Source organism: Leptinotarsa decemlineata, unplaced genomic scaffold (assembly GCF_025532065.1).
Source record: "Leptinotarsa decemlineata unplaced genomic scaffold, Ldec_3_MD MMD2_P_RNA_scaffold_11, whole genome shotgun sequence".
NCBI classification, from domain to species: domain Eukaryota; kingdom Metazoa; phylum Arthropoda; class Insecta; order Coleoptera; family Chrysomelidae; genus Leptinotarsa; species Leptinotarsa decemlineata.
Window position 1 is genome coordinate 480,194 of NW_027412525.1, and position 72,089 is coordinate 552,282.

The 72,089-nt window shown below is 34.6% G+C and overlaps 3 long non-coding RNA genes across 4 annotated transcripts; 1 reads left to right on the forward strand and 2 right to left on the reverse strand.

Annotated features, from left to right (window-relative positions):
- Positions 1-22,842: 22,842 nt before the first annotated feature.
- On the reverse strand, positions 22,843-32,209 carry LOC111516513 (uncharacterized). 2 transcript variants are annotated; one of them, XR_012468470.1, is made up of 5 exons: positions 31,255-32,209; positions 23,629-23,813; positions 23,417-23,570; positions 23,138-23,280; positions 22,843-23,072 (listed from the first exon to the last, which is right to left on the reverse strand). It is a non-coding gene; the product is annotated as an uncharacterized lncRNA (long non-coding RNA). The 2 variants fall into 2 exon arrangements; XR_012468469.1 differs by having other exon boundaries at positions 22,844-23,072; positions 23,126-23,280.
- A 7,593-nt stretch (positions 32,210-39,802) lies between these two features.
- On the reverse strand, positions 39,803-40,095 carry LOC141487521 (uncharacterized). The gene is made up of 2 exons (XR_012468421.1): positions 39,965-40,095; positions 39,803-39,904 (listed from the first exon to the last, which is right to left on the reverse strand). It is a non-coding gene; the product is annotated as an uncharacterized lncRNA (long non-coding RNA).
- A 14,730-nt stretch (positions 40,096-54,825) lies between these two features.
- On the forward strand, positions 54,826-69,134 carry LOC141487627 (uncharacterized). Its single transcript, XR_012468471.1, has 3 exons — positions 54,826-55,660; positions 58,957-59,056; positions 67,475-69,134. It is a non-coding gene; the product is annotated as an uncharacterized lncRNA (long non-coding RNA).
- The last annotated feature ends 2,955 nt before the right edge of the window (positions 69,135-72,089 follow it).

The window sequence follows — 72,089 nt, forward strand, 5'->3', positions numbered from 1 at the left end:
CATATTGTGGATTCATACAGCTTTGAAAATCTATCTGAATGGTTAAGAAGTTGAAAAAGACTTATGTGATGCAAAAATAGTGTTTATTCAACTCAACTTTCAAAACAAGAATACAGTCTCTCATTTAAGCAAAATCAGGTTCAAAATGTTGAATGTTTCAAATTTGCAAGTGCTCATCTTCTGTAATATTTAACTCATATGGAACAACATTTGCGTCAGAATTATTATCATCATCTGGAATAGTAGTAAGAACACGTTCATAAAATGACAAATCATCTTCCGTGGCATTTCTCCAATCAACATCATAATGTTTTTTCAAAAGTGCATCGACATCGGAAAGCTTTTCTATTTTTACCTGCACTTTATTCTCAAGGAGCTCTGGAATCTTAGCTTCATTTTTAAACCGCAAACACACTAAATCACAACAAGACTGCTTCACGTTCAAACAACTACTGACAAAAATCGTATGTGTACGTAAACAGTAAGGAAACCGTGCACATACGAACAGGATCTAAGAAGTTTTGAAACTGTAGCATGCAATGAATAACATAATACTATTGGATCTACGCACCTTTGAAACAGCACTTACGGCAGTGGATTCACACACTTTTGTAACAGTGTTTATGAAGAATGTAGCTAGTTTTGGAAACGTACTATTTTTTTAATATCATAGTATTACTGGAAGTAATCAGATTTGGTCCACTACAATTATAGGTATAGGCATGTTTCAAAGCTATCAAAGAAGGTATTGTCGCCATTTTCTCAATTTTAGTGAAACATGGATCTAATTAGTTATGGAAACGCATGCCTCATACGTAAGTACACTCAAAAATTTTTGAAATTCGCCGGGTGCCCTCAAAACGAATATTCACCCTTCTTTTTCTATATATTTATCTTCTACTTCAGCAACATGTTCACACTGTTTGAGGCAATCCTCATATGACATATAATGCTTTCTGGATGGAGATGATTAGAAGGATATGGCGGTATTTTACATGCAGTCATTGAATTCTCGATATAGGTACATGGACTACCTCATCGCTGACATAACGAGAAAGTTTCCTCCGCACCCTATCTATCCCAGCAGAACATTTAATATGTTAATATGATTTGCGTGTAGCTCAACATTAATCAAAGCGTCGGTTTCTGCTTTATCTTTCAACAGTGCTGCACCGTTACTGTTATTTCCCAATCATCATTTATCAGACAGCTACTCGTAATCACCAACTTTGTACCAGATAAATAACGTGTATATCGCAAACGACAGTTTGATTGTTAGGCTGAAGTAGATAAATTTATGTATAGTATATATGTGAGGAAATTTCGATGAGAACGAAGTATGCGAAAATTAACGTTGAAACAGTCGGTTTTCAATTTGGATGGAAATTAATATTTCAAGGACTTAATTGGCTTGGCATAGAGGAACCAGGGTTGTGGTTTTCCATAGTGTATGTGTTCTCAATATATCTCCTGGGGTTTCTGAGAATTCGGGAAGGGTTCGTTATACGTCAGGATGAATAATGTCATTGATTTAACTGCTTGAAATATCTAGTGTTCATGTATATGTACATGTATCGGTGTGTATGAAAGAGGAAGAAAGAGAAATTCATGTTGATTTATAAAATAAGACAATGATCCATTCAAAAATTGCGTATGATATAACTGGATAATATATTGTAAATTGGAACAAACATTTGTCAACAAATAAATATTTCATTCCAATTAAAATGGGTATTTTTCGAACATTCATTTTGAACTTATGGCTATCTTTTTGTCTTTGGAAGTTTTCCAACGATTTTTTTACATAAAGATGGCGGCAAATTTTCGATTTTTGCTCCGTGTAGTTGATACTGAAATAAGTTATTTGAAAAAGTTGCTCAGAAGTCGATTCTTACTCTAAATACCTAACGCTGAATACCAATTTGTTTTTTTTTCAATTCTCATATTCAAGTCCGATTTTAAATTATTGGTTTTAAATAAAAAACAACGAGAATGATAAATTAGTTTCTTCTTTCAATGTGTGCAAGAACTATTGTATGAAAGATTCAATTTCGTGACGAACAAGACCTCTGATTTTTCCTCTACATAAATTTAATTGCTCAGACCTTTCACGCATACTGATTTGGGGATTGGCACGAAAAATACCAGATATATTATCATCATAAAGGTATATACCTCCGATTTCAACGTGGATTGTCAATATCTGGACGATTCTTCGATACACTTCCTGTTCGAGTTAAACAGTTCATTCACGGAGGCTGCCGTTTCAAGTTTAAATACGATTTCGTTGCGGATGTCTTCTGTTGCATTCTTCAGCAACTTGTCTGCTACTTTGAGCATCATCACCAAATAACCTTATTATTTCAAATTATTCTCGTACATTAAGACATTCGAGGGACATTTTGTTATTATTTTTGACGCATTTACTTTCCAACTGACATTTGGGGTATAAATATTTTATTTGTTTCCATGACACTCTAACCCAAATTGAAAACAGTTGCAACACAAAATATCAGATGCTTTGAAAAATCAAGAACGACGATTCTCCATTCAGAATCAGGCAAATTCGGAACCAATCATATTCAACAGAAAATTGAAAAATTCGTCGAAATTGGAGACAGGCTGGTCGAGCAGACTGAATTCGATCAACCTTCATCTCATTAAATAATGAAATGAAATGATAATCTTCAATTCAAATGAAAATATCAAGAATTTGCCCTTATCGCGAGATTGCAGTGAGCTGGGTTTAAGGCTGTCACTCGAACAAAGTATTGCAAAAAGTGCGGTCCATGAAGGTTCATGCCTCTACCAAAAATAAAATATCTGCTTTCAAAAATAACTAAGGGGTGTCTTCATCTTAATTTTGTCATACTGTACATATTGAGCATTCATCATCAATAACACGTTCAAACAACCTTCATCGCAGCCACTCCAAGTAATGATTCAAAAATACCTACGTAAAACATATTGAGGCTCAAATTAAATCTGATTTTTTTCATGGAGATGAAAAAGGACGATTCTATAAATTTTCTGGACTTGACAATAACGAAAGTCAACAACAAACATGATTTTTCAATTTATTGTAAACCAGCACATACAGATATTATCATTCATAATTTGTCCACCCATCCGTATCAGCACAAAGTAGCAGCGTTCAACAGTATGATCCACAGACTGATTAATGTTTTCTTGTGAGAGGCGAATTTCAATAAAAAAGTGAACATACTAAAACAGATAGCCATCAACAATGATTACGATAGCAGTCTAATACATTCTTCATTATCAAAAAAGTTAAAAAGCTGAGCTTTGAAGGAAGTTTACTCAATTCTAAAAAAAGAGAATAAAATTTATAGAACCTCAAGCTACTTAGGCCAACCCACTACAAATATTTCAGATTTTATGCACAACAAAGGTGTAAATATTGCTTTCAAAACCTACAATAACTTAGGCATGCACATTGATAATAACAAAGATAATAGTTCAGTTTCAGAAAACTCGAAAGATTATAAATTATCATGTGTGTCATGTCCGATATTTTAAATAGGTCGAAGTTTTCAGAATGGAAAAATCAATTCCACATATGCCCCTTTCTCAATCACAGAGGGAGATGAGTTCAACAATGAATTCAATCCCCTCCATTTCTAGAAGAAAGGTTTGAAACTCAACCTGTTGGGTTATGAACGATCAAAATGAACTGAATAATTCGTCATTATTGAATCTGTTCATTTCCAGGTGAGAATTAAGTATATTCAAGGTACCTTCGAAAAATTTAATTCATTCATATATTTAATGAATTCATACCTGACCTTTTTAGATAGATTCATTCATCAGAAAGTAGTCATAGAAATAGGTAGTGGGTTAGAGTATGAAATAGTTATAATTCAGAAGTAACTTTTTTTTACGCTTAAGGAAGCTATTGGAGAGCGAAACACGTGTTGTAGTTTTTGTAAAACACTTTATAATGAAAATCGCACAAGGAACTGTAACTTTTTTTTTCTCCATGCATACATTTGCAGAAGAAAAATATCTTCAATGCTATCCACTGGTCAACCATCGATAACTCTGTTATTGTTGGAGATAGGGAATGGGCTCGTTTCATGATTTTTGGTTTATAGTTCACTTGATAAAAATTTTGAATTGAAAAAGAGTGCAATTTGTTTTATCTCTCTAAATACCGTAGTTTTCCCGTAATTAATTTTTCAAAATCGAATTTGGTAGGGTGGTGACGTCACGCTCCTATTCCCGCTTCTTTTTCGATTGACGAATAGGAACAATAGAAATAATCAACATTGCGAAATCGTAAACTTTACGGAGCCTATAATTATCAATTCATTCATGGAACCCGTTAACGTATATGAACCCGTTAACGTTTCAATTAATGAAAAATTCTACACATGAAATAAAATGTATGCGAAAAATCATGTTTGGAACTATGTTCTACAGGGTGATTCAAAAGTACTTTGACAAACTTCAGGTGGTGATTCCTCACAATATTCTAATATGAATTGTCCAAATAAATAAATGTCCATAAACGCTTCGTTTCCAAAATACAGGATGTTGAAGTTTTATTTTTATTTTCGTTTTTTTCAAATAACTTTTGAAATACTGGACTTAATTGAACGAAACTTGGTAATAGGAGGTTTTTGAGGTGTCGAATTCGAACCTGATTTCTTATTGCTCTCACTCGTAGGGGGCGCCACCTACACGTCTTTTTCTTCTTTAAAGATTCATATCTTTTTTGGGCGTACTTCTAGCACCTTTTTCAGTAAGAAAATCGATTCATCTATCATATCTACGTAAATAAGCTACCCTTGTTACTAGTCGCTGTAAGCAACCGTTTTCTAAATATTTGGACTTGAAAACTTCAAGTCGATTATTTGATAATCGATGCATGTTGAAGTTATTACGAAATGTTTTGCTTTTTCCACAAGAATGCTTTGGAAATAAATTTGACGTTTCACTCGTTTGAAGAGGTCATTACTGTTGGGTACGTTCCTTTATGACATCCTTAAGCGAAATAGTTATTTTTGTATCAAGGGTGCATAATCAGTATTTGTTTTAATAAAATTTGCAGGAAACGTCAACATTTCATTTCAGGAAATTTTGAATATGTAGAATAAACTAAAATAAACGGAACTAAATTGTATTCAAATAAATTGTTGGAAGTGTCCACCTTCAGCGAAGATACAGGCAGTCAGTCGTCTAGTCATTGAATCTCGTACCCGCTCAAAAATTATTGGTGTGTTTCTTATTGTTTCACAGGCGTCTACTATTCGGTTTCTTAGATCTTCCTCGTTCACTACTGGAGTCTTATAACCTAGTGACTTCAAATGTCCCCAAAAATAAAAATATATCGGGTTTAGATCTGGGGACCTTGGTGCCCACGCCTGGTTAGGTTCTTCTACACCCCTACCGGTCCATCGATTCGGATAGACTGTGTGGTGGAATTCCCTGGCTACAACGCTGAAATGGGCCGGAGCCTCATCATGCATGAACCACATGCGGATACGAATTTCTAATGGTACATTCTGAAGTAGTCCCGGCAATTCATTTTCTAAAAAGTGTCTGTAAGTTGCGCCATTCAGTCGGGGCGAAAGAAAGAAAGGACCTATCAAGTAATTATCAATTATTGCCGCCAATACATTTACAGAAAATTGATACTGATAATGCCTTTCAATAACTGCGTGCGGATTTTCGAGAGCCCAAACATGGTTGTTATGAAAGTTTGTGATAGCATTTCGAGAGAAGTTTGCCTCGTCCGTGAAGAGTACATATCTTAAATATTGAGGATTTCCAGCCAATTTTCTCAAAAACCATTGACACATAGTAATGCGTTGGGGAAAGTCTCGTGGCAAAAGAGCTTGTACCCTTTGAATATGGTTTGGATAAAACTGTTGATCGTGGATAATTCTCCAAACTGTGGACTGAGTAGAACTCACAGCTTCAGCAATTACTCTTGTGATTGTTTCTGGATTCTCCTCGAGAGCGTTCAAAACAGCTTCTTCCAATTCTGGGGTTCGGACTGCTCGTGGTCTTCTAATAATATCAGCTGCCCTCTTGAAGCTACATATTTCTGCCAAACGACGGTGGAGACTAGCAAATGTTGGAGCTGAAGGCAGTATTCGATTAGGAAATGGCTCCTGGTAAATACGTCTTGCTTCGCGCGCATTGCCATCCGCAAGGTCATAAACGAAATGCATATCGGCTAAATGAGCATTATTGTTTAAATAATAATAATAAAATAATAATAATTTTGTACGCGTTTTCTACTTCTACTTACGGAAACTTCAACAAAACGTCTAACTGTCACAAAATATGTAATTACCAAATCTACTCACAAACGTCAAATTTATTTCCAAAGCATTCTTGTGAAAAATGCAAAATATTCGTAATAACTTCAACATGCATCGATTATCAAATAATCGACTTGAAGTTTTCAAGTCCAAATATTTAGAAAACGGTTGCTTACAGCGACTAGTAACAAGGGTAGCTTATTTACGTAGATATGATAGATGAATCGATTTTCTTACTGAAAAAGGTGCTAGAAGTACGCCCAAAAAAGATATGAATCTTTAAAGAAGAAAAAGACGTGTAGGTGGCGCCCCCTACGAGTGAGAGCAATAAGAACATCAGGTTCGAATTCGACACCTCAAAAACCTCCTATTACCAAGTTTCGTTCAATTAAGTCCAGTATTTCAAAAGTTATTTGAAAAAAACGAAAATAAAAATAAAACTTTAACATCCTGTATCTTGGAAACGAAGCGTTTCCGGACATTTATTTATTCGGACAATTGTGAGGAATCACCTGAAGTTTGTCAAAGTACTTTTGAATCACCCTGTAAATCTAAAATCAGTACACAAATTCGAAAGATCACAAAATATTTACCTAAACTATGATTTTATGCATTATTTAATGATATACAGTTATGAAAATCAAAAAATATAGCAAACTGGATTAAAGAATCATTTTAAGTATTCAATTTATTCTACAGTGCTCTCTGCAAATTTATTTTACCTTTTTCTAATATTGCTTGAATTTAGTAGCACTAAATTCAAGCGTTATAGGATCGCTCGGGTAATCTGTTGAATCTTCTAAAACTTGAGAGAAAGGTTGAATGATGTCAAGTATAGACAGAATTAAATGTATTCGAACTGATCCAACAAAAGCTTCTGAGGTATTACCATTGATTATATGATAAAATTTAATGAAGTAAAATGAAAAGCATTTGATTTTTCTGCAAAAATATTAATTCATTTTCTTTCATACTTTCAGCAACAGTATTAACTCCAGATAATACTTTTTGTGGAGAATACTTGAAGTTGAAATAAAAAAATGTGTCATCAAATTCCATATTTTCGTTCCATTGTCATTTATAGTAACTTTTCAAATGATTTCTATGAAGTCTTGGAGGAGTGGAAAGATTGTAATTATTTCTTGTCAATACTCTCACCCATTTTTTTCTCATAATTTTATCCTTTGGGAACCTAAACTCATTATATGAAATAACTCACCTATAAACCAATGCGCTTTCTGTTTTCTTGTGTCTTTCGACATTATTAAAATCAGCACATATTAATATTCAAATACATCTCTAAAACACTTTTAAAACACACACAAACTAAATTCGATAAAAACGAATTGTTCCTACGCGAGCTGTTAGCTAAGAAAAAGTTGAAACTCAGTGTTACAATAATAAACCAATAAATTGTGATATAGGTACTCCATTTTCCTGGGAAAACGAATGATCAATTAACATTTTTTGTGGTTTTTCATTCATTTTTTGAAGAATAAAGCCAGCAAACAAATGAATATATTATGATAGTAAGATCGCTCGAATCCACGAATTAAGCATTAAAATGGACAATAAGATTTGCCTTGATAACTGTTATAGTACAAGTTATATCTAAATATGATTCTAAATAGAATTTAACGAGCTGTATTTTCAAATGGTTTTCGAATGCTCATGAACTCTAATAAAATAAATCAATTATGCATTCATGCTACCCACCAAAAATAAGAAATTCAACGTTACTGGTATATTAGCCATATTGTCATCCAGTCAGCCAGTTCTCTCTGTAGTGTATGCGACAATGTGCCCTTTCTAATGTCAACGGTTTCCACAAACTTCTTATTTTTGTTAAAATAATTTCAAACTGAACGTTGAGCCTACTTTCGTTAAAGCTGACTCCGACAACTCACCAAGAGTCGATTTTGAAATGATCAATGAATTTTACTTGGAAAATTTGCAATCCTTTGGTACCGAAATGAAGAATGAAGAATTGAAACGCTATAGGTGGTATATTTAGTAGGTCCCTTTTATTTATATATTCATTTCAGACTTTGTCTTTCATCGAAGGATGGAAAGTTTCGATTCAATTTTTATTTTAGCTCGGCCAACTAAAGAAAACCATAGAGTTTCGTTTTTTGGAACAGTGAAAAACTTTTTGTCTGGTATGGATGATCTGTTTTTACAACTAGGTATAAAACATATTTAACCATTTTGGTGGTAGTAATGGTAAAATTCAATCCAAAAATAACCTGAAAAAATATATTTTGGAATTTAAACTAATGACACGGAATATGCAGCAAAATAGGCACCCGTCGAGACCTACCTTTGAAAAAAAATATTTTTTTCAGTGACGGAAAAAAAGTAATACTTTTTTTCCTTGTATAATAAATAACTATAATTAGATAACTGTAACAGTTGTATTAACACAGAGTTGACAACAATAACAACAAAAATGCATCTGTCAAACTGTATCATCAGATCTGTGATTGGATATTAAAAACCAATACACTTGGCAACTCCGCTCTAGACGAAATCAATTTTATTGGCAACAGACACGCGTACAATTTGAATTCTTGCTATTCGAATTGTTCTTTTTTATACAAATATAAAGAGACCTTGGGACCGTTTAGGCTTGATAAGTATAATATACCCCTAACTCAATAAATCTATAAGCAAATCAGTATCGTTTTCCATAGCATGAATCAAGCCCATTGATTGAGATGGCAAACTAGAAAAACTTGTCACGCTCATTGAGATGCAAAAAAGAAAAAAACAAATGATATTCTTGTTTTTGATTATCAAAGGAAATTATTTGTGTAATTATTTTGTGAAAATTCATGATCACTTTGAGGAAATGAATGAAAACACTTTTGCTCCACCAATTATTTTGTTTTCACGGTAAGTTTTGGGTTTTATCGCATTATCAAGTATGAAAACTAATACATTTGAAAGGAAAAACGTTGTTATATAGGGAGTTTGTAAGTAAGATAGATGGAGAGGTAATTGAATGGACAGGGGTGCCAGCTATAAAAACTAGGAATCATAAAAATTAGCAAAAGTGGTGACCTACATAAATCGGGTTATATATTCGTGTTTTTAATTGATTTAGTCATTTCCATGGCTTCAACCAAATTTATTTTCCTTCCTTTATTATATGTGTGTAGGATTTTGGGAGATATTTTGGATCCTATACTTATCTTGTGTTTTGATCCTTGCAGATGTTCATACATTCCAGATTTTTCGTTCGAACAGACGTGTTCACGAAGCCTCACATCAAAACTTCTACCGGTTTGGCCTGAATATATGCATGGCATTTTTCACACTCTATATATACATGATAGAGAGATGGAATGAAAAATACTGTATGTCTCTATAGAATAAAGTGTGCAGAATATGCAGGCTGAAATTGTAAAAGTTCGGAAGTTTCTATTGGAAGATCCTATATAAAATAGATAATAGGTATCTGTCGAGCACTTTGGAGGGGGGGTCAATAGTCAGCGTTATTGGCAGACTCAAAAAGCTTCGGATAATATCTAGAAAACGTCCAAAAGGATTCTAAGAATCTCAAAAATTGTCTGGAAAACATAAAAAATCATCTAAAAACTCAAAGGTATCTAGAAAATGTCAAAAACGTTCAAAAAATCTACGTCGTTTTTTGACGCATTTTGATGTGTTCTGGACGCTTTTTAATGATTCCTGGACGTTTCTCAGCAGTAGCAATTATCCACTCAGGATTCAAAATATCTCATCTTCATAACGTTTCACCATTAAATAAAATCCTGTTCCAAACAGCAAACCGTATGAAACATGTATGAAAAATCGATACAATAAACAAACTTATCCACTATTTCTCCCAGTTCACCCTTAAACTTTTTTCGGTCGTAAAATAAAGAAAAAGCACTCACTCTCATCTCCAATATCTCTCAAGAGAGAGACAACGTGAAAACAAAAGCTTTATGAATTAAGACACATCTGTAACGAAGTTAGACGGGTTGCCCCGTCCCCCTGCCCCTATTAAGTGCTTATCCCAATAAACTGTCATATCCCATGGGGCTGAATCTGTCCTCTCCGCCGACTTGAGCCCCTGTAATTTACTCCAAGACTAACAATGTAAATTCACTGAAAACGTGAGCGACATTTTCATACACTCAATTTCTGTCGGAGCGACAACAAAAGGTGGGAAGCGTCTCGAAAAAGGATTTTTTCACTTCAAAGTCGGAATTGCCCCGTGAAAGATCTGATTCGTGAAGTTTCTGAGTCACATCTGTTTTGCATAGATATCGAGTTTTAGTTCCATATAATCGGATGTGTTATTAAAAAATTTATTGAAACAACTTTCACAACGTGATGCATCATTAAGATTCCGACCGGATTCCCGAATATTTCGGAAAGAGTTTTTCTGCAAGTATTTTTCCACTTTCAATTATTGAACGCTTGACCTCTTTTCAATTGTTGAACGCTTGAACTCTTTTTTAAAAAATAATACGAACGTTATTGGAAGTTACCCAGTTATCAAAAGCGATTATGGTAATAACTAATAACAAAGATAAATTCACTTTATTGTTCAAAGAGTTTTTTTTTTGGTACCTTGGGAGCTGTCTGACTTGTCCATTTAGAACAAGTCTCCATAAAACACTGCAGCCTCTTGGGCTTATTGCGTTTATTCTCTCATCTTCTCATGACACCCATTCCATCAGTCTCGTTCTCTGTACTAGTTTGTACAGGTTCCGTGTTGGATATTCGTCATATTCTTCTAGACGTCTATATATTGTCTGCTTTCTGTGATTCAGTGCCTCGCATTCGCATAAGATATGTAGAGCTGTTTCTATCCCTTCGTTGCATAATCTGCAGCTGAGGTCTCCGTTATACAACCCCATTTTATTCAGGTGTCCTCTAAGCGGATAATGACCGGTTAGTAACCCTGTAATTATTCTGAGCCGGTCCCTACTATATTGAAGTAGTTCTTCGGTTCTTTTCTCGGACTCTCCTACTCTGGTTTCGTATCAATGATTTTGGTACCCCCAGAGCTGGTTCAGGACCTATATATGAAGTGGATGATCCGCGTCTAGCGCATTCATCAGCTTCATCATTACCTGTGATTCCTGAATGCCCTGGCACCCAGTACAAAGTTAATTTGTTCCTGTGTTCATTGAGTTCTTCATGACATTCCCAGACCAGTTTTGATGTCACCTTCGGGTTTGTCATAGCCCCTAGTGCGCTCTTGCTGTCTGTAAAAATATTGATTCGCTCATTTCTTTGAGTTTGAAGAGTTACTATTATTGGCAAAGAATATATTGCCAAAAGACAGATATAAAATATAACGGATCTTTTATGGAGCGCTTCCTATCTTCAAATTCAAATGAAAGAAAGTGTGTGTAGGATATCATCGAATTTTTTTATTGGTTTGGAAGACCTATCGATGTCGTTAGAGGGAGACTTACAGAGCGATCCCAAAAATTCTGGTTTTATATCAAGGAAAGTCGAATAACTGGGCTATTTCTAACATATTCACTTATAATAATGATGAATCATTAAATGATAAGGATATTGCAGACGGTTTTGCTACTTTCTTCAAATAAACTTTCACGAATAGCGGTGTACCGGTAAACCCCACACTAGTTCATGAGTATGACCTAGACATCATTGAAATTGGTGATATTAAGGAACCAGAGGTTGAAAATGCTATTAAGACACTGAAACCCAAAGCAGCCATTGAAATCGATGGCATTCCCTACTTTTTCAAGGCTTACAGTGACTTGTTGAAGCAACTACTGACATTTATTTTCAATTTTTCTCTGGAAGAAAATCGTTTTCCAAGCTTTCTCAAAATTAGCAGAGTTACTCCTATACACAAAAGCGGCAATAAAAACACGTAAGAAACTACAGATCCATAACAATCTTACCAGCTTTGTCAAAAATATTTGAACAAACACAATTTGTATGAGTATACAATCACGTGAACTTAGTAATAATCGACCAACAGCATGACTTTATCAGAAATAAATCTACCATTACCAATTTATGTGCATTCAGTAACTTCGTTACAGATGGAAAAAAAATGGCTATCAAATAAACGTTATATACGGTGACTTCGCCAAGGCATTCGACAGAGTTAACCACGAGGTTTTGATCCTGAAATTAAAAGCATTCGGTTTCACAAACAACACACTTCATTTCTTACACTGCTTTCTATCCAACAGATTACAGTTCGTCCAGTTCAACAACGTATCTTCATTCCAATTCACCGCTACTTCGGGAGTTCCGCAGAGCTCGATTTTGGGACCCCTCCTTTCGTGTTATTTGTTAATGAAGTTTTTCAGCATATTGGGCATTCTCAATTTCTCCTATATGCCGACAATCTCAAGCTTTTTAGAAGAATCGAAAGCGAAAAAGATTCTGATATGCTTCAATATGATCTCAATAATCTATCTACTTACTTTTCAAAATCTGACTTATCTCTCAACGAAGATAAATGCAAAATAATGAGTTTCACACGAAATATGTCACTCACTATCAAGAACTATTTCATTATTCACACCAATTTACAGAAATTCAATGAGGTGAAATATTTCGGAATCATTTTTACTGGTGTGTTCTGTTTCTCTCTGCACATTCAATCTGAATGTATCTGAATGTTATAGAAAAATGAGCTTTGTCTTAAGATCTAGCCGTGAATTCAATTACGATACTTGTTTGTGTCATTTGGAATCCAAAGACCTTTTTATATTCTCATACTGTAGAAAAAGTCCAGAAACGATTATTAAGAACACCCTTTTCCAGAAAACACAATGTCTGGCCTTCATTTATATCGTATTCTAGCCAATTACAAGAATTTAATATGCAAGCATTGAAAGACCGCCGTGAGTCCTCGGAAGTGATTTTTGTTTTTAACATTTTTAGAAAAATTGAAGTACCTGAAATTCACTGTACTAGTGATTTTATTGTACCTGACGTAAGACTGAGAAGAAGAGACAATTTATTTCGTGTCTCAAACAATTTGTCTCCTCTTCAATAATATCTCGAAACCATTAACAAAATGGTGAGGAACTGTGAACTGGATATATTCTTAAATACAGAGGGACAATTCCTTCGAATGCTCGAACTTGTCTAAATTTGTTCACGGTCATTTTATTATTTATTGTTGTATATTGTTATATTTCATATCGATTTTAACTGTATCAATGATACTCAATGAATTTTATATCTGAGGAACTCTTAAAAAAACTGTGAATAATATAGTAGGGGAGCCCACGATGCAAAATGGGGATTTACTCGAGCGTCATAGAGACATATTTGGTTGCAAAGCTTAGATGATGAGAAGAAAAAAATGTTATATACCTAGTATATACCTTTTCATCGGTGGGGGAAGCGGCTATAGATTTTTGAATATGTAAAAAAATACTGTTGCATGGACATACGCGAGCGCGTCAGATATTGATAGCATCAATGTCCTAGGTATTTTTAATAATGTTCGTATGTTAATCTGATCGTTTGCATGATGCGGGTGGTTGTACGTAAGGGTTGAAAGTGAAAAGAAAAAAATTTCATCGAGGACGTCAGATTTTCTAAGGGGGTGTTAAGTGCAACAAAAAAAAAGCTCTCATTCAATAATCTGACGATTTCGATCTGACACAAACTCGCGGCCATTATTATAATGTGCAAAAAAATTCATCATTCCATATGTCATTACTGACTGAAAGTGTGCAAAATATATTATCATCAGTACTGATTTTTCGACGGTCTTCCTGAGTTGGTACAGAACATAACACTTTGGAGCTAGTTTTTTGCACACTTCTTCTATATGGGTAGTCCATGTATAGCGTTCATTCACATACAGCCCAAGGAACTTTGCAGAAAGTGCTTGAGTGATAGATCTGAAGTTAGATTTTAGCAACAAGATGTGGTCGAGTTTATTATTTGAGTGACTAAATCTTATGAACTTTGTCTTCTCCATGTTCAAAACTAATCCATTTGAAGAGAACTGTTCCTCAGATATTTTGATTTCTTCAGTGGCCTTCAAGACTGTTTGCTCTACATTGCTGCCTGTAGCTATGAGGGAGGTGCCATCTGCATACATTATACAACTTTCATTAGAAATGTCATTCACGTATATCAGATATAACAGAGGACCTAAAACAGAACCCTGAGGAACCCCTACATCAATTGTTGTTTTCAGTGGTGTGATTGTTTGCTTGAACAAACTGCATCTACAATCGAACAAACGATCTACAATCGTCTTCGGGTTCGAAGACGATTGTAGATACCAACAATCGAAACGTCGTGAACTAACGTGACTTGGAATCTCTACACTTTTTTATTTTTATTATTTTCTTTTTGCATTCCTTTAATTTTTTATTTATTCAATTATTATATTTTTACTTGTAGGTTATTTTACTATCATTTCATTTCAGGTTTATTGTTGCTTAATATAATTGTTATTTTCAACTATTCTTTTTTAATTATTCTTTTTTACTTGTTTCAGGGATTTCAAATCATTTTATATAATAGACAATGGAAGTCCGAACTAGTGAAATTCATCACGAAACATTGTCAATCACCTTCGAACAAATGCATCCTGTTCATCACATAACTTTTTTGTCAATCATGTACCACTCCTCTGAAACCGTACAGTTCTAGTTTTGTTAAAAGAATTTCATGGTTGACAAGATCGAATGCCTTGCTTGGATCCAAAAAGGTGCAAACCACTTTGTTACCTTTGTCTAACTCCTCCGATGGTCTATTTACAAGCGTCACCATTGCATTTGAGGTTGATTTGCCTTTTTGAAACCCATACTGATTCGTGTTCATTAAATCAAACCTATCCATGAATTAATTCTGTTATTCCATTGGCAACAAATTTTTCAAAAACCTTAGCAAATGGACTCAATAGCGCAATTGGTCTGAAATTTTGAACATCTGTGACTCTTCCCGATTTGTGAATCGGAATAATTTTTGCCATTTTGAGGCATGATGGAAAAATACCTTCTTCAAGAGAACAATTTAATAGATACGTTGATGATTGCGTCAACAGATTACACCAAGAAATCGACTTCATATCATACAGGGCGTGCTAAAATTACTATTATTTCCATTGTGCATAAAAGTAGTCAAAAGTTCATTTTTTCAAATGAAACCCCCGTATATTACTCGGTAAATTGAAAGATGGTGAAAAATATCAAACAAAATATCACATTTTCACAATAAATGCTGAAAATATGGTCCATTACATTCTAAACACTTTAAAATGTTTTTTTGTACGCGACTTGTGGTTGCTTTTTCAATTTCCTGGGGATCCAGATCTTCAATACTCCGCACTATTCGCCGTCGCAATTCTTCTTTGTTAGGCACTGGAGTACTGTATACCCTTTCTTTAAAAACACCCCATAAAAATATAAAGAGGCGTGGGATCGGATGATCTCGGTGGCCAATCCCACGGCCCTAAACGCCTAAACCAACGATCGTCAAAGAGTTCGTTGAGTTTACTGGAAACTTTCTGGGTGGAATGAGCTGGCGCTCCGTCCAGTTGAAACCACGAATTCCTATATTCCCCTGAAGGTAAATTTTCAAGAAAATCGGTTACAGCCGTCCTTAGTATTTGGAGATATCTCTCTGCATTCAGTGTGTCTTCATAAATAAAAAAAGCTAATTTTATTGTTCTTCAGAATACAGAAAACATTCAGGTCAATTTTTTTTCGAAAACCCATTTCTTTTGTAAGATGAGGATTATGATCAGCCCAAAAATGTTTATTCCTTCTATTGAAAATACCATCCCTCGTAAAATTTGATTTGTCGCTCCAAATTATTTTTGACAAAAATTCCCGATCTTCCTATGTATGAATCAAAAGGGAATCACAAAAATGCATTCTACGTCTTTTGCTTTTAGAGCTTGAACTTTGGTAAATTTATACGGATGCATTCCGTGATTTTTCAAAATTCGTTGTACTGAAGCATGTGATACACCTAAATCTTTTTCTGCACTGCGAATGGAAGCTTCTGGATATGCATAAAAATATACCAAAACAGTATTACCTCATTTGAAGTAACAGGTTTTGGTAATGTTGAAGGCGCTTTTAACATGGAGCCATAGTTAAGGAAATTATTTTGTAATCTTACAAACTTCCTCTCGTTCATTGGTGTTGATTCAGGATACAGTTGAATTTTCTACAAGTTCTTGCAATGATTTGATCACACTGTCCGTGTATAATGAATAATTTCATAAGAACTTCGTTCGAATAATCAATATTTGCATTTGTTTTTGGCGATTTTTTGAAACACCGTCAATAACCATTTATCAATTACTTATAAAAGTCACCAAACTATCATAAGCTTGATATTTCCACGGCTACCTAGAAATCAAATTCTTTAAAAATTATTTTTTGTTATTGAAAATCTCTTTGATAGAAACACTCCAATCAGAACACCTACCAAAAAATCATTTAGAAAAGTTCACACATGCAGTTGGTGCTATTGGTAATATTAAATTCCTGTGAAGTTACTGACGATGACGAAGTAATATTCAGTCCAACTGTAGAAAGTCCTTCATGACTAACCAATAATCCTCCTTAAAATAACGTGAGTTGGCGTATGTAGTTGTAACATATGCCTTGTAATCCAAAGATCGTGTGTTCAAATCCCATGGACCCTATAATTTTTTTTACCATCAGCAGTAACGTTATACAAAAAAATTCGTATGATACATTTGTTAAAAGTGATTTTATTTTGCTCGTGAGTTTGCTCCACTTGTTGACACTCATTTTGCAATAATCCCCATTCACAAAATAAAATGCCACTTTCAACACTTGTAGGTAAAACATGAATAACTATTTTTCCACATAAACGGCTTTATTAAGAAAACTTGACGATTTAGGTATATCATTTCGAAGAATTTTTCACCATCTTTCAATTTATCGAGTAATATACAGAGGGTTTCATTTAAAAAAATTAACTTTCGACTACTTTTATGCACAATGAAAATAATAGTAATTTTAGCACGTCATGTATGATATGGAGTCGATTTCTTGGTGTTATTTGAATATTTCTTTCATGAATTAAGGCTATGTTTTGGACCATATTTAGCACAATTTATTTTTTTTCTCGAAAACGGATAGAGATAGGTATAGGACATTTCCAACAAAAAGGTATTAAAATACTAGAGCGATTCCAAAAATGTATTTATATACGGGGTGTTCCATTTGAAAAATTATAACTGCTAGGACTTTTTAATAAAAGTGGCAACGCCGCAATGCTGAAAATATTTTAGATCGATAGAACAGGTAAGGAAATGTGATAGTTGAAATTTTCAGAAATATCATGCTTTGCGTTTTTCAGAAACGTCTAACCTACCATCGACCGTGAGTCACGCTGTAGATACCTACACCCCCGTAATTCATATTTGTTCTGCAGTAAGAGCTAGTTAGATTGGAGTTGTCTTTATTGATGGCTTCAATTTGATCACTATTACACCAATGCTCACTCACACATAGTATGTCACATCGAGTATCTTCAAGAAAAATTTCAAGTTGGGGAATTTTGTTACTTATTCCCTGTACATTTTGATGAGCTATATTGATGTGTTCCTGTGAGATATTTGCAATTTCACATTGGTTGGGGGTCGAGATAGATTTGTCTATGGTTTGTTAACTTGTATTACTGTTTCTGTTACTTTTTTCGATACTAGAGGAGAGTTTAAAATATTTTCATCAGTTTCAAAAAATATCAGTGCATTAAGCGACTTTACATTCTCTATACAAAATGAGTTTGTAATTTTTTGGAATAGTTCATTTTTGTTTGCGATAAAACCTTTTTTGTTGTAAGAGAGAGGCAGTGCCTGCAGAAAATGAATTTAATTTCGTTGCATATTTGCTCATTGCAATATTAAATTTATGAATTCTTATATTTGTTCTATAGTTGGTCGTATAGGTTACAGAGGTTAAAATGATATTGGTGTGGGTACATTGTTCAATATTCAACTTTGTTCAATATTCTGAAGGAAAGATATTGATTGATTTCAAAGCAATTTGATCCTGCTTGTATTATGATATGATCATTCATTGTGTTCTGATTCGACAGGCTCACCAGATTTTCTATGACCTGTTCAAATAAAGCAAAAGGCATACTAATCATCTGTATTTCATAGTTGCTCAGTGTCAGTATTTACTGACACCTAATTGAAGTTATCAATAAGAAATTCTTGCAAACTACGATTGGGTTTCAGTTTTAGTTGATACGTCAAGAAGAGTACTTCGACCACGCCACTGAAGATGACTGCCACAATTGCAGTTGAAGCTTTTGGAGATTGTACTGCATTTCAGGACATCGGCTGCGGAAGCACATCTTCACCGGCAGCAGGAGGTTGCATATCTTGATAGATCCTCATCAAGATATGCAACCTCCTGCTGCATTTGGATTCCAGGACGCCGGTTTCAGATGCTCATCTTCACCGGCAGCAGGAGATTGCATATCTCATTGAGAATATCGGGGTGAGAATAAACAGGGTCAATTCAATGCCACAAAAACCCAGGCATCGGTTTCTTCCGAGAAGATGAATGTCTCCGAACCGGATGAAATAATGTCAAGACATACCAATCCGCTTTCTGCTTCGATAAGTTTGTTGGAGGTTAAAATGGTCAACAATATGTCTTGGTATAATCATTGTTCGGAATATCATATCTTTCTATATTTTGTGTAGACGTTCAAGATCTGGCAACATTTACTGTCTTATATTTGTAGGCGAATGGTTTTTCGGTATCGAACAACTGCATCACCCTTATGTATGTAGATAGATTTCTGACCCTTGCCACATGTTGGGTTTAGATATTTGAAGTGATATTAACAATAACATTTTGTGCGATTCAAGCAGAGTGAAATAGCATACAGTCCACGAAGGTTGTGTCGTGATAATCTATGAAAGTGAACAATAAATACAGACAGCAAAGACTGGAGTTTTTCTTGTGTAGAATAATTGGAGTTCGAATTCAAGGAAATAAACCCCAACAATCATGTTGCAAATGTTCATTCTCAAAAGCTGGGAACACTGTTCCGAACCAGAAAACCTTACACACCTCAGCAACTTTCGATGCTTCCCAACGCTTAGATCAGACCTTCTTTTGAGTATTGTTCTTATGTTTTGAGTTTCGCCCCTTTACATACACTGAAGTTGCTGGATTCCATCCGTAAAAGAGCCATCCACCTGATTGAAGACGCACACATTACTCGCAACCTTGATAGTCTGGAACATCGAAGAAATGTTGGGGATTTGACTCTCTTCTATAGACACTTTCACGGTAAGTGTTCAAGTGACTTGGCACATTTGATTCCACGAGCGGTATATATTAGAAATACGCGACGTACTGTGGCTACTCATGGTTTTGAGGTTCAACTCAGTACCCAGGTAGGCAGGAAACGTCGTTATGACGTGTTTTTTACCTCAGTGCTTACGTCTTTATCACCATTTCAATTGACGTAAATATCACGTTGAAATGTCGTCACAATGTCACAGCCCAGAGACTTCACAAAGAGACGTCATTTTGAAGTCAGCATTGACGTAGATTTACGTCAAAAGTGACGTCGAATTATATCTCAAATCACGTCGAAAGGTCATTTGGTACACGTCCAAAATATAACGTAGGAACTAATAATTCCTCTCACCAAACAATAACTAATATATTATAAAAAAATTAAACAAATCTGTATAAAACAATATGTTGAAAAGTTTGAATAAATGAACATTTTTTCCTTGAGATTTTATAATATAATAACAAACAATTAATAAAATTAGCTACCTACTTAGAATCATGGGGAACAGCGTCAATGATACAGACCTTTGAAAGCTTCAACCCATTTTTTGACCTGCATTGAATTTAACAAACAAAAAATCAATTCATATTTTGACAGTAATATATTAGTCAACAATGTAACAAAAATAGGTATCTCAATGTGATCTCTCAAAAAAGTGAGTTTAAAAGGAAAATGGATAAATGTATCAAATATAGTTTTATATTGAATAAAAATAAACACATATTAACTATGATCATGGAGTAAGGGAAACGACACCACAGAATTTCCATCATTAAAAGATAAAACCAAACATTTTGTTAGTATGTTATCAACACTCCACATTTCCAAGTCTGATTAGACATCTATGAGGTATATATGTAACTGTTTTGACGATATTGGATAAGAATAAAGTTCCCCATAAGATGTGAAATGTTTGCCTATCAAAAAAGTAGACCTTTGAGAAGTAACAATTATATTGTGAATTTGAAACACTTGATTATTTATCATATGACAATATGTATTTGATTCTGAATGTGATATTACAGAAAAATGCATTCCCCTGTATGAAATTTTTTTGAACTGCCTTTTGAAGTCAATCGCATTGATGACTGGTCCATCAAAATGTTCTATAGAAAAATTAGTTTTATCAAGCAAATTATTGCGTCCTGATTTATTTTCTTGGGAGAACTTCTTCAAGCGACAATGAATCTGTTCTAGTGGTTTTCTAGAAAAACGAATCAATTTTTTAATCTGTCCTAAAACATTCTCGGATGGAAAGGCAGAAAAGGTATCTAAAGGCCCAAATTTGTTCACATCATCAGTTGAGTGGGAGACAATTTGTACATTATATACCAGAAATTCCCGACCAAATATTTGCTCAGAGTGAGTAACAAATATATTCAACATTTCTCTGGCCAATTCAATCCCAATAGTCGAAATATTTCTAGCAGAAGCTAAAATTGAAATGCCACAGTGAAAGAAAATAAAATGCTCATACACAGCTTCATCAACAATATCTTTGAGTACCACTGGACCCAAATACAGCTTTCCAGCGTGCTAACTCATTTAAGGATCTGGGCCTCCTGTTGAAATAATTTGGAATAGAAATGTTCATATCAATCAAATGATTAGAAATAGTTGTAACTAGCCTGCTGTTTAATCTCACTTTCAAATTTCCTTTAATCCAAGACAGAAGATGTTTCTTCATAAAACCGAGACATACACAATGCATATAGTCGATAGGAAAAAGACTGACTAAACCAACATCCAAAGCTAATAGAGGTGATAAACCTGTGTGATGTTCTTGATCCTGCTGTGATAAAAATGACTCATCCATTCGTTTTTGGGCTGAAGTCCATCTATATATCACTCTTCCATTGATATAATCATCTTCCTCAACACACACAATCGCATGCAGAATATCCACTGTGAGTTTCAACACACTTGATAAAAGCTCGAGCTGGAGCATCACAGATAAAATTTTGAATTTCAATTTTATAATTTTTATGGTTATGAACTAAGCCATTATTCATCAAATGCTTGAGTTCATTTATGGAACCTTCAAAGAAGGAAGACAGTGGAGATGGTTTTGTTGTGCCACAGAAAATGGATATCGCAAATGGACTGATTACCACACCATCATTTTTAATGAGCCCTAAAATTGGCCAAAACTGTACAGCAGAACTATGATATAAAGGTAATTCATCGATATTTAAAGAAAGTCTAACTGTATCACTATTCAATTTCGAAGTGGACAGAAAACGTGTCAAATATTTCTCAAGTCCAAAATAACATAAATGACCATTATCCAATTTTTTGAAACCGATAGGACTCCTTGGAGTTTTCAGAAGAGTTCTTGAATTTGATGGTAGACTTGGATGAAATAGAGATAGCAAGATAAGAAGATCATTTTATACAGAATGTGGTACTTTATTTTGCAGTGCCCACTGCTTTAATACTGAATTGATGTCATTCTCCGGGGAAACCCTTTCATTGATTACAGGAGTATCAGATGATAAACTGATATAATTCTGCAGAAAATTCCCAATCAAGAGGTGCTTTACTAGGATTTGATTTAGAAGCCCCATTATCATCAACAGTATGACTGTCAATACCTTGAAGTATACTTCTTACTTCATTTGCCACTCGTCTATACCTTTGACGTTCTCCCACACATTCTTTGTCATACTTGAAGTTTGACATTTTCAAAGATACTAAATACAATAAAATTCTAATGAATTACAAAAAAGTAAATTAATTCCAAATGGATACCATCAGATGTTTTTCCTCTGGTGTTCATTAAAAAGGAAAGGCTTTCCCTTACTATCTGCGTACTCAACTCTAATTATCCGAAATGACCTTGGATTTTGAGTTTTTCATGCGTTGTGGAGCATGTTTCAACCAGATTTTTATTATGTCCTCAATCACATAATCCTCCTTCCCTGATTTTTTTAATGCCCTTTGAAAAAAAACAAATATATTTATATAAGTAACACAGTTAACTATGGAAAATTCTGACAAAAAATCAAGTTAATAAATACTCTACTAAAATAAAGTATTGTAATCTTGAAATTTAGAATCAATTGTTTATTCAATCTAAGTAATTGAACATGAACATGGTACACTTACCCTCAAAGTTTTTGTTTTAATATCACAGACATGTTTCTAGTCTAATCTTTTTCCAAATAACTGAAATTAATTGCAACAGCATCAGTGAAAATACTTCTTAATATTTGGTAGAAAAATATGGAATCTAAAAAAAAAATATTGAGCAATGTGTTGAGAAGATAAAATTTGAACCAACCAATAAATCAATGTTCTCTGGATTCTCAAGATACTCCTCTAATAGAGTAAAATCATTTTGATTTCTAACAGGCAATGGAATAGGAAGATTATCAGGTAATCTGGCCTGAACAACATTTTCATCAATTCGTTTATTCAACAGAGAAATTATCAACTTGTTTTGTTCTTTTAGTAGATTGATTTGGTACAAAATAGTCTGAAATGCTGTATAAATTCATCAATATAAAGTTCAAACTCAATAAATGAATAATAATCACCAATGTGCTCACTTATATATCTAGATTTGTTTGAAGGGGTTCCTAATGATTGTGAGGAAGCGCAAATTGGATGGTCAGATTTTGGACACCTAGTGAGTGAGATCTTTCTGAATCTTTTTGCCCCAAAACTTCAATTCTATGGTTTGATGAATATTCTGAAATGATATTGTTTCTTCATAAGAAAAGGTACCTGGTAATCAAATATTTATTAAATAGGCAAATTATGACTGATTTAGTTACTTCACATTTCTCCATTAAAAATCAAAAGAAAAACTGAATGGATGATTTTACCTGCAGGCTCTCCTAAAAATGTTGATCTTTGCAATGAAGACCCTCAAGAGTGTGTGGTAGTGGATGTTGCCAGATTTTGAACCTGAGGTATATACTGACTGAGTTATGTATAAATCTTCTTTGCTCGAATCAACTCTATGATTTACTGATTGTTCTGCAACATTTGTTATTCATATAGATATATTATTGAAATGTATCATTGAAATATTTACCATGTTGAACTTTTTTCATAGGTGGTGGGCGAAGTAGTTGAGATTCATTTAATTCATCATCACTAAATGATAGTCGCCGGGGTGGTATCCTTTGTCTCTTTTGAAGTATCTCTCTTCTCCATCACTTTGAATATCTGAATACAATTCAGCCAACTTTAGTTTGGAATAAGTTTTGTCATAATCATCTGAAATATGAAAAAATTATTGAGAAGAAAATGCTTCGAGGTATGCTGTTTCCATCTAATCATTCATTCAAATTTATTTCCATTGACTCTAAATATTATTATCCATATTAAAACATTATTTTGAAAATATCCATATATTGACAGCTCTCATTGAAAAAATAAATTTTTAAAAGTGATATATCCTAAATTTTGAGAAAGGAGAAAAATGGAAAATGAAAATCCTTGAGAGTTTTATCATTAACTCAAATCAGAGTGGGTACCTAAACTAAATGTTTTTTTTTATATGTCTCATGATCAGCTTAGTGTGGCTGCATTTAACTTCAGAGCCATGTTTGGGAGACCGTGATAAGTAGAATCAAACCTACAATGGCAATTATGTACTTATGTGATCCATATTTACAAAAATATATTTTTGGAATATATTTATATGTTGATCTCAGGAACACGAATTCCACAACAAAAAAGTGTGAAATTCCACTTTCTTTCTACAGTCTGATTTAGCAACATTTCATAGCTTATTTTCTTCTCGTTTTCCTCATTTCATATCACTGAATACACTTCATACCATAATCAAACATACATTCAAACAGATTTTCCTTATTTCAGTGTTGAATTCTTCTCCTTTTTTGAGAGCTCGCAAATAATGAGAGTTTTCTTCATATGGTGGCCAGAATACCTCCTTTTTTCGTGGAGTGTGCCAATTATTATAAACTATTGCTAAACCACCACCACAGCTTCCTTCAAATTCCACAACAACAAACATGGCTTCCGATCAAAAAAGCTGTTCTAATTATCATTAGAATAAGTGAAATAAGACGAATAACACAATATACTTCACCTTTAGAAGAAAAATACTAGACAAGCAATAACACTTTCACCATTTATTGAAAACAAAACGACAATTGCACAATTTCAGACCATCGTGGTTACGGCCAGTCATAAACATGGGGCATGGGTGGCGCGGCCATCGGCAACGCAAAACTCTTTATAAAAATCCCGACCAATCACAACGTTTCTGTGTCTGGTCTGATTTTGTGTTCTGGTCGTGGCGTGTAGTTTTGAGTATCGAGAATATAACGACAAAATTAAAAGTCTAGATTATTACGTTCCTGCACCGTACTGGGCTAACGCAATACCGCCTAGGCGGTAAATTCGAATCGCAAATGTTGGCGGTTATAACTGTAATCATTGTAAGAATATGGTAGAAATACTTTGCATTTCGCCGATCGAATTATATCTGATTGAACGATTAGAATTTTACACATATTTTTTCAAGATCAAAATAATTACACACATCATATCCACAGGAATCGTTTTCCAACGCAAAATTCATTATCAGTTCCTTAATTTATTTTGTTGTTTTGTTTGTTGTTTTGCTCCCAAGTGGCGTCTAAATGACGTCCATTGATGACATCCATCGATACTTATGTCAGTATGAGGTACACAAATAACATCATAATGACGTCGTTTGAACTGATGTCATTTATTGGTGATGTCAAAATCACGTCATTTTTTGGTACCTGACGTATCTGACTCAAATATCAGCAAAAACTAACGTCATTATGACGTATACTGGCTACGTGAGTACACCTCGAACTTCACTGTTCGATAACTCTTTCAATTAGAGAACTGCTTTTAAGTAGGATAAACTTCCTGATAACGTTTTTCCAAATGGATTTAGGCTCCAGCGATTCAAATCCAATGTGAACAACTACTTTCGCACAGGCTCCGCTCTTAGAGCGCTTCGAGGAATTTTCTGTAGTGCTTGTGTTTTATCCTTACAAAAAATGTTTAATGGAAAAATGTTTCAATAGTATATAGGTTTGTTCTGGTTCTAACATCCGAAACTGTTTGGAAACTGCGCAAGACATGGTGCGTACAAACAAAAACTCTCAAACAGTCCGAAATAGTCTCGGACACTTGTTTAAACCAAAACGCTTTTGAGACCATTGTGTCACTTATCGTGTATATGAAGAGATGAAAACGAGAAAATACTGATAATCATGTCCATTTTGTCATGTAGCGTATCCCTAGAGTCAGTTCAAATCTTATCTACCCTCAATCATCAATTATTCAAAACAAATAAATAAAGAAATATCCTAGCAATAGCCCAAAAAAATTTCCACAGGAATGGGCATGAGCAACGGTAACAGTTCTCAACAGTTCAGCCTCGATAGCAAGAACGATTCGGAACGGTTCAAAACAGTTTAGGATCATTTCGCAGTCGAAGCCAGAACAGAGGATTCATAAGTCCGAAATTATCCTCAATAAACCAGAACGCTGTATATCAACTGCGCATGATCCTGACGTCCTAGAACCTGAATTACGTAGAAGCAGAACAAACCTTACCATTTTTAATAGAAACATCCCCCTAAAATTTGAAGTTGTGAATCGATTTCAATATTTTTTTTTAAATGTCAAGTACTAGAAGGTCTTACTTGGGACAAAATTTGAAATGTTAATTAAAGTTTCAGGCATCCTATGATATTTTTTCTTAGTCGAAAATCGAGATTTTTTATAGCAATTTTTTTATTGAAAAAATCACTACGCCACTGGATTCGGAGTGCCTCTAAATAGATGTGACCAAAATTTCATAAGAAAATATTCATTATTAACAAAGTTATGACAACTCAAAATTTCGAAAACTCACTCAGCTAACAGTCACAATATATAATTTTTTTTATGATTTCCACAATAAAGTGCCGCCAGATGAAAAAAAAATCAAATAGTGTAAATATTTTTAATGAAAAAAAACACAATAACACAATTCAACTAACAATGAAGCCAAAAATTTCAATAAACATAACTAATAACTAATTATTGAAATGTTTCGATTCAGTGCAACAATTAATTCTAACTCATATTCCAGTAGCCTCTACTAATCCACCACGTATTTCGATACATGTGTCGTAGCGCTTACGGATGTTTCTGATTACGTTCCTTAGATCTTGAGGGCTAATATCTGCACATACCTGTCGATTTCTTGCACAAAGTTCATTTCTTGAGCCGTTTTTGTAAACCTTTTGTGTGACAAATCCCCAGAGAAAAAATTCAAAAACTGTGAGGTCTGGAGATCTGGGTGGCCACTCTATAAACGGACTACCACGGCCAATTCATCGGTTTGGAAAATGTTCGTTAAGCCATTGCCTCACAGCTCTGGCATAATGAACTGAATACCCATCTAACTGGACAATTAAATTTGATCGTTCATTGATTGGCAGCTCGTGAATAGCACCCCAAAACTGTGTTTAAAAATTCTAGAAACCTCTGCGCATTAATGTTTTCCTCAAAATAGAAAGGACCAATAATTCATATTCCAGTGTATTACCCAGTTAGGATTATCCGCTGCCCAATAGCGATAATTCTGTGATGATACTACTCCACTTGTAGTGAAAGTGGCTTCGTCGGTATATAAAATATTTTTTAGGAAATTTCTTATGCCCATAAACAATATTCCAGGCGCCTTGCTTCGTCGCCTTCTTGAAGTGTGTGTAAAAATTTTGGCTTGAAAGGTTTGATATTCTTCGACTTGAGACATCTCCGAATAGTTTCTCGTGGAATATTTAAATCTAAAGTGGCATTCCTTATACTTGCATTAGGATTATTTCCGAAATAATCTAAAATGATTTGATCATTCCTGTCATTCCTGTTTCGTCTTTGTACAGGATTACTTTTTAACATCATTTTTGATACTGCACCAGTTTCATTGAATATTTCATTTATTTCATTTACCGTACCGCAGCTAATACGAGGACGATCTGGATTTCTCTCATTAAATACTCTACAAACATCTCAAGCACTTCCAATGTCATCTCCCGAAAGGCGTACAATTTCAATTTTCTCTCTTACGCTCAATCTTGCAGCAATGACACAAAATAATTCGAAGAACTGTAAGGTGAATATCATTGACAATAGTACACTTGAATCTTTCACAAGTGTCAAACTGCAATATCATTTCCATGGCAACTAATATTTAAATTGAAATATTAGGTCTCAGTTTTAGTTAATTTGCGTGAAAACTTGAATGTAATTCCGTTATTTTGATTAAAAATATTTACGCTATTTGTTTTTTTTTTTCATCTGGCCGCACTTTATTGTTGAAATCATAAAAAAAAATGTCACGGCTATATCTGTTGATATAGGGTGTTTTTTGTAACTGTTAGCTGTGTGTTTTCGAATTTTTGAGTTGTCATAACTTTGTTAATAATGAATATTTTCGCATGAAATTTCGGTCACACCTGTTTAGAGGCACTCTGAATCCAGTGGCGTAGTGATTTTTTCAATAAAAAAATCGCTAATAAAAAATTCCGATTTTCGACTAAGAAAAAATATCGTAGTATGCCCTGAAACTTTAATAAAATAAACATTCCAAATTTTGTCCCAAATTCCGATTTTCGACTAAGAAAAAATATCGTAGTATGCCCTGAAACTTTAATAAACATTCCAAATTTTGTCCCAAAGTAGACCTTTCAGTACTTGATATTTCAAAAAAAAAAAAATTAAAATCGGTTCACAACTTCAAATTTCAGGTGGGTGTTTCCATTAAAAATTGGTCACACTGTATGTGATTTTATAAAAATTATTGCACTGTGATTAACTATTTTTATGTGAATACCAATTTCATTTCAATGCATTACTTTATCTACCAATTGGCAATTCCAATGCATGTTATCCTTGTAGACAAATGGATATAAATATTAATTGGTTGATTTATTAATTGAACGGATGTGATTCTGTGATATTTCCTTTATTCAACAACTGGTTTGGAATATACATTCCGAACTTCATTTCCTGGTGAAAAGCTTCGGCTATGACTATTGGTATCTTAGTAGATACAAAATTGTGATCAAAATTCAAATAAATCGGCTTCTGTTACACAAAATGAACTTCATATTCAACCATATCAAATATTCAGAAAAACAATCAGAAAAAGATAAAACGATTTCGATTCCACAGCATCCAAAGAATAAAGATATCAAACATAAGAATTTTATGGTTATGTTTATCCTGGAACGATTTGTAGCGGAAAGCGTTAGAAAGTATTCTTTCAAAAAGCATTTACAAAGAAATCGATATCTTGCAGGGAAAATTTATTACCCACATATTTTATTCGAGAAGTCTGGAAACGAAAACGGTAGGGACATTTTTAACCCACTTTATCTTACTGATATCGCGAGAACAGACATAAAAAAGAAATTCAATCTTCTCTACAGTGTTTCAATTTTATAAATGTTCAGGTCATCAGTTGTCGGACCGTGAAGCTTGGAAGCTGCAGTTTTGCAGTACATTATTCACAGGTTTTTCAGTTCATCCACCAAACATGACCATAAATAATATGCAAGGATTTCAAAGAAAGTGGAGGTTACATATTTTCCACGGTGCATTAAAGTATTGTTAAAACCTTCTTTGTGAGCTCTTGAAAAGCAACGAAAATGCATTGCATTCACTTTTTTTATTCTTATTCAATCTACTACATCACCTACTTCATTCTAAAATACTACTTGGGTTGAAAATTCTTGGGCCTAGCACATAGACGGCGCTAGATTTATTGCATTCGCCGCTTTTTCAGTCGCTAATTACCTTCAGAAGAAAGCTGTTGAAATTCCATGATATTCTACTAATGAGTTTTTGAGTCACTGTGCTGAGTGACACTGGTTTTGTTATTTTCAAAACAATGAATCAAAAGCAGATTGGTGTATCAATTTCATACTGCTTTGTAACACCCAAATCTTCAAAAGGGAAATTGAATATTTGAAAATTTGGGATGCCGACACCTTTTGCTGATAGGCTGCTCAGTTTGATACGGGAGGGTGTGGGTAAGTTTAACACAGGTCTGATTAATAGCTATTACTGATTCTTTTACTATTAATCGAATGAACCATGAGTTTACTTGACTAATTCTGGTAGTTGAGTGTCATTGCAAAAGGCAAAACCAAAAAGAACGATATAACTTGTACCTAACTTGGATTGGAAGGCACAATAAATATAAAAAACATTCAACAACTTTATTTCCTTTTTGACAACATGGCTGAAAGCCGGAAATATATATGAAGATGTTGATATATTCAACGAAAAACTTTGGATAGTGGCGAAATGGCAACAAACTGATATCGGAGAGTACCTTGTATTACATCGAATATTTCAGTTGTCAATCAACAACAAGAGGATTGTTCCGAATTCTTGGGGTTCTTGTTGAATACTCTTCGTGAGCAAAACAATAGCAAAATCAATACTCCCAGCCGCTCTGGACTGAATGATTCCGTACAACCCATCTCGTCTTGTGTTTGTAAATCTTTTGCTGGAAAAATCCTCAATTGTTTACTTTGTGGTAAATGTTCAAAAAGTACTGAAAACTTATGTGAATTTCTGGAACTTCATCTAGATTTTCCTAATACGACTAATTACCAGTCCGTGCAAAGCTTATTGTTAAATCATCTGAAAATGGAATTTTTAACTGATGATGATCAACTGTATTGTCAAACATGCGCCAAACTAACTGACTGTTATAAGGAAACAAGTATAGCTGAGGCACCAGTCAATCTAATAATAACACTGATGATATTCAAACAAGACTCAACCTCTAACGGAAGCAAGAAACTCTTAGGAAGGTTCGAAATAGATGAACATTTCAACCTAGCAGACCACTGTTATAATATTCATGCAGTCATTGTTCACTGTGGTTCTGGCGTTGAACGTGGTCATTATTACGCCTTGGTCAAAGAAGAAACGGACTAGTTTAAGTTTGACGATAGTCGTGTCACGAAGTGTTCTGGCGATGCATTGAATTTATTGGAGCCTCTGGAGACACCCTACATTTTGTTTTATGAGAGAGAGGACATTGTTGGATCAAGATCTTCAGATGATGTGGTGCTGCAGGTTTTTCCGGGTTTTCCTGCAGCTGAAAAAGCAAATGCGCCACTGGAATCAATGAAGTCGCCCCGGAGCGCCAATTAATTTTTATTGTTGTATTCATTTTGAATAAAGTAATATTATATTAACATTGACATGATTTCATATTTCAAAACTTCTTTGACATCTGTCGAAAAAGTAAAGAAATAAGTTCTCAAAAAAAGGAATAACTGCGTATATATTCGAATTTTTATCCATTTCTGAAGACGGAGGCAGATTTTGGCCTCCGAAACGTAAAAGATAAGTATTATTTCTTAATAATTTTTTTGATAGGCAAAATTGTTGAATACGACAAGTTACTGATAAATAGAAGATTTTTCTTTGTGAAAAATACTTTGATTTTCACGTAGTAACTTATCGGGGTAAACTAAAAAGTTTGCCCTTCTACACTTGTATAAAGTTCTCCATTATAATTTTTATATTTTTTCAGATTGTGGAAGGTAACAATTACCCAAAAAAAGGTCGATAAAAAATGTTGATATAGTATATAAAAAAAATATAATATGATAAGAGTGAAATTCAGAATATTTACAGTTGTTCTTGTTGTTCTCTGATTCTGTTTCGCTGGTTGTAGGGTATACCTGGGGTGGCTAATGGAGTAGTTGGTCCTGAAGAGGGTTGTAGAGACTTTCAACCATCTGATCTGGCTGCAGATGAATTTAGAGCTCACGTTGGAGTGCCTCTTTGATTAGGTTAGATATGGAACCTCCTCCTTGTATCAGTCCTTCACCCAGTACACGGTTTCTCGATATCATGCCAAGCAATGAAATGAATAAGAAAGTCATGCGATGATGGAAAAAAACAAAGATATCCTTAGAATCTGAATACTATATCCTGAATTTTAGAAAAGTGAATGCCAGTGGAACTTCAGTTACATCAAAAAGTAATGAATCTTAAAACTAGAAAAATAAAGGAAATAATAGTTTGATATTAATCAAATATTTCAACACTAGACTGAAAATTATCAAAAACAAATTGACAACTAATCCAAGGAAATATCAAAAGTAAGGTACTAAATTAAATACAAATAAAAATGGGCAACAATCTTTGATTGATTGTCAATATACGTTAAAGTTATATTGACAAAAAAGCAAAATATATTGATTTTAATCAATGGAGTGTGGCAAATCCTTCTAACAAAAAAAAATGCCAGAGGAATAACAAAGCAAAAGTGCATATAGACAGAAAGAAAGATATCTGGTTGACCTTATAAATGCTTACCGGAGAGGAATTTCATCGATGACTGAATGAAAGCCAGTATAAGATAAATTGAAAGGTATAACCTCCAATCACATGCAGCTTAATTATCACAAATTAAGTAATTAAATGGATTTCTATGACTAAAGATCAAATTCCAGGAAAGACAAGAGATATACTCAAACAGATCTCATCAAATTTACTTTGAATTAAGATAATATCGAACAAAAGATCAAAACGTACCAGATATCAACCGTTCTCGTCAAACGCTGGGAATGAAGAGAATATTTCTATCGTTTCCGTCGCAAACGAATTCCATCGGTCTTTGCATTTTTTCAGATCCAGCCGGCAGTGACTATTATACCGTTTACGGAGTATAAAGATGATTGAAATTGGGGTGATTAAACTATTGGTATTATAGGTAACATTAAGAATATATAAATGTGACGAAATATTCGTTACAGCTCTTTGATGGGAAAAATACCGTTCAAGCGAATCAATGGCTAAAAAACTGTTATAAGGACGCTGTTTCATCAGAAACAACAATTGAACGTTGGTTTGCTGCACCGATGATGCATAAGGCAGTAGACGTCCAAATAAGGCAGTAACACCAGAAACCATAAAAAAAATCCACAAAATCATTTTGTATGATCAAAAAGTAAAGTTGCGTGAGTTAGCAGACATTGTAAAGATATCAAAAGAATGTGTTGGTTTTTAATTACATGAGTTATGAGAAAGCTCTGTTCAGAATGGGTGCCGCGCAAGCTCACTGTTGATCAAAAACAAGAACGTCTTGAAGATTCTGAACAGTGTTTGGCCATATTCAAACATAACAAATCGAAAATCTTATGTGTGACAATGGATAAAATATGGATTCAACACTTCACTCCGGAATCGAAAGGATCATCATCTGAATGAACAGCAACTGGTGAACCTCGTCTCCAAAGGGCCCGAAAGCACAACAATCGGCTGGAAAGGTTATGGCCTTGGTGTTTTGTGATGTGCGTGGCCCAATAGTCATCGATTATCTTGAGAAGTGAAGTACCATCAACAGTGAATATTAAATAGCGTTATCGGAGCGTTTGAAAACCGAAGTTGCAAAGAAACGACCGCATATGACGAAGGAGAAAACGTTTCATCAAGACAATGCACCGTGTCACAAGTTGATCAAAACTATATGAATTGGGCTTCGAGTTGTTTCCGCATAAACCGTATTCCCCAGATCTGGTCTACAGCGACTTTTCCCTGTTCTCAGACCTCAAAAAATGCTCATTTCGCTCGAATGAAGGGGTTATTGGTGAAACTAAGGCCTATTTTTGGACAAAAGATAAATCGTTTTACAAAAGCGGTATTGAAATGTTAGTGCGCGCAGGAGATTCAATAATCCCTGAACTCCAACTTGCAATGATTTTGAGTGAGTTTCTTGGATTAGCTTTCTCACAACAGGATGCTCAGAAGGTAGAATGATAGGAAACAGAAATCAGGAAAATCATTTCTTTTGAAAACCTTGGTTCTAATCCTCAAAATACCATCATCATCAGTGAAGGAATAGAAACTCTTCAACTGAGAATCGACAAGTTCATTGAACGCTTCATATTGCACAAATATCATTATAAAATTTTCAACAGACTACACTTCCTCCAAAAACAATTCCTCATACTGCTCATCAGAGGTCTTCTGATTTTTGAAACGGCAATCAACAATAAATCTTCGATTCCAACCAACTACTTGGATGATTTTACTATATTTCAAGATTCTCTCATGATACCTAGAAAAATCAATTGACGTTGAAATATTATTCAAAATCACACCTCTACTTTTCTCTGATAGGATCACCTACTCATCTCGAGTGTAGAACTGATTCGGCCAGTACTTCGGAAATTTTCTCAACCATTCAGGTCCCTTACAACATTTCGATTGAATAACCGAGAGATGAAAGATTGAGCTTCGAAGTTTCTTCACTCGATTCCAGACGAAGGGTTTCCAATTCTCTTCCATATTTGATCCAAGATAAGACAGTAGTCGCATCAAACCAATAGTAAACCAAAATACTGGAATCGATGCTGTCGGTAACAGTTTTTGATAATCTTGCTCCTATGGTACGAGTTGTACATTCACCCCATTGCATGTTTCAGATCCCATAAATATGGCTATAGCGTAGGCTACAGAAGAATTGAAATTTCTTCGAACCATTTTAAAAAACCTTCTTTAATGTCTATTTGCATCCTGTTTACACTTCTTATGTCTTCTGCAATAATATCTTGGGATGAAGAGGAACTGGGTATAAAAATCCAATAGGATCGAATATTCGGTGAGCTATCGACAAAATAACCCGTTTTGGTTATCATTTCAGTATGAATATCTCGAAACCATTCTGATGTCAACTGCAATATATCCGAGTTTCTATTCCAAGAAAGTCCCAGAACCGAAGAGGAACTGTTGCCAACAGTTGAAGAAAAATCGACGGCAGAATGCTCCCACCCTCTCAGATTAACTTTGCATTAGCAAAGAGCCTTGTGAAAACTTCAGTGAAATTCTAGATTCCTTTTCTGATGTCTGAATCGATAACGCAATTATCTACATGAAAACTCTTTAGTAACTGAGTTATCATGTCACAATTTCCGGGGCAAACCCCGAAAACAACCCTTGTATGTCGATATGTCTTCAGCAATCTTGTATCATCTAGCCTGAAGGAAATGCAAAAAATCTCTTTCGTTGGGATTCAAGCTTATCTTCAAGAAAGCTTTCTTTATGTCAGCTATGCGTCCAAATCGTGTAAAACGAAATCTCTTCAACAGAGACGGTATTAATTCAATAAGAATAATGCCCTTATCTAGGCATTGGTTTGATGCATGATGGCTGATTTTTCTGTCGAGAAGAGGCATTAAAAACAGGTTGGGTTTTTGTATACGCGCTGTTTTCTTCTACCACGTGGCGATGTGTTAGATAATGCCATTCTTCGAGTAAGTCCGACTCGGGTACCCCTTCAATGATACCCTCAAGTAAACCCTCTGAATCGAGTTTTTCCACCAAGGATTCGTTTTCTGGTTGTTTCATAATTACTCGGTAAAGGAGAGTGATCAAGCCAAGACAGAAAAACTTCCTATCTGCCATCTTCATGCCTAACAATGTTTTTCAGGAATTGAGGGATTACAAATTCTTCGGTTTCTTTTAGTGTCCTCTTTTCTGATAGATCAGAAATCCCAAGCACATCTAGTGACTATAAGTCAGCATTCGATTTGTATTTGGAAAACATGTACATCCCTATCGATGATTTCGGAGTATCTTCACGGTTTTCTTCGAATTTTTCCATCAGAGTCCAACCTAATAGAGTTTCGATTGCTACTAGGCTGCATTCCAAGTCATATCCAGTGAATAATTTTCCAGCTATATCAGCACCAATCGAAATATCGATTGGCCCTTCTCTGACATCAGTGATTTCGATGCCAATAGACTGCAATTCATTTATCCAAGGACATTTACTAATATAGTTTACATTACTGCATATGACTCTTTGATCAAGGGCCTCAAAATTGAAACCGTATTCATTCAAGTCACTCAATTATGTTTGACAATATTCGTTCTTGAACCACCAAAAAGGGCGCAGATTTCGTGATTATGATTTTTGAGAACCGTTATCAAAAGTTATTCGAGCTGTTCTGGATTTGTCAATTCCATTAAAATTCACGACTAATGTCTGTAGGAAAACTTCGGAATATGAACTGTTTGATAGACTGTTTTCTACACTCGTACTCATAACACTTGCTTTTGGGACACATGATGGCATGATATTCACCACCGCAAAAAGTGCAAGTTAAAGACACAATACATTTTTTGAAAACATGCCCATATTTCAAACAAATATAACAGTATGTTTTTCCAAGAAGTTTCTTCTTGCGGTCAAATTATGTCCACTTTTTGCTTCGGTGCAGATTTCGCTTGGATAATCTCCACTACAGAAATTACATTTTTTGTATAGTTTGTTATTAATCAATCCAATTGCTGTTGGTTGAAAAGAATGGTGTCTTTAGAAATATTTTTTTTCTTGAATTTACCCTGAATGCCGAATCCAGATGTAGCTAAAGTTATTCTTTTCTCGTCCTCGACTTCTTTCCTACGGAAATTCATCAACTTGTCTAGGTGATCTTCCAGTGTAGAGTCACTGCGGTGAAGAGTGCTTCGTTGCCATACGAAGGTCATGAGATCTTCCGGGAGACAAGACTCCACTAAAGGATATAATATGGCTACACAAGTATCTGAAGTTACATCGAGGGTCTCCAAAGCACGTAATTGGACTTCCATTTTGTCGTAAAGAATGCTGAGGTTATTTTGAGTCGGCACATTTTTCAGTATTAGTTTTAACAACTCACGCACGCACGTAGAAGATCTTTCCAACCAAATCTGTTCTTTAGGCTTTCGATTACTTCTGGGTAGTTTTCTGCACTGGGAGAGTAACTATCTATGAGTTAACGAGCTTTCGAATTGGTATCGAATTGATTGGGTATCGATGCCTTAGATCAGCTACTGAAATTTTTTCTCTGGTGCAATGTCTTCATCACCTTCTAAAATTGACTCCAAAAGGAAAGCCATTCTTTGATCTCACCACTAAACTTCCTAAATTCAATTATTAGTAGTTTTAGTTTTTTCTACGTTTCACTAGAGCATTGGGAAAGAGAGTCAGCAATAATGTTCTTGTTTGAAAGATTTACAGCTAAAAGCATGACTTGAAAATACTTGTCAGAGTATTCATCAGCCGTAGATATTTCTTTGTTCAAAGCATCCTCGTTGTCTAATGAAAAATCAACCATTTGTCTATGCTAATCCATCAGGACAGGATTTTCTGCTCCAGGATATTAATTTTGCTAAATATAACAATCTTGACAGTGTTTTTTTGGCCGAACAAGTTGAACATATTATTGAAAACCTGGTAGAACGTTCTTCGCTTTACTGCTAGTACCTTCACAACCTTATCCATAATCGGTGTTCTGTCACGGTCGCCAAATATTAAATATTCGAAATTCACCTACCTCGTGACTAAATACGTCGAATGTAGGACGAAATATGGATTGGAAACTATAAAAGTACTTGACAAACTCAAATATATTCAAAAGGAAGTTCAATTTAATTGATTTCAGTCTGAGAGAGAGATTAACAGTAACAACTCCATCTCATGAACAAAGCCTCAAATGGGGAAGAAACATCCCATATATCAAAACTCTAACAGAAATCAAAAGTGAAAACTATCGAAATGGTCGATAAAAAACTGGTTTCTAGTTTCATTGTGAATTTTATGTTTTTTTGAAAAGAGTTGATATAAATAAAATGAATTGTCGATGTTTTCCTGTGAAGCAATTTATAAAATCGTCAACATATCTGTACCAATAAATTCTTTTTTTGATAACTGGATGTTGTTGAATAATTTTTTCCCATAATGATACCATTTTGTTGTTATGTATGATACTATTGGTTTGTTTTTTTATTTTCAAAATATACGTAATTATTTGTTACTATTATTTGTTATTAGTCATTGGGTTATGCTTGAGACAGGCAGTAAAGAAATCTAAAGAAATGAACTTTAAATGTTCAAGGCCATCTCGGGTAAACCCATACAGTAGGTTGAATGGACTGACGCCTATCAGAAAACAACTACTCTACTGGCAAATACCACAAATGGTGTTGGATTATATCCGACAGATGTCAGTGCAGAACTAGCCAGTGGAGTAGTTGTTTTCTGATAGGCGTCAGTCCAATCAACCTACTGTTTGGTATATCCGAGTCGGGCTTGAACATTTATTTCATTTCTTTAGATTTGTTTATTGCCTGTCTTTAAGCAAAGCCTACTGACTAATTAGAAAGTTTTTCTTCCTTATTCAGAGGAATCGGGCAAATTTCGGATATGCAGTCGGTTAGTACCTACCTCGTCCACTAGATGAAGTGACATTTTTGATGTTCGCTCCAAGTTAAGACGAGGAATAAAATACTCTGAAAGAATTGTGATTTTCAATTATGGAATATCATTGACTTTAGGTCGATAGTGGTCACTATCTTGTACTGACGAGTGGCTAAGGAGCACGAAACCAGTCTGCAAGTGTGCCTGTTCCAAAATTGAAGGTCGACTCTTTCAGTTGTATTGCCAATTGCATATGCAGAAAATTTCCTGTGAAGATTCCTGCTCTGACGCCTGTCAGATATAATCCAACGCCGATCGTGGTATTAGTCAGTGGAGTAGTTGTTTTCTGATAGGTGTCAGTCCATTCAACCTACCGTGTAGGTATATCCGAGACAGGCTTGAACATTTAAAGTTCATATCCTTAGATTTACTATTATTTGAAAAGTATTTTAGAACAATTTGATATGGCAGTCCAACCGAGGAAGCAACTGGTTAGTGAAACACGTCTCTAGTGAAAGTTATTAGTGTGAAAATTGTTCCATTGACGGAACCATTATTTTGAAAATATCTTTTTTGTACAGAAATAAAGTATATATTTGAAGTAATATTGACGGTGAAAATGAAAGACAATCCTCAAATATTATTGTTGCTATTTCCTGCAAGTGTACAAATAATGCCTCATAACCACTTCCACTGACTAGATACACTAACGACGAAATAAAAATCCGATAAGTGTGCCTTGATAGCTTTATTAACTTCTGACTTGACGCAGCTAATGATCCTGCCTCCGAGACGGTGATAAATAACTAGTTTGTGGGTCCGGCTGACACTTGCTAGTTTGTGGATGACCGCTGGCTACGGTTTCTAATACTCCAGAAAATAGCGTTGGGAAAAGCTCCATTTATACTTGATCTATGGCAGGAAAAACGCCTTGGAGCCACGTTAAATGTATTCGGGAGTATAAGTGGTAATTTTCTTTGTTTCTAGAGTAGGGTACAGAAGTCGACCGCAGCATGAAGTACGTGGTACTGGCAGTTTTTAAGGAAATGCAGTGACATCATTGTAGACGGACACACGTGGAAACTTTTTCATTGGCATATGTTCATGAAATTGGCAGTAATTTTTGTGTAGAATTGAACCAATGGACACTAACTCTTGATTGAATCAGATATCATTCACAAGAATGTGTAGGAATCCCGTAAATGCTATCTGATTTAATTTCATAACAAGTATTTGGAATACGAACTGAGTAGAGAAAAGTGTTTTTGTATAATTCGGTGTTTGTATAAAAGTAATTTTTTTGTGTAATTGAATGTTTATAAGATAATAGCTGTTTCCAGATGACTTTTTCTTTCATTTTGTGTCTGAAAGTTACTTCTTTGCATGATCTGCACATAAATATATCGCTGCGCTAGAACAATACTACGACAATTTGGCATAGTTTCCAGATAATTGAGTTTTAATGTCAGAATTGTAGCTGATATTTACATTTCTCAAACTGACAATGTCATTTTATGGTGTTTGGTATCTAAGGTATATGGAAGCCTAATGTTAATATCATTATTGTTATGAAGTGTCAATTTTTTTTTCAACTTTTTTTTGTAAGAAATCTTTGTATTACACTGAAAAAAAAATATTTCGAAGATATCTCGGTTTTTGGTCGAAGTTATCTCAGTATCGAAATTACTTTTTCGTTTTTTGTATAACTTATTCCTACTTTTGTTGAATAAGTCCTTCTATTGTTCTATATCTTTTGCACATCAGTAAACTTAGCGTCGTTTCTCATTTTCAACAATAACCTTGTATTGCATGAATTGTTGAGGAGAATTTGGAAATTTGTCTTTCACTTTCATTTCTAAAGTTGTCCTTCGAATGTCGAGTTAATGGAAACAGCTATAGGAAGAAAAAAACATTCATTTCCACGAGTAAAACGAATATAAACTCATAACAGTAAACAAAACTAACTATTAGGTACTATTTTTCGGCATAAAAATGGGAATTTTGATGACGCAAAGTATTGAAAAGGGTATTAATTTCTTGAAGTTTACTCTATGACTGAGTTTCGTTGTTCTCTTCGTTACCAGATATTTCCAGCCTGAAATAAACAAATGAATCAGTTGTGAAAGATGCTAGAAAGAAAGTACAAAAAAAATACCATTTCGGAGCTCGTAGACTTGCTAGTTCCCGGTTTGATAACGATACCCTCTGATTGAAAATTATCAGTATTCTAAAAAAATATATAATTACTTCATGAATTTTTGCACCCTGTATATTAACTCACCGCATCCGCAACATTTTTTTGGGATGCACCACATTTTGCGGCTTCTCTAGTTATTCTTCGTGTCCTTTTAAACATCGCGAAAACTCCGGTGTTATCCCTACTATAGTCAGCGACAAACTTATTCTCACAGACAAGTTGCAACCTTTATTTGGTTCAATACAAAGATATCTACAAGATATTTGTAATATTTTTGAGTATTGAATATTAACGTGGAGCAATATAGAGATTTTTCAAAAAAGCAATCATTATTAGACTGAATATCGTTCATTCCTAGTGAAACACTGAGACATATTCGATGATGCAATACTAGGATAACTTCAAAAATGAAGATATCTTAAAGAAAATATCCTTATAGATGAGGAAACAGTGAGACTACTCAAAAAGTCCTACTATTTCACAAAACAAAACATGAGAATATGAGTCGCATATCGAAGGAAAAAAACAAACTTTTCAACATGTCCCACTATTAAACCATAAACTAAAAAAACACAAATTCCTAGAGTGAGATATTGGTTATTTCATACTCAATCTTTTGAATGTAACATATCCTACTATAGCTCCAGAAAGAGCAATTTCTCAGCATTATTTTGTAACAGATTTCTTAAATAGGCGATATAGAGTTTCTTTGGAAAATTCCGAAATTTTTTTGTATCAAGATGGAGTGGTAGAAAGTCAAAATCTTTCTTTTACTAAATTGATATTTAGTTAATGTAAAACCATTTTTCAATAGAACTGGCCGATACTTGATGAATATCTATATTGAAACTGATTAATACAGTTCATTGTATGATTTTCGCTTCAAAGGGTTTTACTAAAACCGCGACACGTGTTTCTCTATATACAATAGCTTCAAGCGTGAGCTGAAAGTTACTTCTGAATTATTACTCTAACGTATTACCTACTTGCATGCATACTTCATGAATCCATAGAATATATGAATAAACATTTGTTTATTTCCATACTCTCCAACAGGTTAAGTTTCAAACCTTTCTTCTGGAAACAAAGGGGCTTGAATTCATTATTGAACTTACATTCCTCTGTGATCAAATGGGTGGCATATATGGAATTCATTTTTCCTTTCTGGAAACTATGTTTGTGTCCCTTCATGCGGGCTTTGAGCGTTCTTCCAGTTTGACCTATATAAAACATCGGACATGACCCACATGATAATTTATACACTCCTGGTTTTTCTGAAACTGAACTTTTATCTTTGTTATTCTTAACCCTTCGTTAGTGTTCAGGGGTATAACATACCCCTAACTATTATTTCATATATTTTATTTATTTATTTAATTGCTTTTCGATATTTCATCCAATATTTTATGAATTTACTATATTTTACTATTTACAAACAACTAGTTACTTATTTTAGAATTCATTGTATAATAACCTTAGGGATCCACGCGCAGGTTAGCCTTTGTGGATTTTCTCTGTGTTTGTTTACTTGCATTCTTCAATGTTAAATTGCAAGTGTACGTATTGATTCTTTGGAAAATAAATATTATTATTATTATTGAAATATACGTTTATTTCACCACCTTGTCTTATTTTTTATCAATTCCTAAACATCAAAGAGACCGACCGGGAGTGAATTTACTTCTGTTTACTTATATATGGTGACACAGATAATTCAAAACTGTTATTTATCTTGAAACCAAGAAACTTTGTTTGAGATTTATTATTCAACTGATCATCTGCCATGGGTATCAGGTCGTTTCAAAAGTTTTTCCGTTTTTATGAGTCTACTTTGAACTAATATGTCAGTGAATACTCATTCAATCAATATTGCCAACGTAACACAAATCGATTAATTCCTCCAATTTAAAAATGTAATGTTTTGGAATATTTCTGCAGTAATTTGTTATGTGATAGAAAATATTATCCGAAAAAAGAGTATTTTTTGCCAGGATGTTTAGTTTAGCGAAATCATTATCAGACGCAACATTATGGGTGTATGGACTATTTCAAAATGTCGAGTAATAAATTCTTCAAAACTACCTATTTCCTGATATTTGAGCATGGATTCAGTTTCTCAATTGTTCAATCTCATTGTCACTTGAAATGAAGAATACCCACAATTCATTTTGAAAAATTTCACAGTCATATTCATTGAATGAACAATTTAGCTTCTGTCATGTTTTTAAATTTTGAGGATTTAGCAACATCCATTTATTTTCTATATTATAATTTCAATTTTCGGCCAAATGACCTGCCCAATAATGAATAATAACATTTCAACTGAAAAACACAACATGTTGTTCAAGAACTGATCAATTCTAAACGATTGAGTCAACTATTGCTTTCAAATAAAAATAATATTGTGTCAAAAATAACCAAAAATCAATTCAGTCTCAGCGTAATGAAACTGGGTTCGTGGTTTTTGGCCAAAGTTTGTAACAGATTTTATAGCAAATGCAGAAAGTAGGAAAACAAACGAAGAGTATTCAACAGATTTTTCGATACTTATAGCTAGGGCGTTCATACTTCAATCCAATTAGACATTTTGATGAATCTAAGATCATTCGCAACTTATTCAGAACCACATTCAACCTTGTCTAGCGAAAAATACTTGGAATATAAAAAAAAATAGTTTTGAACAATTTCCACAATAAAACCATTCCTGTTATGTTCAATGCAAATTAACATTTCTGAGAAACATTGCTTTTAATCTTTGAATGCGAAATATCATTTTCACTAATAATGTTTACTGAAAATGAAATTGTCGCTAATCGCCGTTTTTTCGGTCCATCAAAGCGAAGAAAAATTTTTGTTGCCTTAGATTATGAATATTTTCAACTCCAAACCGTTATATTAACACTTCGACACGTGTTTCGATCACCAAGTGATCATCTTCAAGAGGAAGATCAAACTAAAAATACTTACAATGTTATCCTTATTTATACCATAGATACCCCTTCTAAGAACCTGCATCTTGAGTTTCTTAAATTAATTTCACAATACTGCCTCATCTACTAGTCTCAAATCAATTTCACTATGTGTCCTTATGTAATAGTTAGTTGAATCTAATAATGTTACGTTTCAATTTGGCACTAGATCAAAACTGCTACTATGTGTCCTTTCAAAACACTACCTTACCTTTTAAGATATTTATTCAAAGGATATTAACAATGTAATTCAGTTACAAGTTGATTTTATTCATTTAACATCATAGTAATGGGAATCTTCCGTTCCATAGAAAACTATACCTGAAATGTACAAGAACATACATATACTCCCTGACTAACTGCTTTGACCAGTACTTACGCATTCTCCTATTGCCAATCGACGTTGGAGATCCGAAATTCCTCGCTAGGATGAAATAGATGTTATTGTTTGTTTCTCAGTTTACTTCGCCTATCATTTTTCAGCCGTTGTCTGCCTTATTCTCTAAACCTTTCCAAGAATATTTCTTGCATAGATTGTTATTCATCACTTCCAGAAGGATTACTACATATTAGAGCCACATCGCCTGAAAAACAATATTAGTTAGCTCTGTGTTTCTGAATACTGTTTGATATTTTCGGTAAATATTCTGCATAATATGAATATTCAAATATTCGTATTGAAAGGGAAAGATGTGGCGACTTACCTTATATTTCTATTCCATGGCATGAATAAGGATTGGTAAATAGTTGGAAATAGGTTGGAGTCAATATTTTTGTAAACATTCAATTACAAGGTTAAGCTGTTGGTTGACATCCGCCGAACTTTCGTAGTGTCGTTCCGAAGACCTACACCGAACTAGTTCTACAGTTGTTCACGGGTGAGGGATTGATCGGTTACTCAAATTGTCAAGGGTTGTTTTAGGGTTGCATTGCTTTGAGAAGGAGTTTTGATGGGTCATGGACTTGTTGATGATGTCTCGAGTGGCTGTGGAGGAATTGATAGATTTACGATGTTGTGCACAGCGCCCCCTTGGTGCTTGTAGTGTAGACTGGACGCACTGTGGCAACAACTGGTTAGCTGTCAGATGTGGCAGTCTCTTGGATTTCGGGAGTTGACCTTCGATGAGCTTGGACGGGGTTCAAGTGTACCATCAGACTGATTGTAGGATATATATGGTTGTATTTGTGCCATCCTTCACGGGGATTATTTCTACAAGTCAGGATTGTATAGTGGAAGACTGATTGGTCATTTTGGTGTGGATATTTGCAGTCTGAAACTTAATCTTTTTTGAGGATTTGTGGTGGTTACCGAACTCGTGCCAGGTGGAAGGATTTCCGAAATTAGATTCATAAGAAACAGAAGGCCCTTAGTCACTCATCAAGTCCCAGTAGAACTTCCGTGCAGAGCACCGCACACGAAGAAACGTACAGAAAACCCCTTGGCCAGGGGTTTTTTTTCGTTTTTTTCCCCTATTTTCTTTTTGGGTCTTATTTGGTGATCCATTACTGGTCCAGCTTGTTGTGCCATACAGGGTGATCTATCTTGGTGGTGCTACAGGATGATCTATCTTGGTGGTGCTACAGGGTGATCCATCTCCGCCGTACTACAGGGTGATCCACTTCCGTCGGACCACGGGGTAGCCTAACACCATATACCGGGTGGCCCAAAAGGAGCACGCAAGTTATAATTGGTTTATTTGAATATTGGTGACATACTGACTAATTTGAATGATTGTTTGCCCTTTTGTTTATTGATACCTGTTTGATATAGTGTTTGTTTATCGTTTATTGATAAAGTGTTTGTTTATTGATACCTGATTGATATAGTGATTCATTTGTGAAACGGAAATTGAGGTATTTTCTTCCTTTGACGATTGCTTGTTGACACCGATGCGCCTACGCCTGAGCTCACGCGACGCAAACGAGTTTGTCTTACCTTCCAATACTAGTATTTACGATTCCACCTACTCAATTTTCGTGGTAGTTTTACTCGACGTATTGTAGTTTTCTTTTGAGCGTCGTTACTACCGTAATTTATGGCTGATTGAATTCGTGGTTATATACACCGCGCTCTTGTATTGACATTTGAACATCGCGTAGTAGTGTGAATATCGCATTGTTGTCTTAGAAGCGTTGTTGGGTAATCCATGTAAGTTAGGATTACTGAATAAATCATATTGGGGATCTTTATCTTTTATTTCCAATATTAATTGGTAAGTTATTGATATTGTGAGTTACTTAGGGTATCTGCGGGATTAAATTTACTTGTCGCCCATTAAGATCTATTTGAAATTTGCTAATTTGTTCAACACACTCCCGTCCCCACTGTTTAGCTTAGCCGCGGATACCCATCTGTCTTATTTGTTATCGACAGATGATTTAGTCTCCTCTTGTGGTTTGTGAGGTGAAAATAATTAAAATATTATTTCAACAAGCTATATAGTATACTATTAGATAATTGGTCCACCATCGTTAGTCATAATATTATGCTTACTTCTTTCTACACTCTTATAGGCATCTGTTGTTGTTATTTTGTCTAACTAATCTCAAAGAACTAAAGTCTAAGGAATGGTTTTGTTTCAAAATATGATGAGCGCCTGCTGATTTTCCAGGTCTTCCATATTTCAATTGTGCTAAGTGTTCATTATTTTTTATTTTAGTAGAACTTTTTTTCTGTCCATGATATTTTGAAACGCAGTCCTCACCTTCAATTTTGTCAATTGCAGACTTTTCCGAATTCTCGACTTTGTATTATGGATTTCCTAAAAGGCTCTGTAGCTTGTTTTAATACCACCTTCATACCTAGTTTCTTGAGAATCTTTCCAAAGTTCTTCGTGTATTCGTGTTATGGAATTACAACAAAACCATTCCATAGACTTCATTAAGATTAGTTGACAAGTTAACAATAACAGGCATCTAGATGCCCATGAGAGTGTACAAATGAGTAAACCTAATAATATTATGGATTACGATGGTGGACCAATACCTAATAGTATAATACTATATGGCTTATTGAAATAATATTTTGATTTTTAGATTTATCTGACTATTACCTACATAAGGACACATTGTGAAATTAATTTAAGACAAGTAGATGAGACAATATTGTGAAGTTGATTCAAGACACCTGAGACGCATGTACCTAGAAGAGGTATCTGTGTTATAAAAAGGATAGCATTGTAAGTATTTTTAGTTTGATCTTCCTCTTGAAGATGATCACTTGGTGATCGAAACACGTGTCGAAGTGTTAAAATAACGGTTTAGTGTTGTAAAAACATTTCAGTAATAGTCATTACTACACCAAAGGTTCCAAACAGTGCATCACAAGTCTTACATCAATTATTTCACTGAAATTACATCAAAATATAAACAAATGAAAAACTCCCAGTTCAAGTCACATTGGTACTGTGCAAATAGTCATTCCTGGGATGAAACTTATGTATACCTATTTGAAAAAAATTGTTCAATAGTTCGGTGGTTTCAATCTTGTTTGTGTTCGTAAAATTAAAAAAGACAAAGAAATAGATGATAAAAATTCTTGGATTCTTCGAAAATTATTGAAAGTGTTAATGGAAATTGGGGAAACACACACAAACACAATGACTGTAGTGAAAAAATATTCGAAAAACTATCATTATTTTGATCTGGTAGAAGGTCACGGGACACCCTCTACATCATTTGTTTGAATCAGCTTCAAACTCAGAACTCATTTTCGTTTAAACATGTATTTTGCCAAGTATGTTGGAAGAATTTTATTAACATTTTTATTAAATATACATTCCGAAGAGAAATTTCTGCGGCTTTGTTCTTGTTCCACTAAACGGAAGTTCGGTGTCTCTGAGGAAAGTCGACGAGCGCTTTGTTCCTGTTCTTTATGATACGTCTATAGATATTTCGTGCTGCGGGTATTGCCTTTACTACTTACGTCACTTCCCAAGATATACATAACAATTGTAACATGGGCTGGCAGTACAGCGCTAACTTACAAACTAAAATTATAAAACCAGTGACTGGTTGTTGGAGTTAACATCTCCATCAGACAAAATAAAAGTTGAATCAGAAAGTTTTTTATGTGTTTGTGAACTACCAATCATTCAAAATTGAAGATCATTGACAAACTAGTAGAAATTCAAATGAAAAGGGGTATATTTTCCGGAGAGAATCATTTCTGGAAAGGAACGGTTTTGGCTTTCTACTTCATACAGAAAAAATGTGGGAATCTTCCAAAGAAATAATTAAGCATATAATTTCACAATAAACTCTTCACAAAAATGTGTATAGCATGCAAGGACACAAACTGGAAGAAAAAGCCCTCTCTAAACAACTACTTTCATATGAAGTTTGAATTTCACGAAAATTCGTTATGGATTCAAAACTGATTTCATTCACAGGATTGCTACACAATTTAGTGAATGGAAATGGTAAAATTTCACTTACATGAAACACTGTCATCGTCAATGGCGGACACTCAATTCATTCATAAAATTACGACTTAATGTCACGAATGAGTTGAATCTACTCATTTTATCGATGACAGTAAGTGATGACATTCATTCGCTAATTTGATTTATTCCCAGCTATAGGAATCTTGTTTTAATTGAAAGGTGTGAAAAATGTGTATATCAGGCAAAGACGCAAACTGGAAGGAAAAGCCCTCTCGAAACAACTACTACTTCAATACGAAAAAAAAACCTACCGCATGGATCACTAGTGGCCTGGTAAAATCAAGAGACGAACTCTATAAAACCCCGACTCGAAAATTTACTCAGGCATACGAAAGCCAACTAATATAAAAGTGAAACAGAAAAAAAATAAAATGATGCAAAAGCATTGTGGAATCCAGTGAAAAAAATAAGCTCGTCAGACAATAAAGGTAATATTGTTAAAGTATTGGTGGAGGGGAGAGAAATCACAAATTTAGCGAAAATATTTGACAAAATATTAAAAACTAGACTAACGGGGTACTCGGAAAGACACATCTTATCTAACATGTAAATCAGAATCAGAGAGGGCAAATCCACTCAAGATGCTATTACTTTATTAATAAGTGAAATCTATGAAAACGTCTGCAAAGAAAATCCCACGTTGTGTGTGTTTTTGGATCTAGAAAAGGCAGTAAGCAGTTAACGAAGGCAGTAGCAGTTAGTCATCCTCGGTTACTGGAAACTTTGCAGAACAGGCAGGAGTAAGAGGTACTGCATATGACTTTTCCAAGAGCTACCTGAAAGACCGTAAACAATATGTAAAAATAAATACAGAAAAAATCCTTGAAAAAATTTTTGAGTACGGAGTTCCACAGGGAACGGTCTTGGGTCCAGTTTTATTCACCATATATATTAACAATTTGTTCACTTCAAACCCATGTGGAAAAATGATAAATTTCGCTGATGACACAGCTATCGTATACCTTGGGGAAAACTGGATCGAACTGAAACAAATAGTTTAAAATGACCTCAAGAAAATGGTAACGTGATTTGACCACGAATTGCTGACGGTAAACTACAAGAAAACTACTTTTATATCTTTCGCCAATAGCAGGAGTGGTTCGGCAAATTTTGATAATCTAGTCATCGAATATAACACAGGAGAAACGTGCCAGATAATGCGTGTTGAGAAAACAAAATACTATAGGCCAATGTCTTAGGTGGGACGCTCATGTCAACTCTGTTACTCGCACATTGGGAGGCCTACTATTCAAATTTAAATCAAATTTAAATATATTCAAACAATTGTTAATTTACCACAAATGAGAATCATTTATAGTGCACTTATAGGTTGAGGTTGGTATACTTGGTTTGGGTGGAGTTGCGAAAACCCATCTGAAAAAATTGGAATCATTACAAAAAAAGTTCATAAAAATAATATACAAAAAAAATTCAACTTACCTTTCAGACGCTCTATTCAAAGAGGCACTACTCCTCGATATAAGGCAGCTCCACTTCATAGATGTTGTGTCATTCCAATTCAGAGAAAGAAACAAGCAATTTGTAGATCACCAATATTCCCCCAGGCACAAAACTAATGCAAATCTTAAAACAAATCCGGCTACAAGAACCCTAGCTCAAAAAAGCCACACTTAACTTGCAGCAAGATTATTCAATACCCTGCCAACTGATATTAAATATGGAATCAATAGCACAAAATTGTTCAGGACCAAAGTAAAAAACTATTTGCTTGGTTCAAATAGAATGGATATTCGTAATTTGATTGAATAATAGTTGAGTTGAAAGAATATGTTACCTATTTTGTTAGGAAAAATATGTGGTTCAAGGGTATATCAAAATAATTTAATATTTTTTTGGGAAAGACAGTTTTTGGCATTCTACTACTCCATCTGATACAAAAAAAGGGAAGATTCTCTCATCCCCCCAAAAACTTTCTTTCCAAAAAAAAATTAATCACTCCTAAAAATATAACCCCATCAATTCAATTTAATATTCTTAATAACTTTTACATTGTATTCAACTTATCATACTCCATAATATATGGGTATAGGATTGAAATTCTAAGTTTTCAGGTATAAAATATAAATGAGAGAAAAACTGATTTTTATTTCTCTCTTTTTTTCTTTATTACTCATTGTAATTCTTGAATAGGAACACTTTGTATGTATGTGTATGTATATGTATACATATATATACATATGTATAGATAAAACAAATTTTAGTTATATTAATGTATTACATAAGTTTTCGATATATTAATACATATAGAGATCATAACATGGACTACTAGATAAATGAAACCCCACGCGCAATCTATGATTTTTGTAGGTAATTAGTTCATTCTACACCAACATTGTATGTACCTGTAATATGTAATTGTATATTAGTTCAGTGTGGATAAACATTAAATAAACGTTATTATATGAACATTGAATTTCACAAACATTTCACAAACATCATACAGGATTACTCGACAATTTAGTTAATGTAAGAGGTGAAATTTCACTTACATAGGAAACTGTCATCACCAATAACAGACATCCGATACAAGAATCTACTCATGTCATCGATAACAGTACGTAATGACATTCATTCGCTTATTTGATTCATTCCCAGCCATAGGAAACTTTTTCAAATTGAAAGAGGTATATTTTAAGGAAATTTTAATTTTTTTGAGTGAAAGGTTTTGGCTTTCCACTCCTTCATCTTCATACAGAAAAAAAATATGAAAATCTTCCAAAGAAAGGGAGAAAACACTTACTTTATTTGTATATTTGTATGTGTGTTCGTATATATTTATACATATAGTAGACATTTTATGTTATCAATAGTCTTATCTCTGTTGTGAATCATTAATTAATAGTAAAATAACACATTATGTATAAATCAGTCGAAGTTGAGTGTTCCTAATACATTTTTTCTATATAGCATTGTTTTTATGATATTTTGTCCCAAAACTTATTGGCCCATACAGCTCTCTTCTACTAGGTTCTGTATGTATATTTAATATTTTCCCCATTTGAACATTACAAGCGGACCCGCTCCCGCTTCGCACGAGTGCAATGCTGAATAGACATATAAACGCGTGCGATTGCTGCTAATCATAAAATTCATGATGTGTAAATCATGCAGTAACTTTCAGACACAAACAGCCATTTTCATATAAATTTTGGGTTACATAAGATTCCTCTGGCTGGGATTAATTCAAATACACGAATGAATATTATTTACGTACTGTCATCGATGACATGGGTGGATTTGACCCATTCTGTGACAAAAAGTTGAAGTTTCATGAACGAATTGATTGTTTTTTCTTTTGTTTTCCGTATTTGGTACTGAAGGCAAGTGTCTTATAACGAAACACCCAGGTACCTACCAGTGAGAAGTTCCACTTCCTTCATTGATTATATTGTGTAAGAATCCTGTGAATGATATCTGATTCGATTCCATATAAAAGTATTTGTTTCGAAAGTATTTTTCATATGTAATTCAATATTTATGAGAAGGGCTTTTTCTTCTAGTTTGTGTCTGAAAGTTATTTTTATGTATGATCTACACATTTTTGTCTAGAATTGATTGTTTGAAATTGACTGATTCCTTTCTCTCTTAGGAGGATTGCCACATTTTTTGTATCACGAAGGAGAAATAGAAAGCCAAAACTTCTTTTTCCCACAAAGTAACGCTTTATTGCTCAAAAGTGCTTCTCAAATCAGCCATTATTTCTCGAGGATAGTAGTAAATGATTATTGTGGGTTTTGAGGGAAAAACAAAAGATTCTTAAACAGTGAAGTTTGAGGTGTTCTGAGTTGAACGTCAAAACGAGAGCAGCCACAGTTCATCGCGTATTTCTGATATGTACCGCTTTCAATGGAATCAAATGTGCCAATTCCAGTGGAAGTATATATAGAAGAGAGACAAATCTCCAACCTTTCTTCGATGGTCCAGACTATCTAGGTTGCAAGTAATGTTTGCGTCTCCAATTCAGGGTATACTTGTGGCGGAGCTCCATAAATGGGAATAATACTCCAAAAGAAGTTTGATCTGAGCTTTATAAAGCATCAAAAATTGCTAAGATGTGTACAGTTTTCTGGTTAGTAACAGTCTTCCAAGCTTTTGAGGAGGAGCCTTTGCAATTCCAACCACATGATTGTGCCAAAACAAATTGATGTCCATTTTAACCCCCAACAATCTCATCGAAGCAGAAAGCGGCAATGTCCAACCTGACATTATTATATCCGGTTCAGAGACATTCATCTCTTTGGAGAAAACCGAAGCCTGGGTTTTTGTTGTATTGAATTGAACCTGGTTACTTTCACCCCAATTCTAAATTACTTCCAAATCATCATTAAGATGTTCAACCTCCTACTGCTGGTGAAGATATGCATCCGCAGCCGATGTGCTACATCCTGCTGAAATTAGATCATCTGACGAGCCTCCAGAATCAACTAAAAATTCTTCCGACACTCTTGTTGGTAAATTAATGTAACGGGGTCAGTTCAAAGAACCATGGTAGAAAAATGGACCAATAATTATGCCTCTAACTAGACCACACCAAACATTATTACTAAATCGTCTTTACGGATTGTGGGAATGGACTATTACACATCCCACAATTTGAAAAATTAACCTCATCACTCCATATATTATTTCAAAAGGAGATGGATCTTGTCTGCATTTATTCATAAACCACCGACAAAACCCCAATGGTCTGAAAATACTGAAGCATATTGATACGATTTTCAACCGTATCAATATGACGCTTTTTGATTCACAAATGAGTATTTTTTGTTCTGTACAGAAACGGCTTCAATATTTTGATTCACAAAATAAATACGGCTAGTGGAATGTCTTTAAGATGGAACTTATCGTTTTGTGAATTAATACCAAATAGCTCTGTGGTGTCAAGTGAGTGGTACGACATGATGATCACGGGTTTCATGAGTTCAAATACCAGCGCAATTTTTTTTAATTACAAGATATTTTGTCATTCGTATGGAAAATCATGAGATTTTATCTGCCAAAACGAAGAAATATTTTCTATAGTGAAATGAATAAATATTTCCACATAAGTTGGTCATTTTCAACTTTAGAAAGAAAGATGATATGAGCTTTGTTGTTCAGAATGTTCCTACGGATCAAAATGCATGTTCCATTTAAAAAAATATCATTTTATGATATATTTTGAAAACGCGACTGACAATTTTTTTGTTTTCGGCCATTGAAAATGCTACTAGTTTGCCCATTTAACCGATTCGTAGCATCAATAGTAACGGAGTTGACAATGGTGCGGACATACTTTGAAACATCCTGTATAGAGGTCTCCTGATGAATAAGTATGTATATTTTCTGGACGTAACAAGAATTGTCATTTTATTAAAAAAATTTGTGGTTCGCGTAGTAATCCCTACTCGAATCTCTTCAAAAATGTTATAATTGGCCGTTTCTCCAACAAAAGTATTGAGGTCACATCTACAGAAGTGTCCTAGAACTCTATACTGGATTGTTAGCCACTGTGAAATTAACCGTATTTATTTGAATAGTTCTAAGAGTAACAATACAATACAACACATTTATTTCCAAAAAGACCTGCAGAGTACAAGGGTAGGGTAATACGTCGTATTTACAGTTTCATCAATATTCAACGAAAGTCATTTTTTGTGAAAAAAAAATCAGTTTTTTATCGCCCTTTTTTGGGTATTTGTTACCTTCCACAATCTGAAAAATACAAAAATCATAATAAAGAACTTTATACAAGTGTAGAAGAGTATAATAAATTGCCTTCACAAAAGAGCTAAAACGATATGCAATTCAACTGAAAATTTCAATAAAGAAATATCATTAATTGAATCTGTTTTGAAAGATAACGCTTATCCAGATCCGTTCATAAATTCAACTATAAATGCAATAGAAAATGAAGAGTCAATTAAAAACCAAACGAACATACAAACAGCTTCACAAATTCAACAACATCCAACTCAACAATTACCGACTCAACATCCACCGACACCTTTCACAACTAACGTTATACCTTACATTCCAAGACTATCTGAAAAAATAAGACGATTTGGAAATAGGTATGATGTTAGAACTACTTTCAAAACAAAAAAAACACTGAGATCTATACTCACACATACAAAATCCAACAACACTGAAGAAAAAACAAAAAATTGTATTTATGAAATACCTTGTTCTTGTGGTAGAAGTTACATTGGTGAAACCTCGAGACCGTTGAAAGTGCGTGAGAATGAACATCGAGATTACATAAAAAATAGACGTCAATTGTCTATTTTTCTCTATCTAAATTGTCAGAACACATTTTAAAATCAGACGGTGAACATCGAGTGGAATGGAATAGGACAAGAATGATTACCAATGAGCCTCACTCTAAGAGACGTAAGCTAAAAGAATCAGCGTATATTCTCATATCTGGAGAGAATTGGGTAAATTTTCGTTATGTGGACACCCGGCGATTTTAAAAAATTTTTTGAGTGTACTTACGTATTTTGATGCGTAGATTACGAATACGAAAGAAAAAAGCGGCGCTCTCCCTTATTTAAAAAGATACGGCCCTTCAAAGTTCAGAAAAGGGCAACTTCTCAGCCTTCTTTTTCACTAAATAAACTATTTAAAAACACAAGCATTTATTCACTAGGTCACTTTTACACCTTATTCCTCCTTCTTTAACACTTTTCACTTCAATAATCAACATTTTTCTTATAAAAAACTTAATTTAAAAACGAATGCTTCTCCTGGTGACATTATTCTATTTTTAGGTTAGTTACTAGTGACATTTCAGAAAAAAGCGGTTGGTATTTGCCGTCGCCTACTATTTCAAATTCATAATACAACACCAAAAACCAATTTACGATCTAAAGAATGAAGGTAAAAAACATTTGAATTACTTCAGGAATATGGACTGCATCAGTCCTACCAACCATATCATTAACCTTAAAAACGTAAAATACAGTGATATGTAACCAAAAAGCAGCTCCGTACATTTTTTAACATTTTTATTGGAAAAATGTTGATTATTGAAGTGAAAACTATAAAAAAAGGAGGAATAAGGTGTAAAGGTGACAAAGTGAATAAATGCTTGTGTTTTTATATAGTTTATTTAGTGAAAAAAAAGGCTGAAAAGTTTCCCTTTTCTGAACTTTGAAGGGCCGTAACTTTTTAAATAAGGGAGAGCGCCGCTTTTTCTTTCGGATTCGTAATCTACGCATCAAAATACGTAAGTACAGTCAAACATTTTTTTAAAATCGTCGGGTGTCCACATAACGAAAATTTACCGAAATGGCAACAAACTGATATCGGAGAGCACCTTGTATTACATCGAATGTTTCACCTGTCAATCAACAACATTGACATAATTTCACATCGAATGTTTCACTTGTCAATCAACAACATTGACATAATTTCATATTTCAAAACTCCTTTGACATCTGTCGAAGAAGTAAAGAAATAAATAATCAAAAAGGATAACTGCCAATATATTAGAATTTTTGTTCATTTCTGAAGACGGAGGCAGATTTTGGCCTCCGAAACGTTAAGATAAGTATCGTATTATTTCTTAACAATTTTTTTGATAGGTAAAATTGTTAAATACAACAAGTTACTGATAAATAGAAGATTTTTCTTTGTAAAAAATGCTTTGATTTTTACGCAGTATCTTATCGGGGTAAACTACACTTGTATAAAGTTCTCCATTATAATTTTTATATTTTTCAGATTGTGGAAGGTAACGAATACCCAAAAAAGGTCGATAAAAAAGTTTCAACAACTACTGAGACAGGAATATCCATACCTACCCTATCTATTCAATTCATGTCGCTACGAAACGCATTGTTGATCAGTTTCAGAATGAGAGAGTGATACCACGTAAGCCGATATACCCTTGCATTGCAAGAAGCGAGTGCCGAAACAGACGTCTAAGCACAGATCTGATTTGGAAATCATTGAGGCGGATTGAAAGATATGTTTGTTCTGCATTATACACGAGGCGTGTTTGTTCACGAATTAGAGGAAATCCTGATATACATAGAGCCGTTAGTTCATTGTGTAAAATTATCTGCTAGTGCTAGCAGATATCGGACAGTGGAATATTGAGTGATGGTGGATTGTACGAGATGATAATGATGAAGGGGAATTCCCAGCTCAACTGATAAGAAAAGAGGTCAATCTATCTATCAATATCAAAAATAAAGTATGCCTATGAAATGGAAAATATTACGTTGACACGAGTAAGTAAGTAAGTAAGTACTTCAGTAAGTAAATGTATTCAATTCAGTTATAAGACAAAATACATAGTCGTCTATGACAAAAGGATAAAAAAAATAAAATAAAATAAATGAATGAAGATACATGAAATTTAGAGATTATAAAATTTTAATGAAAGTTACGGCTACCTAAGCAAGCTTTTATTGTGGCCAGCAAACTAAATAGTATATATTTTCCTGTATAAGCAAACATAGTGAAGAGAGTATAGAAAGGAAGAGATATAAGAAGATAGAGGACGAGAAAGAGAGAGAGAGCGAGAGAGAGACAGATCTCTCTGTGATGCGCTATGAAAGACAACTCCAATAATAGATATTTCTTATTCAAGTATTTTGAATTTGAGTTTGTTTCTTATGCCTTCCAATGATTCAGGTAGAGTTTGGGTCCCAGATGGGTTATACATTTTTAATTATGGGTGAGTCTGCATAGTGGAACATTCATGGTCTTAACTGTACTGTTACGAGTATTGAAAGCATGCTGTACAAATTCGATTGAAGAATTTGCAGTCCATAATAAACTCTGAAAAATGTAAGCTTTTCCAACACCGAATATCCCAGTTTCATCTTACAACGACTGGGTACAATACCTCCGATCTATTTTCATCATGATTCTTATTAATGAATTTTGAATCACTTTTAAGTTAATTAGCGATGTCTTGAAGGTACCACCCCATACTATTATACAGTAACGTATTATGTAGTTAGCCAAGGCATCAAACACCATCAGTATCATTTCCCTGTTTAGTATATTCCTGAAGCTGATAAAATTTATATATTAATTTACGTAGTCTAGCTACTGTATAATCAATGTGTGCATTCCACCGAAGAGATCGGTCCACTAATACCCCTAGGTATTTTATTGTATCTGTTGTTTGTATAGAAGTACAGCTACAATTGGGAACGTTTGCACAAGATGTTTTATGGATTTTTATGATGCTTGTAGCTGGTTGATCTCTAGTTGTTGGAGCAAATGCAATAAATTTGGTTTTTTCAACATTGACACTCAATAAATTAGAACTCAACCAGTTGAAAATCGTTTTGATGCCTATTTCAGACTGGGTGTATACTTCTTCCCACGTTTTTTCAACAAAATTGATAGCCATGTCATCAGCAAATGAAGTTATTTCACTATCAAAATCAGAAATTTTGAAGATGTTGTTCATATATATCATAAATAAGATGGGTCCTAATACAGTTCCTTGGGGTACGCCCCGAGTAATTTTTAGTGGGTCGCTCAGAGACTCCTTTACCTTGACAATCTGTGTTCTATTTGTCAAATAGTCTTAAAATTTTTTCAAAGCAACACCCCTCACACCAATGTTAGCTAAACGTTGAAGGAGTATATTATGATCCACTGTAACAAATGGCAAATCCAAAAAGACAGATATGCATTTGTGTTGATTTTGAAAACAGTTGTTGATTTGGTTAACAATATCAAAAACTGCGTTTTCTGTTGATCTGTCTTCTAGAAAGAGTATAACTCTATTTTTGAGACATTTTTCGAATATTTTAGAGAAGTTATTACTCATAGTTATGGGTCAAAAGTTAGTTACTAATTTTTTATCACCAGACTTAAAAATCGGTATTGTAATTGAGTATTTTTCCTACAGTAAATATTAAATTCAAAATGTGACATATGCGATCTAGAAAGTACTTGTGGAACTTTTTGATAAGGAACACAGATATCTTATCGGGACCAGGAGAAGTTTTATTTTTTAATGCGGAAATGATATCGATCAAGTCGTTCTTGTGACTGGGTGTAGGAATATTGAATTGGTGATATCATTGCGGCTTTCTAAAACGGGGCATATAGGCTTTTCTATTTTACTTGCCATATCTTCACCAATTCTGACAAAAAAATTATTGAAAAAATTCTCTTTTTCTTCATCTGATAGGAATTTATGTTTGTTTTCATCTTCAATATCATAACTAGAAGACTTATTTTTTTCACTGTTAGTTATTTCATTTACATTCTGCCAGACTTTCTTTTAATCATTTTTAGCCTCTAATATTTTGTTACTATAGAAATTGTTTTTAGTTTCTCAGATGAGTTTTGTCAGGAAATTTCTATAAAGTTTATACTCATGTCATCCACGGTTTCAATTTTGTGTGTTTAGTTAATTTTTTTTTACTTCTGTACAATTATCAATATGCTTTTCTAGTTCAACAATAAAGGTATTGTATGCAGATTCTGGATCTCTGGATTGCATGATAGACTCCCAAGTCTCTTTTTTCAGTGATTTCACGAGCTTATTACAATTAGTGACAGTGTATGAGTTTTCCGTGCAAAAATCGTTTTTTTTTTATTTTTATCAAGTTTTACCGGTAACAGTATCATGTAGTGATCGGTTATATCATATTTGAATATATAAGGATTGATTTTTATGTTATATTTTTTTGAAATTTTCACATAACCGTGGTCAATTAGGCTTGTAATGTTAAAGATTTAGGGGTACGATATGACTCAACCCTGTCGTTCAAAAACCACATTGGAATGGTAGTCTCGCAGGGTTTACCGAGTTTTGGTTTTGTTTTGAGGCGAAGTGAATATTTTAGAAATTATCGAATAGTCATTCAGATATATAACTCTCTGGTGAGACCTAAACTCGAATATTGTGCAGCCGTTTGACACCCGTATCATTTCATATACAGAAATAATTTGGAAAAAATTCAAAATATACTACTACGGCATTTGTATTCTAGGAAATATGGAGTCTACCCAGATTATTATCGTGTGAGAACTAACGATCTCTGAGAATAATTTGAAATGTTGAGTTTAAAGAATAGAAGGTACTTGTACAATGATTTTCTCGTGTAATTAGGTTACATCTGTATGAGAATAAATAAATAAATGAATCAATAAATACAGTCTCTTCCTTCATTTTCATAGAGATCACATAATATTATTTTCCATTACGTCACCCAGATGAGAGATTTCTGAATACAATTAGAAAGCTTCTGAGATTACTGTCTCTTCTCTACAGGTTAGAAAAATAAAATGCATGGCATAAAATATAAAAATACAAAATACAATACGTGTCATAAAATATAAAATAAAAAACAGGTTATCACTGTAGAATTCATGGATCGAAAAATAAGCTTCTTTGAATAAAACTTCTTCAACTGTACTTCGGAACTTTTTGATGTCTGTTCTATTTTTTAGAATGGTAGAAATGTGATTATATATTCAACGGGGTAAACTAAAAAGTTTGCCCTTCTACACTTGTATAAAGTTCTCCATTATAATTTTTATATTTTTTCAGATTGTGGAAGGTAACCATTACCCAAAAAAAGGTCGATAAAAAAGTGATTATATACTTTCATGAATCAGAGAACGCTGAGTTAAGGCGAATTTTGGAATAGGTAAGTAAAGCATATAGTTCTGTCTGGTGTTGTGACAATTTGTTCCGGGAGTGTACATGCTAGTTTATTTTTGTGAATTATATGTCCATTATGTATAAACAGGTGACAGTTAATATTTTGTGACTAATGAATAAAGACTTGCAGTGCTCTCTCGGCTTAGACTTTGTAAGGTATCTCATTCTGCTTCATTCTGAAGCACGAATATCGTATTCTTCAACACTAAATGGCCCCAGAAAGCTATTCCATAGTGAATATGAGACTCGATCGATCAATGCAAAGTAAGCCATTCTAGCTATAGTGTACCCTAATTCATTTGAAAACACTCTGATAGCATAACATCCACTAGATATTTTTTTACTTGAATAGGATACATGTTCTTTGAAAGATTATTCATTGTCTATGTGTAAGCCTTGTAATTTAGTGTGCTGTTTGTTTTCTATGTAGTGGTTATCCAAATCTAAATCGTCTAGTGTACATTTGAAAAACTAGTTTTGTTTGGTTTTGTTGAAGCATAATGAGTTCACGTTACACCAGGCTTGAATGTTTTGAATATCTATTTTTATCATATTTGATAGCTGATTAATTTCTTTATTACACCATGTGATAGTGGTATTGTCGGCAAATACAGTAAATCGTTATGCGATTTTAATGGTTATTAGGTCATTTGAATATATTAAAAACAACATTGGTCTTAAAACAGACCCGTGAGGTACTCCATGTTTCATGTCACTGAGATTAGATTCTCCACTTGATGTTTTCACCACCTGTCAAATATGAACCAAACAAGGTCAAATTCGTTCCTCTTATCCCATAATGGTTGAGCTTCCACAGCAGTGTCTCATGATAAACGCAATCGAAAGCTTTCGAGAAATTAAAAGACACTGCTGCAAAAGCCTTGCCATCATTTATGTATACATTCTGTATATAGTCTTTTTTCACCAATCTTATTTCGACTCCATCATCACTATTACTATTACTATTAACGATAATGTCTCGTTTATGTGTATTGTTTCGTCAAAAGAATAATCAGTACTCTTGTACTATGTTTGCATGTAACACTTCACTACTCAACACATATTCACAAATCAACATTATACTTCAATCAGAGTTTACGTTCATCGCACCATTTGGCTTTCTTCGCCTCCTAATTTCGCACTCCAATTCGAACTAACCACCTCAAACTAACTTGCAGTCCCATGCATTTGAGACATATTCCCGAAAAATGTGTATTTTTTTTATTCGAACTCCTTGGAATTTGCGCGTGACGCGGTAATGCCCGATAATTTGTTTTTTGCCAATGGCATGTGCAACGTCTATGGCGTGACAATATTCCTTTATGATCATACCTGAAGATTCAGTCGTCATCAGGAGACGACTCAAAGTCGTCTCCACAATGTATTATCACCCTCAGATGTTAGAACGGTAAAACCATCAATGAGTACGTGTTTCGAACCTATATAGTATAAAATACTCAAATGGAGAAAAAAAATGTTATAATGGAGAAAAGAAAATTGTCACATGTTACCAATGAATAAATGGTTGAATTGGCATGTTAATAGTAATGAATTTTTTATATATTCAGTAAACGACAGAAGTGTATAACATCTTAGCTATAAATGATTGAAGTATGGGAGGCCCGAAGCCTGTATATCCATTAATTAACATTAAAATAAAAAAACGCCGCATGAAAAAGAATTCAAATGAAAGAGATCCAAACTGAATTGAATGAAAAAGGAGAATCAATTGTCAAAAATATATAAAGAAACAACATCGAGATGACATAGAACAGTGACAAGAGATCTGCAAACACAGAACACAACAGAAGAAGGACCCCTCCACATACATATCAACTCGTGTTCTGAGCAAACAAATCCTATACCATCTATACATGCCATCTTGTCACAATAATTTGTGAAAGTAGGTAATCCTATGAGATTAATATGATTGGAAGAACAATTGTTCAAATCAGCACCACCATACGAGACAGCCCATACAAGGAATGATGAGAAGATATCAAACAACTGGAGTTGATCACCAATCAACTGTACAACCATACTGACAAATGAATAAAATGAGAATGTTATGGGAAATCAATACAGAGAAAATTGAGTTGAAATAAATAGAATTGAAAAACTTTTGGCAATCAAACTGTACTTGTTCAATAATAGAGATAACATTAGGAACTCTGATTTATGGGAGATTCATGGGATCTTGGTACTTTATCTTCAGTGTTGACTAACAATTTGGAAATAGGATTCATAGTATAAAATGAAAAATTGATATTATTACAGTACCATCTTAGAATATTTGAAATATCTTGAAAAACTTTACCCAAATAGGGAATAGAACAATATATATTGGAGTTGTCGGTAGAGATTAAACTACGACTAAGAAATGTATTTCTGTGTTTGTGTGATAGATTCTATCAATTGGATGAGCAGGGAAACCATTACTATGACCTATTTGTCTAATAATATTCAACTCTATATCGTGACATTGAAATATTAAATAATCTGTTGAATAATGAATACGGGTGGCAAGAAGGAAAAGGTATTACTGAATCAGTATGAGTAAGTTTGGAAACATTAATATCAATCAATGAATCTAAGAAAAGAAGAGAATTGTCTTCTGTTAATTCCATAGTGACTCTTATAGAAGGGTGTAAGGAATAATTAAATTCTAACAGAAGATATACTCATTGATAATTACCATTGAAAAGAACAATACAATCATCAACCTATCTGTACCAAAACAATATTTGATAGTATGAAAGAAAAACTTGGAGGTTATGTTCTAAATCAGCCATGAAAATCTCTGCTAATAGAACTATCCATAGCTAGACCAGAAATCTGTGAAAAATATTCATTATTGAACTGGAAGACATTTTGTTGTGAAACGATATTTAGGAGAGAACATAAATCAAGGACATGAAATGACAAAGAATCTGCTTCAAATAGTAATTTCCTAACTAATCTAATACAATCTTCGGGAACAAATTACTAATGTTCAAAGACAACAGAATAGAATTAGTTGGTAAAACCATATCTTTGATTTTTTGAGTAAGATAAGAATTTAACAGAGGACGAGGGTTGTTGAGATGCGTAATGTCTTCAATAAGTGAATTCAACCAAAAAGCAAGCTTGGAAGCAGAATAATAGCAATAAGTCTAGTAGGGATACCCACTTGTTTGCTCAGAATACGAGTTGATATGTATGTGGTGGTCCTTCTTCTGTTGTGTTCTGTATTTGCAGATCACTGTTCCATGTCATCTCGATTTTATTTCTTTATATATTTTCGACAGTTGATTCTTCTTCCTCATTCAATTCAGTTCGGAACTCTTTCATTAGAAATCGTTTTCATGCGGCGTTTTTTTATTTTGATTTAAAACAGATTTTGAACAGACAGAAACAGATGTCATTGTGACCGTTCATCCATTGGTAACATGTGGGAATTTTTTTTCTCCATTATAAAACATTTTCTTCTCAATGTTAGTATTTTTTACTTCATTGAATTAACTTTTGTGATGTTATTTTTCTTTTACTGTGGAATTTCCAAATAATTAGCTGATTATGAACCTGTATAGGTTCGAAACATGAACTCATTAATGGTTTTACCGTTCAAACATCTGAAGGTGACGATAAATTGTGCAGGCGACTTTGAGTTTTTATGCTTCGCAAATTTACTGCACTTCACTTTGAGATATAATGGACTCCTACCACAGGTTGAATAATGGTAGCTGTATGTCATAATTCATAATATATTCTCTCATAAAAATACAAATCAATTCAAAGAACTAAGTTTATAAAAAAAAGGAAAGAAGAAAAAAAAATCACATCAAAGGTGCTGCTTCGTTCCCTCCTGTTCATAAAAGAGGACATATGCCTCATCGCTCACAAGTGATTTTGGCAAAATTGGAAACACGTGTGAATCGTTGTATTCATGCCACGTGCCACTATATGGGTGTCTGCAATATGCTGTGTGATGTCCGTTGTAAGTAGTCCCACTGTGATTTGAAAGTGCATATAGATTATAACGACAAGGAGCCACATTGTTTGCTGCATAACTGCTCATAACTAATCCATCTGAAGAAAAGTTAATGGAAACATTCAATTTGCCTCTGAATCTTTCCGTTGGAGAGAATCTTTTCAAATGAATTACTAAAATACGGGGAAACTTATAGATTGATAAGGACTTTGTACATTTTCTCCTTTGCTTGCACCTCAAACACATTCGTTTTTCATCTCCATCCAGAGTTTCTTCTCTTGTGAAAGAATCCAAGCAATGTGACAAACTCAATTGGCCAGTTCTTTGTGGTATGGGAAGAGACAAATCCCAGAAAGGATCAAAGGTTACTGATGAGTGTCCACAATGTGTGCACTTCATAGTGGATTTTAATTGACCAATGAAATAGTCTACAATCTTGAAGTTGTTCATATTCAAATATCTCTGCCAGGATTCTTGTGTTTTCCGTTATTGCTCAATTTTTCGTCCATCTCAGTAAAGATCGGTTCAGGTTTCTCAGTAATTTTGTTGAGGTCCTCATGTGAACCTTGTAAAAGATATCGAAGGAATTCGTGGGCGTCTTGATGGGCAGAACCCATGAATCGAGGGGCAAATCTTTGAATCTGATTTTTGAAGTAGACTGTGTTTATTACTCTATCAGATGAATATTCTGACCACAATTCCTTGATAATTCATAATTATCTAAAATTTTCATACTAATATACACTATTCCATTGAAATATCTACTCTTCTTCCTGAAAATCAGAAATTCGTACCTACCCATTCTGTCGTAACCCGCACAATGTTTGTACGGAATTCCGTCGTTCATATTTTCTACTCCATTATTCAGTAACTCCACCCAAAATAGATTGTGATTTTCATCAAAAATACACCTACCCAACATAAAATGGCTCAACGTTTCCATCAAAGTTGAAGAGAATTATGTTTGACTACTTACAATGAAATCCCCTTTTATTATGGAGCAATATTGGATAACATTGCCAACAACTTGATCTTCCCAACAAAGTAGTGGAAAATGTACAAACATTGTTTCATATTTACATAGGTAAGCACTTTGAGAATTGAATTACAGGATACGCAAGTACAAAAAGCATATTTAGTGTTTGGGAACTTAACCAAAAATATATTGAATGTACGTGTGTGTTCAAAAAATAAGATGAATGTCCAAATTTGGCGGGCTACGTACATTCGATTTTTTTTTTTGTTGGTGAACTCGTTTCGAATAAATTTTCAGTTTCAGCTGTTTAGTATGTTTAGTTTGTTGGTTAGAAGCATAAAAGTTAGAAGTGTTTTGCATGTTCTGCGATTTTCTGCTATCGATAAAATGAATCAAAGAATTTGCATGAAATTTTGTGAAAAAATGGAATTGAGTGCTCAAAAACATTTGAAATATTGACAGGGGCATACAGTGATTGTACTCCGAAAACGATTACGTGTGCTACAAGATTTTCACATGAATAAATATTTTTTTGAAACAATGAAAATTCACATTAATTTTTGAACAGAGCACATATTTTATCTACAAAGATAGATCCAAAATTTTGTCTAATGGTAATATCCATGAAAAGAAATATATACTCGCAATAGACTATAGACCAGAAAAATTCACAGGTAGTAAAGAAACTCATGTACGAGATTCGCATATTTTCGTTACACTGACTTTTCTTTAAGAGCAAAAATTTTGGGCACGACTATTATTTCAGAGATATTAATTTTGGAGGCTGCTACAGCTTCTTCATATCATCAATTAATATTCATTTGCTGCGTTTATCTACTACCTAGCGATACACAATATAGGGCAATATTCTCTTCACTTGCAAACACCATTGACTTTCTGCAAATCAATCATCCCAGTGCCGAAATTTATATATTCGATGACTTCTATAACCACAATATCAAATGACTCAAATTGTCAAGTATAAACGGCAAACAAGGTCGCGAAGCTGAGGCTTTTGCAATAAGCAGAGGACTTACCCAGATTATGAGCGAGCCAACTAGGATTCCTGACCGTGATGGAGAATACGCTAGTCTTCTGGCTCTATACCTAACAACCAATACAGAAATTAACACAGTCACAGGTCTCCATTGGGATCATCTGAACACAAACTCATTTCAGTGTTGAGTGTATTACCGATAAATCTTGAGGAACAATCTAAGCTGCGCAAATTTTGGCATTAGAAATCAGCTGAATGGGAGAATCTTCAAGATCCAAACTATATATTTGTTTCAGCTCTAAAGATCCATCAACTTCTGAAGTCACGGAAGTTATTCTATCATCCATGGATGCAAATATTCCTTTCTCAATGAAACGACATTCTAACGGGAAACCTTTGTTCAACAAAAATTGCGAGCAAGATGAAGCCTCCAAAAATTCTGCCTACCGGTAGTGGCGCAAAAATCCCAGTGCTGAAAAACGAACAAGGTTTGTTTATGCTCGCAACATCTGCAAACTCAGGATGAATGTAAGCAAACAACTTCACAATCAGAAAATTAGGGTGAACTGCTTGCCAATCCCAACGGGTCGAGATCCTTCTGGTCGGGAGCTAATGCTGTTAATCAGAACTCAACAAAATCCACAATTCCACCAATAACACAAGCGGATGGTTCAATCGCAACAACAGCCATAGAAAAAGCAAATCTACTCGCTGAACAATTTTCTGGGAAAAGCACCACCCACTATTTCCACACTAGACTCCATAATGCCCGAAATTACTTCTCGACAGCGTCTAGTCAGGCGAATTTTGAAACAGCTCAATATCAAAAAGGCGTATGGCCCTGAGGAAGTGCCTGTCATCGTACTCAGAAATTGCGCAAATGAACTCACACCAGTATTTTGTAGACTTTTCAATCTGTCTTACAGAAAAGGGGTTTTTCTTTCTATTTGGAAGATTGCTCGCGTTCAGCCAATTCCCAAAATGTGCAGTGATATCAAAAATCATGAAGGAAATCGTAAACCACCATATCCTCAAATATTTGGAAGGCTGCAACATCTTGAGCGATCATCAATATGGCTTTCGGAAACAAAGATCTATAGGCAACCTTCTGTCGTATGTCATTTTTATTTGGGATAACGCAATCAGAAACATGGTCAATCAAGAGTTGCTGCGCTTGATATTTCTAAGGCCTTTGACCGTGTGTGGCATGAGGGTTTGCTAGCCAAACTTCGATGCTATGGCTTGTCGGATAATTTTTGTGTATGGCTCTTCAGCTTCCTTAAAGAACGTTCCCTGCAAGTGGGCGTCGATGGATATCTTTCGAATACTCTCACCATCACCGTTGGTATTCCCCAGGGATCCATATTGTCTCCCACCCTCTTTTCATTGTATATCAACGACTTATTGGAAAAACCAAAATTCTCAAAAATATTATTGCCTTGATACGAAAACATTGTCAGGTTGTGATTCTATATATTTTATCATCTGATGAAATATATAGTTTCAAAACCTGACAACAATATTTTCGTTTTAATACAATTATATTTCTGAGAACTCGGTGCTTACTACTATGGAATTTGAGTTTTTTCGTAGGTTCTCAAACCATTCCTCAGAATACAACCACAAGTTCCGGAATGTAAACAATAAGGAAATTTTGCACTTCGCAAGCAAAGGCTGGAAACCATTCATTTGAAATCCTTGGACATTCATAAGCAGTAGCATTGACCATATCGATCTGTGTATTACTGAAGTTCAATTCCAACACCAAACGGTTACTTCTATCACATCAACACGTATTTCAATCACCAAGTGATCATCTTCAAGAGGAAGATTAATGTTTGTTCAAATCTCCTCTTGAGGATGATCACTTGGTGATTCAAACACGTGTTGAGGTGTTGAAAATGAAGGTTTGGTGTTGGATTAACCTCCAGTAATATTCATTACTACATCAAAGGTTCAAAACGGTCCATCATAAGTACATATCGACCTGGTCTACTCACCGGTTTTCAGATCAACGTACCCACATTGTCACAGATAAACAACGTCTTTTATCACCTATAGTGGTGTACAGATATACATATAGGAGTTGATTTTGTTGTTGTGTTCATTCGAAAATGTCATCATAGGATGAAACTATAGGAATGTTAGTTGAACATACAAGTAGTAGAGAGACATGGAAGTTTTATTTCTCATTTTTCATGATGATCTCCTACCACGTACATCCATCAATCAATATAACATTAAATTATTCTCATTTCCTACTGAGTAGTCTACCTTCGACGTTTAAGGGGAGCGGGCGAACTTCACCCGCAAGTTAAAATCCACCAAGCCGTACTAGATAATTAAAAGTCGTTTCCAGAATTGGTAGCGAGACTCTCTATAACCCCTTTCACAAACAACTCCTGTCCACATCATACAAATTTTCCGAACTGCTACATCACACCGGCAAACTTTGTTGTAGCTAATATTCCCGGCGAAGCCCTGTCGCATCCTGTTGCTGTGATCCTAATATAATTATTTAAAGCCGAAAAGTCATGAAGTTGAGTCCGTTTTATGAGCCCATAAAGATGTCAGGATGTGTAGCGACCCGCATGAGGCTAACCTGACGGGATAAACCATGCATTCGGAGGCAAGCAACCAACGCTAGCGTCACAGTCCGTACATATTCGCACACCGCTGCATCTAACATTTAATTATCCAATTGGAAAGGACCACATGGAGGTCCAGTTGCGGGGGTGCCATCTCGTAGATATGTACTGGAAACTTATGGTATCATATTCCATCTTTTTTTGTAAATTATTCATACTTTCCACTTTCGAAGTTAATATTACTCGTTTTTCTAAATAACTGAGCTGGAGAATTATGTGTATAGGAAAATAAAACGTCAGATTTTCATTTTCAAAGTTGTTTTTGTTTGTTGGCACTCATTACGCGCCGTACAGTAGCTTGGTTTTTTTGAACGTGTTGTAGTTTTTATTATATCGGAGAAAAAAGTATTCATTTCGGGGTGAGTGGCGGGGGGTCACTGTCTCTCTCTTATGGGTGTTTGACAGTCCTCCGGTGCAGACCACACGGCACTCACCCAGTAAAGTTATCGGTCAACTACCCTATCCCGCATCTGCGGGCAACAGGCGTTGGCCGATTTCAAGCTAGATGTGTGGGAGAGGTGTCTCGCAAGAGCCCTCGGCGGTTACTCATCCAACGCTGGAAAGGTAGCTTTCCTAACATGAGTGCCCCTCGGGGTAACGTAAAGGTATGCGGTGCAGACCACACGGCGTACACCCAAAAGTCGTTGATGAACCGCCCTATCCCGCACCTATACGGGTAATGGGCGCGACATCTTCGACATATGATGTGTGGTAGAGGATGCTCGTGAGAGTCCTCGACGGTTACTCATCAAACGTTGGAAAGGGAACTTTCCTAACATGAGTTCTAGGGGGGAGGTGAGTGCCCGCTCGCGGCTGGAGGCTAGTGAGCCTCATCTCCAACTGGCGTTGGCCTCTTAGGGGCAGCGGCTCCGCTAGCGGGTAAAGGGATACAGGGCTGCGGTAATCCATTCATGGGTGCATTGCAGCCCCATTATGAGGCACTGGACGGCTTATGCTGTTCCGTGATCCTCGCCTGCTTCTGTACGGATCCAAGCGTTCGAGGTGTCGGAGCTTGCGGTCCTTCCGGGCTCTAGTATCCGAGTCTAGCCTTGGAGGGCAACAAGGCAGACGCTTGAGGTGTCGGAACCCGGATGGACGGAGCTACTAGTATCCGAGCTTAGGACCCCGGCCGGCCACTTCCGGGACCATATTCCTAATTGATTTGGCATGGCTGGCGGGGGCAGGTGTGCGACGCGAGCACTCTCTGGCGAAAGAAGAGCTTAGTTAACTTGTACGAACGTTCGGTCGAACGCTGCCGATGGTCCTGTCTCTTGGTTAGCCACACTAAGTAGATGTAAGGAAGCAATTCCGTGTTCGGTGAGCGGGAGGAAGCCCTGCGAAATCCTGTTGGTGTGGGGTGATGGGCGGTACCCGCAAGGATTTCCCGAAAATCCACCCCTCCACGCCCGATCGCATCCAACGCCAGGGTGCGTCTGGGGGGCCTAACCGGCCCCCCAGGCCCCCCGGTGCGGTCGTAACTATGACTAGTGAGTCTAATTGTTGAGCTCACTTTGAGGTGAACTCAAGGAACTATAGAATATGCGATATGATAAGTGAATACACATCAAAGTTGAATTCAAGGAAAGATTTGTGAATTATACCAATAGATATGGTACTAAAGTTCAACGAATACTCTCACCTTTTACCCATACAAACGAAATCGAAACAGATGTAATATATTCAACACAATTGTTGAGGAAATATGCAGAAATAGGTCGATATTCAATTCAATTCCAAAATTGCTTGAAAATGTCACACTATGAATCAATGTAGTTTCAAATCACGGAAATAGAGTATCATAATATGAAATACGGTGAAGATGTGGTCCCTCAAAAAATTTCCGAAGCACTTATTTACGTAGGATTCAATGCTGAAAGAAACTGATTTTTTCAAATGAGATATCAATAGTTATTGAAGGAAAACTATTTTTTTCAATGAGGCACTCATATTCCTGCATATCTCAATAAAGCTTGAAATTACCTTTCCAAAATTGTAGCACACTCGATATTTTGCTAGAGATGTAGACTTTGAAACGCACACTTTGATCAAATAGGCTTTAGACGGCGCGACGATAAAACAGAAAAAAATTGTTCAGTAGTAGCTGACAGTTGAACGATATTCTTGACCTGAAACAAAAAAAAAGAATTTATCAGTCTTGTGGAAAGTCACATCACTCATGGACTACTGGGATGTGGAGGTATATCTAAAAGTCACATCCATTCTTTTGAAGTCATTCAGAAACGATTTCTGAAGGGCTCGAGATATCCAAGTGATACACTTTATAAAGAATAGGGATCACTAGATGTAAGACAATTGTATTAAAAAAACTGTAACATAAGACAACATAAACACAAGAATCAGTCAGTGACTCTCACCCATGACTATAGTACTAGGCATCTTAAGCAGTTCCAATGTCCTCGTGTGCATGAACAGCTTACCTTCAAATATTCAACAGATACGTAATATCAAACAATTCAAAAGTGAACTAGTCAGATTTATAAAGAACTTACCTAGAGAGAGTGTTCATAATTTAATTTGATCCAATAACATAAAGCTTTTGCTTTATGTTATTGTAAATCATGAAATTTGAACCTCACACTACTAAAATATGAACTAGGCCCTTTCTGCATTGTACTCAATACATGTATTTTATTGTATTTTATATATTTCATATTATTCATTTATAGTCCGTTCATAATTTGTCGATAGCACAAAATGAGGGCCCAAGTCATAAAACGGTCGTAAAACTCGTAAAATCATAGGCGGAGGTTCCTGAGGTGTTTATTCATTAAATATGAAGTTGGTGTTTCGGCGTCTACGGCAGTAATTAACGTCTCTAATATTTATTTTGCGAATTTTGTGCAGTGCGTGAGTAACTTTTTTTCATATTCCTACAAACATATACGTACCTTTCGTTCCTGCTTGTTTTGTTTGATTGCTTGCGATGGCTTCGCAAACCTATTGAAATTGATGAATTTGCCAAAAATGGTATTCGAAGGAAAATTCACGAATTTTTTTACAAAAAAGAAATACCCAACTTAAACAAAATTTTACAAGAAGTTAGAGACGACCCGGATTTGCCTCATGTCGGACGAACCAAATTGTGGCAAGTTTTAAAAGAATTAAATTGCCGGTGGGAGAAATCAGACCGAAAATCACTTTTGATTGACCGGGAAGAGATAATATGTTGGAGAAGAAAGTATCTAAGATCTATACGAAAATTTCGGGCTGAAGGAAGGCCAATTTACTATCAGGACGAAACGTGGGTAAACGCAGGTCATACTCTCACAAAAATTTGGACAGATAAAAATATATCAAGCTCCAGGCAAGCCTTTATGGAAGGTTGGTCTACTGGTATTTCCCCACCCTCTGGTAAAGGCAGTAGATTAATAGTTTCTCACATTGGCAGTGAAAAAGGATTTGCTAAGCATGGTTTGTTGGAATTTGAATCCAAAAGCACAAAAGACTATCACGAGGAGATGACAGCTGATGTTTTCGAAGAGTATTTTGAGCAGATGATTGAACATATACCACCAAACTCAATTATAGTATTAGATAATGCACCTTATCATTCACGACTAGTTGAAAGACTTCCAACGACTGCGTGGAAGAAACAGGATATCATTTACTGGCTGCGGAATAAGTCCCTGCCTTACGAAGATGGAATGGTTAAAGCAGAACTTTTAAAAATTGCCCGGCAACACAAATCTAAGTTCAAGAAATACGTAGTTGACAAAATGGCGGAAAGACGAAACATCACAGTCCTTAGACTTCCACCCTACCACTGCGAATTAAATCCAATTGAACTCATTTGGGCACAAATGAAAAGCTATGTGGCTAGAAAAAATACGTTATATAAAATACAAGCTGTACGTGAATTGTTATATGAGTCTTTACAACATATTACAGAACAAAATTGGCGAGATGCAGTAAGACATGCAATAGAAGAAGAACAAAAAATGTGGGATCTTGACAATATAATTGATGCGACTGTAGAGACACAACCGCTAATTATTAACCTGCAAGACGACTCGGATTCCGAAGATGATCCTGTTTATTTTGAATTTGAATAGTTTTGTAAGTAATCGTAGTTTATATCATTTAAAAATAGGTATTAATTAAATAAATGTATCTTTTACAAATTGCAAGTAACCTATTATTTTTGAATAAAATAAAGAAATTTTTCAAAATAAAAATACAGTTTACAGTACCTACAGTTTAAGAATATTAATATATTTATTTATTTAAAGTAACTAATGTTTTAATCATATACTCTACGACACTGGTCACTCATTTCCACTCAAAATACCTACATAATCGGATTAAAAGTTTTATAGCTGTATTGTATTTCTTCAGATACAAGGTGGGTTAGTCGAAAACATCTTAAACTGCCAGTTTTAGTTTGGTTTTTGTTATTATATCATATTA